Source organism: Pinus tabuliformis, chromosome 8 (assembly GCF_031772625.1).
Source record: "Pinus tabuliformis cultivar Carrire ecotype Pingquan chromosome 8, CPIR1, whole genome shotgun sequence".
NCBI classification, from domain to species: Eukaryota; Viridiplantae; Streptophyta; class Pinopsida; order Pinales; family Pinaceae; genus Pinus; species Pinus tabuliformis.
The window spans coordinates 877,223,960-877,296,048 of NC_142294.1; positions in this window are offsets into that span (position 1 = coordinate 877,223,960).

Genomic DNA, 72,089 nt, shown 5'->3' on the forward strand with positions numbered 1-72,089 from the left:
ATGGTTCCATTGCCAAGACTGGGATTTGCATAAAGATGTCTGATGTCGTATCACTAGAATCCGACAAAGAAAGGAATTGAAGATTGGTTGGATAGGAATATTCACAAGTTCATGGTGCAAGAGAACAATAAACCATGACTATCAAAAGAAGAGTGGTTAGACTGCTACTTATACATAGAGATCCACAAAATTTTCTTCGCATCTTTCCCTACTAAGCTATATGAGTGGATCACGAAGCTAGTAGATAGCCAAGGAAGGTGTAAGCTCGACAGACCTATTGTGTGGACTCCATAATTGGTGCACATATTAGAATCATCTAAGGATAAGATCATGTGCACTGTTGATCACTACCTCAATTGAATCATAGGAGGATTCATCACTGAGTTCACGGTAGATACTTCAATCAGCTACAGTGAGGCAGAACGATTCTCCCTCAAAGGGTCGCGAGGTAAGTACATTAAATCTTTGAACACTTGGATTAAAATGCTACTATGTGAAAAACAGGGTTATGTGAATAACTTGATGTTTAGGACTACGTGAAGTGGGAGAATCGATAGAAACGAAGGTAGTGCAGAACTAGAAACTAGCCCCTTGATTTCACCTCCGCGAGGGGACAAAGAAGAGCTCATGAAGGTCTCACCAAGAAGTGTGATCAATTTGATAAGACAGAGAATTCCACACATACCACCCCCACCCACACCACCACCAGTTTCACCATCTTCACCCCCATCTTCTCCCACACCACCTCCGCCACCACCGCGAAAATATGGTGAGCGCGATAAAGTTGTCAGTGTTCAAGGGAGTAGGGAATGAAGATCCAGACCAGTTTTGGTTCATGATAAAAGTTGTATTGGAAGCACAAGGAGTCATGGATAACAATATAAAGAAGGCAATGTTGGTCAGCGCTCTGCAGGATTGCGCATCAACTTGGTACATTAAGCATTCCAATGACAATCTGAATGCAGGGATCCTACATATCCAAACTGCATTAAATAAAGAGTTTAGTAGGCCAAAGTCAGAGGCGCAATGGATCATTGGGTTCAAGGAAATCATAATGCTACTAGGTAAGGCCCCTTGGGAGTTGGATCAAAGACTAAAGTGAACAATTCACGAAGCTAACATGACGTTGACAGACAGACAACATCGCGAATGGTTTGTAGCATCGTTAATGCCGCATCTAAGGAATGCGCTGTCACAAAAGAGGCTAACAACTCAGGCCGAGGCCTTGGAGGTCGCAATGAGATTGCACGTGACCCTGATATAGGATCCCCACCTCAGAGTTCAGCAGATTCACGTGCAATTGAAAAACTTGTGACTTGAGATGCAGAGTTTGAAACAAGACAAGACAACTCGCCCATAAGTGCAGGATGAGGTATGGTGCGTAAAGTGCAAGGGCCAGGGACATGATAAGGACCATTTCCTGGTGTTCACAAATTACCTCGCAGGAGGAGGGCTAATTCCATTGAGACTAGAGGCACAAGAAGAACTAAGCGTGGCACCTGCATTATGGTCCGTGATTTGTCAGATAGGAGGAAAGCATGCTACAGACAACTGCCACTTATTACAAAAGTACACATAGAATTCAAAATAGTTGTTTTGTAATTTCTGTAGATCAGTAGGCCATGATGAGTGTACCTGTAGAAGTTACGAAATGATGATGGATCGAACTCCTACCTACAGAGTTCAGGCCGAAATGTGACCCCTTGACTAGAACGCAGGAATAGCGCAAATCGATTTTAGGGGCATGGATGAGGCCGAGGTGGAGCAGGACTGGGAAGAGGTTGCCTATAACTGATATGTTACAATTGCGAAGGGCCAGGACATTATGCCCATGATTGCATGATAAAGGAGCACTCCAACCTCCCCTGACTCAGAACCTGTAAATGATGAGGTCTGAGACACGCGAGGAAGACGCTAACGTAAATATTTTGCTTCGAAGTGGAATTATGACAAGGGATGACAAAGGAAAGCAGCCTAAAGAAAGCACTTGGGTTTGCAAGGCTCCAACAAAGGAACCAGAGTTTTATTTGGAGCATGCTAAGGAAACCTTCATGGAAGCCAAGAAGAGCTTCATTGATGCCTCCACTTCAGGAAGGAAAGATAGATTGGAGCCTGAAATGGACCCATCGATACTCACCACATTCCTGGAAACATGCATGAAGTTGTTGTGTGACAACAAGGCTGTAAAATGGCTGCAAGAACTTGTAAATAGATGCACTGGGACTGTGCAAGGAAAACTGCGTGTAGTCTAGAAGCTCAGAAAGCACACAACACAAACGGGAAGGGAGATGAGATTGATCGCGAAAATTGGGAAATATGAGATGGACCAAGTGATTCTTGATCTAGTATTGAACGTGAACATCCTACCGAAGTAGACATGGGAGCGCATGGGAAGGCCTACACTGCAATGGTCTCCTATCCAACTGTGAATGGTGAACCAACAAAAGATCCTACCTATGGGTAGATTGTAGGGAATCATAGTAGATATCGAAGGAGTAAGCGCGCTAGCAGATATCGAAGTGATAGATATTGTTGATGAAAACAATCCCTACCCCGTGCTATTAGGAATATATTGGGCCACTAACATGAATGGGGTGATAAATCTGAAGAAGCACAAGATGATTTTTGAGAAAAATTCTCTGCGTGTGGTTGTACCTTTGGACCCTGCAAAAGGATCGCGCTACACAGAGCTGGTGCGCGACTATGACAGTGATGATGATTTGGACTGCATCTATAAGATAACTGCACGAGAGCAAGACTGGGTTAATCTGATCGCAGATGGACAAATCTTATGGGAGCACAAAACCTCCTGCACATCAGATTTGGACAAGGAAATAGAACGATGGCAGAACCAGTTACATGAGGTAACCGCACTAAACTGTAACATGATGACGAGATCGCTGCGCAGCGTATCAATGGAGGTGAGGGATTTGCCTACGTATGATGGGTTAAGTGAGGTGGATGACTTCTTGAGCAAATTTGAAAAAGAAGTGCCGGAACAACAATGTTTCGAAACTTTGAAATGGGTACTGCATGCTATGCCCGTGAAGTGGTGGGTTACGCACCAAAGAAGCTTCGAGGATTGGCGTGAATGTAGGAGAATAATGCGCATGCAGTTTGGGAAACCTCAGATGCGATTAACAGATAAGATTGCCATATGAAACGGTTTGCATGCCCACCTATCCAGATGGATACATGCATATGGTATGAATCCTGCGCGCATGAACACAGTATTCATCTTAGGAGACATGGTTAGTTAGCATGTACGGGTGATGCAGTGGTGCAAAGGACCCCTCCAGTTGGAACCATGGAGCATGGAAAGACCAAGTGCGTAGAAGCTTATCCACACAGAAGCATTTAACAAAGTATGTGAAGCACTAAATAAGGTCGACAATGCGAAGTGGACTGACTAGGACCTGCGCGTACTAGCAGTTCTATGGGCTTATAGGACCACGTGCAAGGACCTAATGACGCAGGCACCTCTGAGGCTGGAATATGAAGCGAATGTTGTAATCCCCATAGAGCATGAAATTCCTAGTCCATGCACAGTAGCACCGGTAGATATGATAGTTCACAGAGCCTTGGAAGAAGAAATCCAATAGGGAAATTCTAGGCTCCAAGAACTTGGGAAAGAAAAGGTGTGATTAAGGGTGAAAAGCGCTCTGGTAGAAGCGAAAGTCAAGAAGCTGGAGGATGAGATAAAGGAAGCTTTTCTTGATAAGAAGACCAAGGTGATAAAACAAGGTGTGCATGATCACGATGAAAAGTTTGAGGACTATCATCATGAATTGATCAGTCTGATGCCTTGGCTTGGACCACATATGACTAAGCGAATCAACCAGGGTGGCGTGCTGCAGATAATAATTAGCGCGATGCCGCTAGTAACAATAAAAGGTGGGTATTTTCCAGGAAAAGTGATGGATGATCGGATGTCACCCTATACAGGTGGTGTGACCACCTAACTAGCTACGGAAAGTACAATCTTAGCACTCCTGATAGTTGAAAGGAGGCGTGGGACTATAAACTACTCTTCTCGGGAGCCGTGCGATGTTGGAGCTACACACAAAAGCATAGAGTCACAGGGTCCGCGACCGTGCAAGGGAGCTATGCTGCCGCGTCGGTTGGCCAAAAAGTGACAGTTGAAGTCACTATTCATGATGTGATGCTCAACTTGAGACCAAATGGAGTGGGCGATAGACATTTAAGATGCGATTTATGGGCAAGATTTGGGAAAATCTGCTGCCAAGAGAGCATTAATGAACTGGATTTGGGGGGAATGATCGAATTCAAATTCAAAAGGCGCTATAAATTACAAAAGTCTGCCTAGCAAATAACACTTGGTCATTTGCGAATTGAGAAGTTGTATACCCCGCGTAGCCTGAGCAGAGCCCTGTTTGACTTGTGCAGAACGTAAATTGAGCCCTTGAGTACGCGAGTGATAGATTTCTAGTCAGACATGATGGTAGCATCTGAGGAAGCTATGGAAATTATAGAAATGACTATTGAAGAGGCCACACATGCTCTCACTGTGGGATATGCCCATGAAGGCACCGAGATTGTGGCAAAAATCCATAAATCACCATGCATGCCAAGACCAAAGAAAGAAAAACAGGCGATGGTTCCCGTATGTGTGTCCCCACAAAACCCATTGCTCACCAGGCTGATGATGGAGGAGAAGGGGAAAGTTGTTAACATAGAAACCGACAAGGTGGAGGAAGACCTGGAGGACCTTATCATCAAAGAAGACAAGGATGAAGCCTTGGAGGAGGAATCTGAGCCTATGTACCCTCCAATAAAGCTGACCGCCTATATCGCCCCACAGAAGGGGAAGGCTAAAGTGCCCAAGGATCTTAATGAGAGCAAGAGCTCTCTCTAGACCCCGCTCCTCTTAGACAACATCATTTTTTAGGGCACACACCGGGGACTAGTGCCTAACTTGAAATTTGAAGATTGGGATCTCGCTAACCACGAGAAGTTCCCTCACCTAAAGACCATGCAACTTATAAAGCCTAAGTGGAACACTACAATAGGGGTTACTGAATTAGAACCACTAAAATGGTTGCATGGAGTGGAAAAGACAGGGTTACTAAACCTGCTTTGGGTGCCGCATTTCCACCAAGCCCCAATAAAAATTTTCATCATCAAGTAGTTGATCTGCCTGGTGCATGGTGGGTGTTTGCAGCTAGAGGAGACCATCCCCATCACAGAACACTTGATTCATCGTATCATCTGGCTGCCATGCAAAGGAGAGGACCCCGCAAATATATCGGAGGGGAAAAGCTGTGACTTGGCCATCGCGGAGGCCATGAAGAAGAAATATAAACTGGAAAAGAAGAATAGGGGCTATGCCATATATAGCATCAATGACAATGTAGTAAGAGTGGTGACCCAAATACTAGCATGTAAGGTTATGCACAACTGCCGCGTGGAAGAGGTATCCACACCGGTGGTAGCACTTGCTGAGCAATGTACGAAGGGGGTCCAATTTAATTGGTCTGAGTTCCTGTGCAAGGAATTATTGGAGAATTGTCGTGATGCTTAGGAACAAGGTAAAACATTCCACTATGGATGACTTTTGCTGTCCATAGTGCTCGTGGCAGTGGAATTGTCGAAGGATAGTCAGTTCCCCACAATTGATAGGGATCTGCTGGAGGCTGCGAAGTATTCTTTGCTCTGGGCCACGAAGGATGCAAACCAGATCCACGACAACAAGATATTCTAGGTGTTCATGGAAATGAACCTCAGGATGGGGATTAACCACAAGCCATGGTTATCACCCACTATCTACAATAGCCTGCAAAGTTTTACAGAGTTTAAAACAGACCTCCTCAGCATAAACATCAAAGCATGCAAGGACCCAACCAAGCAATGGAGAGAGCTACCCTTTATAGCCACGGACGATGTAATCTTTAATGTACTAGAGACATGGCCGCCAGAGTGGCATGCTCCAGACATCACAGAAATAGAGAAGTTTGTGGCATAGAGGAAGAAAGAGGAGGCCAAACTATGCATGGCGCGGTTGGCATAGAAGAGATAGAAGGAGGCAGTGGCAACAAAAGTGCAGGAGGTGCAGGATGCTACATAAACAGTAGTTGAATAGAAAAAGTCCACAGCAACAACACCAGTGCAAGAGGCAACTGCAAAGGTGCATGAGGGCCAAAAGTCGCCTTCACATGGACAGGAAGCAGAGGAAGAGGAGGGAGGCATGGACCCACAAATTGTGTCAACACAGCTGAAGCGCTAGCACCCGACCAAATGGACAGGGCTGCGCAAGAAGGTCAAGGCATCGAAGTTGTCTATTGACTCGATCACCCTTACTGAGGTTGATCTACACGACATTGGCGAGATAGTGCGTGATGTCACCTTCGAGGCCCTCCAGAATTTTGTGTAGGAGAACCAGATTGTGTTGGGGGCCCTCAGAGCGTAGTTGTAGGAGTTGCTGGTGCACACTCCTCAATCCGGTGCCCTTTCGACCAGCCTCATAGTAGGGACAACTACAACAGTGTAGACATTGCGTGCTCAAGTGAAAAATACCATAGTGTTGCCATAAGGGGCACTGGTGACAACAAATGAGGCTCATAGGCCTACGATTAGCACACTGAAGGGTATCAAAATCAACATGGCTACACTCTCGCGAGAGACATTATACATTGTACAAGATGGGATTAATGCAAACCTGCGGGCTAGGGAGTGTTGCGCGTTGCAAGTACTAAGTAAGCAAAAGATCAACATGGAACAGTTGAGCTTGTAGTGCGATGAAGTGGTGTCATAGAATTGATAGTTGGTATAGGTACTGGAGGAAGTTTGTTAAAGCGTCCCTGAGCTGGCCATTCCAATAGACACACCAGCAGAGATGCGCATCCAAAGGCTAGTAGTAGGGGTGTGTGAGGCACCGGAGGAAATGACAAAGGTTTAGCTGGAGTTGAACCTTCAGATAATAGAGTTACGGTTGAAGGCACAACCATCCACCCCTCTGGAAGTAAGAGAACGACTCATCAACTCTATTACAGTGGGATTGGATGAGATCGACAGTGTAGTGAGAGACTGCACTAGAATGTTGGAGGAGTCATTTGAGGTCCTTACGAATTTGCAGAGGACCCCAACATCTAGTGCTTAGAGACAAAGGTGTGTGAACTCTAGCAATAGTATGAAAGTTTCAAAGGAACTGCACAGATGGTAGCCCTCACTCAGAGGCTTGTACGGATGCAACAGGCCAAAGCATTGAAAGAATAGGTTAATGCAGCACGGCACAAAGAATTAGTCCTGAAGGTGTGCGTTTAGCCTTGGATCGATGAGGCCTTCACCATCACAGCAGCAATTGAAGGCAAGCTCGCACAAATGCAGGGGACATAGGCACAGATGCAAGGAAGCAGTTCTGACACCGCGGTCTTGGAACAATGCATACAGGAAATCTAGCAGGTAGCCGCTCAGTGCACTGCCAACCTTACAATGGTCTGGACAGAGTTGGAGGGACTTCACGTGAAGATCTCCGAGCTAATAGAGTGACTCAAGGGCGAGTCACAATGTTTGTGTTGGGGGCCTATTGGGCATGGAATCCCCCCAAGGCATGTTTTGGGGCTTAAAGCCCAAGTTTTGACCAAGTCCTTTGTAAAAGCTCCACGAATTGTGGGCGCGGTGCGTGAAGTCATAATAGAGTCACAGGGTTATCTGCCCCTCATTTTTGTAATGTAATTTCAGCTTAATAGACCTACCCATGGTTCGCAGACCATGGGATTTTATAAATAGAGAGAGGCTCTAAGTGTAGAAGATAGCATGACTAAGATTAGAAGCATGATGAGTCTAAGTGATTGACTCGAAGTGTAAAGTGTGTCTTTGGGTCGTTGAGTAGGATAAGGCTCTGCAGCTGAGTATGCAGAGGCCTAGTAGTCCACAGCTGAATGCGCGGACCCCTGTAGCTGAGTGCGCAAGGCAGGTTGAGTCTGTAACCAGTGGAAGAATTGATAAAGAGAAGTTTACCATATTTTTGTGTATCTTTTCCTGTTTTAATGTATGATTGGGTATAAATTGTGGGTGTGTTGTTTATTTGTTGTGCGAACTCACATGAATGTGTTGTATAATAAATATAATGTATGACATCCATTTATGCGAAGATAATTAAATGGTATAGGAAGATAAGTAAGATATCGGGTGTGGACTGTTGCCGAAAGGGCCAATAGTACAGGGATTTGTTTGGCTAATAAACTTCAAACCTGGGTCAGGCCCCAAAAAGCCAACATAGCTTCTTCCTTCACTGCCCTTGTAGACCCTTTACTTAATTTGTCTTCATTATTTTATTGCCTCCTTTTCATTGTAGATTTCAAAGCTCATTCAGTGCGTTGTATTGGAGTGGAAAACCTCTATAAATAGAGGATTGTCCCTCCTTTTAGGCCAACTTATAGGCCGACTTGACTTTTCCTTCATTATTTTCTTTGTTTTGCTTCTTGAGGAGCACATTACTGCATGGAGAGGACTTGCACTTGTCTTGGAGGTATTTCTTTGACCTTTATACTATTTTATACATAGTGTAACATGCCCTCAAAGAGTCCTACATAAATACATTTGACTATTGACTTCCTAGAAGCACTTAAACATGTGCTTGACCTAATTCAACGAGAAAGAAACTTGTTGACAAGTATCATAAAAATAATTTCTGTTTTCTTGAATAAATACAAAATTCAAACTTACATTGATGAAAACCGAACCTAGTTACACTTCCTTCAACAAATATGATAGCTACTTCATGTGTTGGTCTGTTGGTAACAACACACTCTGGAAATTGGGAATGTTTAGATTGTTACCCTAATAGTTATTGACACTTACATGTTGATGATAAAACAATGTCTTCGAATGAATAAAATGTAATGATTGCAAACATGAATGCTAGTCTAACCATGTAATGATTGCAAACATGAATGCTAGTCTAACCATGCATACTTATGACTGGAAGAAGGTAATAAACAACTTGGAGTATGATATAGTAGTGTCATTACAGTGGTTGATTTGATGGTTTCATCAACTTAATGATAGTAGTAATCAGATGATGATGATTACCTTATTCGTTCAAAATTTCAAAATTTTAGAAATTGATGATTCAAAAGTGATGTTAGTTGGTATGCATTAATGATTTTCATTAAATGCATATGCATAAATGAAATGAAATTTTGCATGAGTCAGAAATTATGGGAATGTTTATTATTAAAGTACTATTCCCTTAACAGTTGTTTTGGAAAAACAACTATATGAAAATTTTATTTTAACATCTGGAGGATGTATCCTTACTAGTTATATTAATTTTAATACATAAAGGTGGTTTATGAAGGGAAACAGGACTAATACCTTCTATTATGTTGAAATACTGATAGAATGTGAAAGTGAAATGCATCTTGAGTGTATTTGATGAATGTTTTTTGCATAACAATAATTTGTAGAAGGTATGATTTTATTAGAAGGAAAGAAAAAACAATTGTAGCTAATGTTGTCAATGTGAATAAACAGGGGTAGCTTAGTGGAAACATATGGATCTATGAATGATAAAACATTGCAATGTGATTTGCAACTACAAATTAGAAAGTATAATGTTATGATATACAAAATATGGTAATGTTTTTATAAATTGCATGATGGTTATTTTGAAATGAATATTACTTGTATGACATGTGATGTCAGTTATGTTTTCCTGTCAATTTACTTTTACATATTGTGGGACCCATGTTGAGGGTCATGTATGACTGCATAATGTACATAAATGTTCCATTTTCTTTGATGGTAATGTGCATATGGTCAGTTATGTAAATTGGTGTGGAAAATGGTGGTAAAAGAGAATTTCACATGCCATATAGTTGTGGATAGTTGTGAAAGGGTGGGAGGCCTTAGGTTGATGGTTGTTGCCTACCCTGAGGGGTTGATGGTGGTTTCTTGCTCGGATTTCCTAATATATATGATATTAGTAAGGGAAAAGAGTCATCAAAGATGGTGAAGAGGGGAAAAATATCGAGGCGACTCGATTTTAGAGTTTGTCAATTTTAGAGGCAAATTAGGAATTATTGATTTGATTGGCCAATGGAATTTCTAATTGGACCTAGTATGGTCTTTGTCATAGAACTACCTCAATATAAAAATGACTCAATTTGATTGTGGAAACTAGTTCCCATTGGTTGGGAGGAGCGTTATTTTTCCACTATGGTTCTCATAGAATAAAAAGTTAACTAATCAGTTATGCGTTGTATTAAAAATGAATTTAGAATATGAATATGCAAGAATTTTATGTACTTCTTAACACGAAAGGAGCCTAGTGCTCAGTAAGAAATTATTGGAAGTTTAGTTAGTATTACCAATCTTATGAATGTCTTTAGCAAGGGCTAAGACAATATGCACTTGATGTAGATCTTAATAATTTCAATTATTAGAGAGCTAGGTGCTCTTTGAGTACTTTTAGAAGAACTATGTGGATGTATCTAGCAAGGGCCAAGACAATGTGCACATGGTGTAGTGATTTGTAATTTTAATGATTAGAGGGTTGGCACACTCTAAGTACTTGTGGAAGTATTGTGGTTAAAATATCAGTTGACATTGCATGGATGATTGATAGTCAAGAGTATTTCATTTGATTGAAAATGTTGTGACTAATGTGACTATGTTGACTTTGTTGATTGTATATTACAAGGTGCCTGCCATGGAGGCTATGAAACCACTTTCTATTGAAATTATTGCGAGGTAACCTTGATCCTCAAGAGTGATGGTTAGTTGGTATAGAAATTTTGTCTTGTTTATGTGAATTCGAATAATGGCTAAGTGTAGAATGTAGATATTGCTTATTTCCGTAGTTGTAATTGCTTATGACTATTAATAAAATGTTTTTGTTTTTGTTTGTTGGTATTTCCTAGAAATGAAATCCTTCATTTTCAAGGGGAATGATCCCCTTTTGATTTGTTTAGATTGTTATATAATGATAAAAACTTCAAGATAAACACCAAGGATAGTGTTTACTTCAAGGAGGGGGGGAGTATGTAATATCCCTACACCGTTGGCATTCACAATTATATTTGTGAGGTGATTATTTAAAAACCATGTTTTACGAATTGATTGACCATAAATAATGGTTGTGGAATCGGTTACCAAAACAAGAAAATGTTTCACATATGGCACGAGAGGGAATGAATGAAAGGGGATTTTCATAGGGAGAAGAGAGTATACAAAAAGAAATATCTCTGGAATTGGGACCATTAGTTTCAGAGAACTCTCATTCCTTACCTCCCTCAATTCCCACATACGATTTGTAGGAAACTTAATGTGAGGATGAAATATGATCTTCTTAACATGAAGTTGGTTTCTTCTGGAGTTATCTTAGCTCGCGTTTGAGCTTGAATATGAAGAGACTGAACAATGAGAGCCAAATAATTGGAAGAGGTAGTTAATTGCCACTTCGTAAAAAAGGGAAGCAAGTGTGTTGAGCTTTATATTTCTCTGTGATCCTCGTGGAAAATACAATAGGTAATATCTCTGCTACTAAGTTGTACCAATTTCAAAGGTTTACCAAAATGACTGCTAAAATTAGCAAGCATTTTATACACAAGCTTCAATTTTTTAGGGAAACAATGTTTCGATTTCTTGATGGATAAATAATTTAGTGTTTATGAATATAGATTTTGTGTTTGGTGTTTATGTACATAGCAGTATAAATGACTAAATATTTTCAAGGTTTTTTGTTTAGTTTCAACTATTGTTAACCAGTGAAGAGGTAATTACCAAACAAGAATACATTAAATTCAACACAAGTGACTGAAAAACAAAACCTGAGTGTTGTTAAGAGCCAAGGATTAATCATAGAACAAGATCAAACTTCAACAAAGAGATACGTAAATATGCAAATTAGAGAAATTTTGAGGTAAAAATGGGCCTCAAAACAAAAATATACAACCAAAATCAACTTTATAAGAACCAATAAGATTCAAGATGATGAAGTTAACCATGGGGGATGAGTCACCATTTTTGGAGTAAAAAGGTAAAATGATAAAATAAAATAAAAATAAAAACTACTTTTTGAACTTGTATTTTCAACTTATTTCCCCACATATTTACTCAAATTTCAAGAAGAAGCACTCTTTGGATGAAAAATGTATCCATCATCCAAGGAGTACCCATGTTACATAATTTTGATGGATCCTGCTACAAGAAAAATGAAAAATGAATGAAAACATGATTGCAATCATGTTTTTCATGTATTTTTCATTTTTCTTGTAGTAGGGTCTATTGAGAGCACGCAACATGGGTACTCCTTAGATGAAGAATTAAATTTTCATCCAATGAGTGGGAGAGTAAAACTATGGAGAGCTAAGCTGCAAATATGAGTTGAAAAAGTAGTTTTTCTATTTTCCCTCCAAAACTTGATGAGGTAATCCAATCTTATTTTACTATTTCTACTATTATTTTATAATATTCCTTAGAAGGCCCATTTCAGACCTCAAAATTTCTCTAATGACCTTTTGTTTTAACATAATGGATAAATTTTGTGGCATTCTTTGCAAAGGAATGTGTTGTTTTGGCTTAGTTCTGGTTATTATTGCATGTAAGCATGGTAAAGCTAAAAATTGACTATACTAATCTTTGGGAAAATAATGCACATGAATATGATTTGCATAAAATATTATCCATGTTATTTTGGAAACACTACATGGTAAAAGATAAATTAGTTGTGGTACTCCTTGGAAGAGAAAATCATATGGAATTCTTGTGCATTAAATGATAAGAACCACGAGATAGGAATCCATGTTTGTTGGAAATCCAATCTTATTTTACTATTTCCAATATTATTTTATAATATTCCTTAGAAGGCCCATTTTAGACCTCAAAATTTCTCTAATGACCTTTTGTTTTAACATAATGGATAAATTTTGTGGCATTCTTTGAAAAGGAATGTGTTGTTTTTGCTTAGTTCTGGTTATTATTGCATGTAAGCATGGTAAAGCTAAAAATTGACTATACTAATCTTTGGGAAAATAATGCACATGAATATGATTTGCATAAAATATTATCCATGTTATTTTGGAAACACTACATGGTAAAAGATAAATTAGTTGTGGTACTCCTTGGAAGAGAAAATCATATGGAATTCTTGTGCATTAAATGATAAGAACCAGGAGATAGGAATCCATGTTTGTTGGAAAAGATTTTGTGTTTGTATGCATGGAAATAATGGCCATTGTGTTATGGAATTATATATTTGCATGTGGGGAAAATATTAATTGTTGGGTTAGAATTCTTGAAATAGAAACATGTGACTGCATGCATGATATGAATAGCTATTGAGCTAGATTTTTTTGAAATAATATATGATTATTTTTATTAGTTTCTTGAAAATAACATTTACTTCTATGCATATAGACAATCATTACTTTACTAATTGTCTTGAAGAGAATGTGTGTTTTATATACACATAAATAATAACCATTAAGATAGCTTCTTTTTAGAACAAGAGCACATAGTTGTTGTAACAACCCTGGTCAAAATTCCATCTAATAAAGTTAATAAAGGAAAAATAATAACCAAGGTCATGGGACATGTATAACATGCTAAATATTGGGAAAAAAATCCTAGTGTGGGCGTTCATTTGGTTTATTATGGCTAAGGAAATTGGCAAAGGATTTAGAAAGGCATGAGGCATTAATTGACATTTTATTTATGAAAATAATGGAAATTAGGAGAAAAGGAAGAAAATAAAGGCCTCATTAATAAAAGGCTTCCTAGGATTAGTTGGTACCTTTTATCAGTTTAGTTTTGGAGCTCTCTCTCTATTCTCTCTCTCACACAGTCTTGGACACTTCAAGTTTCCTTGGAGCACTCTAGCATTGGATCAAGAAAACAAAGGAAAGACCAAGAAAGAAAATATCAAGCAAGGAAGAGTAGGATCAAGCAACTACAACGAGATCATTAGCATGTATCGATTTGAAAGTGTAATTTTATTTATAGTTTTGGCATGCATGGTACATTCATGTGTGTATTTGGTTTCTTATTGTCATTGGCATGGGTTTTTCCAGGCGTGACAGTGTTCTTCAGCCTTGACTTTCCATTTCCAGATATCCATGATGTGATGGGTTCTCTTGTATTTGGTTGAGTTGGATTACTAGATGGTTTCTAAACTGAGTGAGGTCATCTCCGAAAGAAAGAACACAAGACCTAGGAATCCCTAAACCAGATTGGGATTCAGTAAATCCAGACTTTGTGTGCCTAGGTGGGCCTAGGAATCCTCGATTAGTGAATGGTGGGATACACGATAAATCTTAGATGTGTGTGCCCTCAATCAGGCCTAATAATCCTTGATCGACGAATGGTAGGATATATTGTACACCCTAGAGGGTGGAGCCTTGATTAGGCCTAGGAATCCTCGATCGTTATATGGCAGGATATAAGATAAATCCTAGAGACTAGGAGATAAGAAAATCCCTCACGGTGTAGGTGGAGAAATCCGGTGGCATCCATGCTTGTTTAGGGCCTAGTGATCTAGTGGGAATTGTGGTAAAGCCTGAGGAAACCTATTTTGGTTTGGTTTTGACTCCTACATTCATGCTTGGACTGAAAGGAGGATTTGGTTTAGCCAATCTATGGTCAGGTGGTTTTTGGAAGTCCCATACGTGGTTGGATTTTTCATTCATTAATAAGAGTTCCTTTTCCTTGGTATTTTATGTGTAAATTTATTGGCTTATATGTGGATTTTATGGTTGTTACATCCTTGTTATTTCTATTGGTTATATGTTGGTTATGTGTATGTTTTATGATAGACTTAATGCATGGATCTCCTCATGTTTTGATTAGTAATTGAAAGTAGAATGAATACATGACCTAATAGATGATAATGCAGTTATTGTGATATGGAAACAATTCCTCTTTACGAATATCATATAAGTATGAGACCTCCATGCTCACATATGATGTTATGGCCTGTAGATTGCATATTTGTGACATTTTTGAAAAAGTGCCTGTCATGGATGATAGGGGTCCATTCAAGTAATTTATTAAGTATTTGCATTAGTACCTTTGTCTTAATTTTATTTATCATTTCTAAAAGCTTCATGAAGTTCTGGGCAGTGGTCTGCGTCCCGTCCTTAAAAAAGTGGCACAAAATCCGGGGTCGTTGGCTTAGAACTAACTGAAAATTTCCATAGTCATTATCATTCCCTTGCTGTGAGAGTGACTGGAAGGCCTCAATCGCATGCATGGATTGTAATGGGAGAATATGGGGGTCCATATCATTCAAATGTCAAGTTGTATTAAGGGTTGGTCACCTGGAAAGGTTGGTTTTCTCTTGAAGATTTTGTAGCATGTGTGGAAGGTCATAATGGTTTTGTTTTGTCGACTCCACTTCCTTAATTGCACATGGGGAGTTGAATCGCATAATAGTAGCATCTCATCACATGTTTACCCCAATGAACTAGTCAAATTGGGTAAATGTGGGAGGAGGGTATTACAGAGTGGTATCAGAGCATGGTTCATCCCTTGGACTAGATGGGTGGTGTGTTGGTCATGTATTCATGTAGGTTGCATATATGTGTTCTCAATGCTTGTGCTATATGTACTTGTTGTGTATGCATGGTGGTAGCCATGGTTGTAGCGATGTCACCGTGTGAAAGTGGATAATGTGTTGTTGGATGTGGTTGTCATAAGTGTATGTTGGTTATGCATTGGTTATGCATGTCAATGCTTATATATTGTTATGCATAGATCGATATGGCTGTAGTTGTCATGCATGAGGTCATAGTATGTGGTCAGTGATGGATTGATAACTAGATAGTGGTTAAATTGGTGTTATATGTTGATGTCATTATTATTATACATGTATCATGCTAATACGATGGATCTTGCATACAAGATATCCTCCCCTGAACTATACTGAGGTATGTTTATTATGTTATGTTTTGGTTTTATTTGACATAGTGTACTTGCAGGAAAGAGATCAACGATGACTAAGAAGATGGTAGAATATAGTTCACGATATTCTCCCAATGGGTCAAATGTGGAGCATGGTGTTGGGCATTCCTTTGACTTAGTAGATACATTGAGAAGCTTGAAGGCATAAAAAAATAAGTTGCAAGGCAGATAATTACAAAATCATTCAAGAATAGGAGAAAAGTATAGAAGTCAATGTAGTAATCCTTTAGAGTTTGTCAGAATTGCAGAGACAGGGACCACTTTAGATTAACCATGGTCAAGAAGATAGGACAAATGGGGCATACGGCAGTGGATCTCATGGTCGACACATGTCGTGTAGTATACCTGGGGGGATAGTATGGGGTATAGAGGGAGGTACCCAAGGGAATAATGTAATAATGGGATGGGCCATAGTTAATTGGTAAGCCCATGGTATTAGATATATGGTATTGAGAACCATCGTAATGATCCATGTTATTTTATGTATGAGGCTTATATAGAGGCTAGAGATTCCCCATTGAGATATGTCGAGGATTATTGTATGAACAAGCGTATGGCTTGTGGAGTGTTCTCCTTCCTTAAGGAGTGATTGTATGGTGTTACCCTACCTCAAGGGTTTGATCAATAAAGAGAAACATTTATATTTTTGTGTTTATAATTCTCTTGAGATTATTTACAATTATTGGGTATATTGGCATGATTTCATATATTTTGGGCTAGACCTATTACAAGTGGTATCAGAGCACTTTCTTGGGAAAAGTGGAGAATTTTGTTTTTTTTTTCAAGAAATTTTTGGGGTGGCGAGTTTGCAGATCATATATGTAACTCCAGGTGAAAAAATTGAAGAAAAAAATTGTAGATATGGATTCTTTGCAACAAGATACCCAATTTCAAAGAAAAAATCGGCTGAATCGGAGTCTGGATGAGGGAGATATCGCTTATTTAAAAAGTAGCTGTGTTGTAGAAAGTTTTTAACAAAAATTCATGGATGGTAGATCTCTAATTAATTTTTGTTGTTTTTGTAGGGAATTTTGAGAAACTAATTGCAGATAAGATCTATAACTTCTAGTGAAAATTTTTAAGAAACAAATTGCATATCTGGAATCTTTGAAAAAAAATACCCATTTAAAAAAAGATATCGACCAAATTGGAGTCTGAATGAGGGAGGTATCGCTGATTTAAAAATCAGCTGTGCTGCAAAAAAAATTTGACGAAAATTCGTGGACGGCAGATCTCTAGTTAATTTTTTTATTTTTGTAGAGAGTTTTGAGAAACTAATTGAAGATCTAAAATCCTCTTGAAAAATTATGCAATTTAAAGAAAAATCAGTCAAATCAGAGTCCGGATGAAGGAGATATCATTGATTTAAAATCAGCTCTCTTTTTCGGAATTTTTTGGTGATGGCGGAAGAGTTGCAGTGCAAATCTGAACTTTAGAGTGCCTAGATTGGGATTTTTATCATATGGGAAGATGCAGAATGGTCGTTCCATTTCTGAAAACAGGTCATAATAAAGATTTTGAGCAATATTGACCGAAATGTGGCCATTGTAAATTCTTCACCAAGTGTTTTTTTTCAAAACCCTCTTCATGGCTTCTAGCTAAATTTTTTTTTACAGGAAACGATGATGATCCTACTATTGAAGAATTCATAGATAGAAAAAAGTGGTTATGGCCAAAACATTGGAAAGGTTTCACATGGAGGGGTTTTCAAGATGAGGCTGCCATATGGTGGAGCTCACTTGACAACAAGAAGTACAACCTTTCGGATGAAGAATTTGAAAAACTCCTTTCAGACAAATGGTCTCATGCTGGAAAACAAGCTAATGAGAAATATGTGGGGTTATTATCTACTGGTGTCCCCTTATTACAGGTTCATGGGTGTATTTAGAAGGAGAAGCCCATTGTTTCTATAAATCCTAGTTGCAAGAAAAATCTTATAAATATTAATTTGGCAAAAAAATTGCAAGTTCCAGCAAAACACATGGAAAAGGTTTATAAAAATTTGAAGATTTCTATGGATAAGTATGTATTGCACTCTGATTTTTATGTTTCACATATGGATAATGTGGATGTTGTTTTGGGATACCGTCGGATGAAATCTATGAGTACTATCAATATTAAGGTGCAGAAGAAATTCTTGAAGCTCTGGTATAAAAATAAGAAAATTACATTACAGGATATTTCCATCAATAAACCAGTAGAGTCCAAGGAGGCTGAAATAGAAGAAGTTGCAGGTATGGACACATCAGATGAGGAATAAGTGGTTGAAGTAATACTGACAGATAAGAAACAATTGCAGGCACCACAACATGTACCACATACCCATCAGATTCCATTAGGTGGTGAATTAAAGAAAGATACATCGTTGGTTAAAACTTCAGCATATCACAACACACATCACCCAGAAAGAAAACAACCAACATGATGAAAACAAATTAGCCACCATGACAACAACCCCCATGCTACAGATAGAGAGGGGTGATGATCCACCCAAAACACATCAACACAGAAGAGCTGCCAGGGTCAACTTCCTTCTCAAGCAAGCGAGGCACTAGCGAGATCGAGGGTTCACCTTTCTCTTGGATGACTAGATGCATGTGCATGATAACAGTGGACTACTCTTCTGAGTAGATCTTATTAATTATGTTCTTCTTATGTTTCGGGGATGAAACATGTTTAAGGGGGGTGGAATGTAGTATACCTAGGGGTGATAGTATGGGGTACAGAGGGAGGTATCCAAGGGAATAATGTAATAATGGGATGGACCATAGTTAATTTGTAAGCCCATGGTATTAGATGTATGGTATTGAGAGAACCATGGTAATGATCCATGGTATTGTATGTATGAGGCCTATATAGAGGCTAGAGACTCTCCATTGAGATATGTAAATGATTATTGTATGAACAAGTGTATGGCTTGTAGAGTGTTTTCCTTCCTTAAGGAGTGATTGTATAGTGTTACCCTACCTCAAGGGTTTGATCAATAAAGAGAAACATTTATATATTTTGTGTTTGTAATTCTCTTGAGATAATTTAAAATTATTGGGTATATTGGCATCATTTCATATATTCTGGGTTAGATCTATTACATGTCGTATAAAGATGACATGATCAGAGATGGCAGGCTCTTGGATACTTTGGATAGGAGAGGTGATGGACATAGTTTCTATTCTAGTTCTGGTTTTAACAGGAACTATGATTGTCATCATTATCATCCTTACAAGAGGAGTGATAGGGGATATTTTCTAGAAGAGTTAAAGAAAGCAAATCCACCTACCTTTGATGGATATTTTAAGAAGTCGGAGGATGTAGAAGCATGGCTACTTGGGATGAATTAATTCTTTGAGTTGCATGATTACACAAAGAATATGAAGGCTAGAATAGCTATCTTCAGCCTCTATGGGAAATAAGACATCTGGTGGGAAAATGTGAAGTGGGTTAGAGACATCAGGATAAAGGAGTTGAGTTGGCATGAATTCAAAATACTTTTCAGGAAGAAGTACTTGTGAGAGTGGTGCTAATGCTTTTGATGTGCTAAATATGGGAATGATGATAGATGAGGAGTATACAACTAAGTTCTTGGAGTTACTGAGGTATGTACCATATCTTAAGGATGAGAATGCCAAAGTTTAGATATTTTTTAATGGATTTCAATTAGCATTTAGAGATCAGATTGAGTATGATGAGCCTCAATCGCTTGAGGAAGTTATTGGGAAATTGAAGCATTTTTTTGAGCAGTCAAAGTGTAAGATAAAATCTCAACAATTTTGGAAAGGGAAATATGAAGCTAAAGGTAAATGGAAGTAAAAAAGAACAAGGCTTGACATGTGGTAAGCAGAATCTTAAGAGGGATTTTACACAGAATCAGGATGGTAGGCCTCATATATATAATGCACAGGAAGCGCAAATAGTTGGGGATGTTGGGAAGATCATTCTATGGATTTATATAGTGCTGGAAAACAAATGGGCAAAGAACAAGGAAAATGTTATCGAGATGGATGGTAATATTTGTGATCAAGTTGTTTCCATTTTGATTGATCCTGGATCTAATTTTAGTTATATTAGTCCTGACCTGGTGGATAAGTGTGGTTTGAATAAAGAAGTGCATGCAGATTCCTGGTTAGTTCAGTTGGCTACAAATACAAGGAAGATAGTGTATCATTGGATAAGAGATTGTGCATTCAAGTTGAATGGTATGACTAGCTCAACACATATGAATGTACTACCATTGGGATCATATAGTATGATTTTGGGTGTGGAATGGTTGTATCTTCATGGGACCAAAGTGGATTTTTATGATAATTCCACTGAGTGCTTGGATGACAATGGAGAATAAAGAATCTTGTAGGGTAAGAAGAAGGCAACATCAGTTAGAATGATGACAACTATGTAGGAAAAATCACAATATCATAAAAGGGTGTGTGTTATTTGTAGTGCATATTTCTAGTGATAAACGTAAGGATGTTGAGGATGTGGAGGTATTGAGTAGGTACCCAATCTTGTAGCAGTTTCAGGATGTGTTTCCAACAAATATTTTAGAGTTGCCACCTCACAAAGAAGTGGAATTTTCCTTTGGGTTGGTGCTAAGGGAAACACCAGCATCAAATGAACCATATAGGATGAGCACACCAGAGTTAGTAGAGATGAAGTTACAATTGAAGGAGATGTTTGAAAAGGGATACATTAGGCCAAGTGTATCACCTTAGGGTGCACCAATATTGTTTGTGAAGAAAAAGGATGGTACTATCAGGCTATGCATTGGTTACAGATAGTTGAACAAGGTTACCATCAAGAACATGTATTTGTTGTTGAGGTATTGGCTTGAGGGGGCCTGACCCAGGTTCAACGTTATTTAGCCAAACAAATCCCTACGCTACTGGCCCTTTCAACTTCAGCCCGTGGAGTGCAGACCAAAGTCTCACCCGAAGCAGTATGGGCGGATGTTGGAACCAAGTTTTCACACCCTGAGATGGTTGTGATGTCGTTTGATCTCCTCTATCCCTGCCTTTGCATAGGTGATCTCGTTCTAGGGCTTGTAAGACAAAACATTTATTCTGGCCTTCAATACCTTCGCAAAAGTATACGGTCGACCTTCGCTCAACCCTAACCTATGGCTTAGGTACTTTCGCGTTGCTATGCGAACGTGTTGTGAAGATTCCTCAATTATCGTAAGTAATTTGCTTATCTTGTCAAATACTTAAAGTTATCACTGTGTAAGTAGATATTTGTGATTGCGTTCAATTATTCAATGTAGTTGCATTCATTCGCACATCATATAAGAATAATAAAGGAAATTCGTACACAAGATATCCAAACCCATCAATAGAACAAATGCACGGAAATTGCAAAATAACTCCTTTTATTAATATCTTCCAAGTGTTACAGACTCTGTTCACCTTGCGCACATAGCTGCAGAGGTCCACGCACTCACCTGCAGACTTCTACCTTATGCCTCTGCGCACTCAGCTATAGAGCCTCTACCTACACTACAACTCAAGACTTAAACTTCTAGCTCTAAAGCTATGACTCTCTTACTTCTTCGATGCCTCTAACTACTTAGAGCTTAACTCTTTTTATACAATCCCATGGTCCGCGGACCATGGGTAGATCTCTTATAGCCGACTTTACTTTACAAAACTAAGGGCGGACTACCATTTGTGACACATAATACCTTCGCACTCCATGACCACAAAATGCGGAGTCTTTACAATACTATTACAAAAACTTAACTTAAACATGGGCTTTTAGCCTCAAAACTGCCCTTGGGGGATCCCTCTCCCAATAGGCCCCTAACACAAACATCGTGAATCGCCCTTGAATCACTCGGTAGGCGAAAAGATCTTTATGCAAAGCCTGTCCAGATTGACCCTGATGACCATAACTTTGGCTGTGCACTGAGTTGCTGCCTGCTTCGCATCTTCGACTGTCTTCTCAGTTACTGCCCCTGCGTTATCAGCTTGAAGCTATTGTTGCATCGCTAGCAAAGTCGTAAGCTTACCTTCAATGTTGCCGATGATTGCATCAGCTTCCTCCAGCCAGGCCCTTAGTCCTGCCTTTAGCACTGCTTCCTTGTGCAGCGTTGCATCCACATGTTCCTTTAGCTACTTGGCTTCCTACAACTTGGCTAACCTGTGTTTCAGTGTGATGGTTCGCGCTGCACCCTTAACTTCATCATAGCATTGTTGGAGTTCGCACGCTTCCATCTCGAGCCTCTGGATGTTTGGGTCCTCCTACAAGCTGGTTAGGACCTCAAATGATTGTTCAAACAACTAGGTGTAGTTTGCTACTGCACTCTCCACTGCCGCAACTACTTCTGTGACAATGGCCACCCATTATTCCATTACCTCTAGTGGTGTTGAGGGCTGAGCCCTCAATTGGAGCTCTGTAATCTACAAGTTCAACTCCAATTGAACCAGCGCCATCTTCATTCGAGTGTCACGCACACCTGTGGCCAATTTACGGATGTCGACCTCGACTGGCTCCTCCTTTGGAATGACCAATTCTAGGTCCATTCTGTGTTGGCATTTTCGCACAGGTGTGGCCCTATGGTACCAGTGTTGTCCTTGATGGCAACTCACTTTGGTGACAGATCTCAGTTCAGGCGCTCAGAATGAAGGAAATCTTGTATACGTAGGTTCACCTTGCTAAAGACGCGTATACACGCGGGTTATACATTCAGAAGTCGCGTATGCGTATACACGCACTTTTATGCACAGAAAAGCGCTTACATGGTGGGAAACTTATTTTTGGTCCATGGTTGTTAGTCCTTGAATTTTGAACCTATGGTTTTGGACCATGGTATCTCGTTAGAAGTGTTGACCCTAGGTTTTGGGCCCTTGGTATTGGTTTATTATGGTTTTGGACCGTGGTATTGTGGAAGGCCTAAAACTATAAAAGAGGAAGGAGATCATGTGACAAGGGATGATCTGAATTATTATTGAATATCTGAAAAAGTGTGAGATCTGGAATATTGGTGATTAGTGTTGTGGAGCAAATCTGGATCAGAAGGAGGAACCTTAGCGCAAAATATGTACGCAGGTTCAGTTCAGCTAAGGCACGTATATACGCAGGTTCAGTGAAGGAAAGCAGCGTATATGCAGGTTGTTCCATATTCAGAAGCGTATACACGCAGGTTTAAGGCTGCTTAAGTAGCGTATATATTTTGAGTTGTGATCTACTGCTTCTGTTTATTGCTGTATTGTTCTAGGTTCAGATTTGGTATTTGGTTACTGTCACTGTGTTCTGGGTACAGCAGTCAGAGAAGGGTTTAATTGATTCAGCTTTGATTGGTGAAAAGAAGTTTGGTTGACTCTTGATGTTTGATTGATGTTACTTGTGGATCCAGTTTGAAAATTAATGAAACGTGGTCCCTGAAAGAAAGAGAAGCTAGCACCTACATACTAGTATCTTGGCTAGTGCAAGAGCAAAGGGGGTTGTAGCTCCCTTCCGGGAGAAGCTGGAAAACGAGAGAGGGTTGTAGCTCTCTGCAGGTTGCAGCCTGCGTACTGGTAAAGGACTGCACCAGTACATTGTAAAAAGAAGTTTCTAATTAAAGAGAAGATAGAGACGAATTGCAGCAGGTGGTTTTCACCCACATTGGGTTTTCACCCACATTGGGTTTCCACCTTATATCTTGTGTTCTTGTGTGCGACTGTATTTCGGCTTTGTTTTACTGTTTCTAGTTACTGTTTATTTGCTTCTAAATCACAGATTAACAATCAACTTCAGAAAGATAAAGTAAATTAAAAGTTTGCATTATATACACGGGTTTCCTTCTGCATAATTGTGTATATACGCGAGTTTAATTAACAAAAGTAGTGTATATCATTTGATATTGAAAAGGAATATTTGACTTGATAATACTGATTCACCCCCCCTCTCAGTATTATTTCCAACAATTGGTACCAGAGCAGGTCCTTCAGAAGAATCTTGATCGCTTGAAGGAAGATCATTCATCATGAGCAACTACGAGAGGGAAGCATCAATCAGGCCACCTATTTTTGATGGGACAAACTTCGTTTATTGGAAGGTAAGAGTTACTGCCTATCTTCAATCTCTTGGTACAAAAGTTTGGGATATCATAGATATAGGGTATACTTTTCCATCAGCAACTCCTACAGATCCGGCTGAGAAGAAGAAATATGAAACAAAGGCAAAGGCGGTCAATACTTTATTAGGATGTCTATCTCAATCAGAATTTGTCAAGGTAATGCACTTTAAATCCGCAAAAGAGATGTGGGACAAGATTGTTCTGAGCTATGAAGGAGATGGTCAGGTAAAACGAGAAAAACTTCAAACCCTCAGGATTCAGTATGAAAACCTCAGGATGTATAATGATGAAAGTGTGGCTAACTATTTTCTTCGTGTAGATGAGATTGTTAATTGTATGAAAAATTTGGGTGAAGAAATAAAAGAGGCTGTTGTGGTTGAAAAAGTTCTAAGATCTTTGTCCCCTAGGTTTGAGTCTAAAGTTTCTGCAATAGAAGAAAAGGTGACTCTTCAAAACCTTAAAATGTCACAGTTGCATGGAATTCTAACTGCTTATGAAATGAGGAAAGGAGGACCTTCAGACAGGAGAGAAGCTGCCTTCAAGGCTTCTGGAAAAGGAGACTACTATGAGTTAGGACACATATCAGAAGAAGAAGAAGAATCAAATTTTGTCAAAAATCTCCAAAGGGGTGCTGGACGATTCCGAGGTAAGTTACCTTTCAAGTGCTTTGCTTGTGGAAGAGTAGTTCACTAGGCTGCCAAATGTCCTCATAAGGATAAGATCGACAAGGGAAAGGAACCTGTTAGATGGAACAAGAAACATAATGCAAATAAGAAAATCTATTACACTCATGAAGATAATGATGGTCTTTCAAATAGTGACGAAGATGAACGAGGTAATGAATATAAACTTTTAATGGCTTTTGAAGATGATGACTACATGGATGCTATAGATGTAGAAGGTTTTTGTGAAGAGATGACTAATCTCAAAATTTGCTTAGAAGAGAAAAATGCAATTATTGATTCTCTGCAATGTCAACTGGCTGAAAGGGAAAAACATCTTGAAAAATTGGAATGTGAAATTGTTGGACTTAGAAAGGAGATTGAGAAAACAAAAGCTATTAATCTTAAATTTGTTAAAGGATCTGAAACTCTGGATGAGATTATCAATGTGCAGCGTTCTCCACTAATCAAGACAGGTCTGGGATATAATGGAGAAACATCTCAAGCTTCCACCTCCAAAAGTTATCTTGATGCAGCAAGGAGGAGCGAGCAAAGGCCTAATAGAAATCATCAGGTAAATTAGGGATAGTTTACCTCAAGAACGAATAAAGACTATCAAGAAGATCGGGGACAAGCTACCTTAAGGATAAACAGAAGCTACAATCAGCCACAGGTAAAATCTTCCCAATTTTCCTCAAGAATGGATGTCAGTAGAAACTACAATTGATTGGATGATAGATTTGATAATCGCAGGAGTTTCTTCAATGGCCAATGTTTCTCTTGCCATAACTTTGGTCACAAAGCAGCTCGATGTGTTGCCTATAAGACCATCAGGACTAGAGAAGCTCAAAAACAAAGGAATATGGCTGGAATCACGAAAAGGACTTATAACAACTTTTCAACCCTCGAAAATGAAGTTGAATGTTCTATTTGTAATAACTTTGGTCATGAAGATTCTGAATGTAGGAGCAAGTTTTGGAAGACAACTCAGAAGGAACAAACCTCAAGTGCCAAAACATGGAGAATGAAGGAACCACAACCAGAAAGATGTGGGATAGCCTTTTATGCAGAAGGACGGGAAAATCTATGGTATATCGACAGCGGATGTTCGAATCATATGACAGGTGATAAAGAAAAACTTGAATCATATACTGCATTAGAAAAGGGAAAGAAGGTGTCTTTTGGAAACGATACCCCTGCAACCATAAAAGGAAAAGGCACTGCTCAGTTGAAAGAAAAGGTCAAAGCTGGAAATGTTTTATATGTTGATGGCTTGAAGCATAATCTACTGAGTGTTAGTCAGATGTGTGATCAAGGAACCGAGGTAATATTTCGATCAAATGGATGTAGTGTTCGTGATCTTGATACAGGAAAAACAGTGATCAAAGGTAGAAAAACTCCAAATAATCTATACATATTTGAAGAAGGACAACAACAATGCTATTTGAGAAAGGATCATGAACACTGGTTATGGCACTGGAGATTGGGGCACCTAAGATTTTCACAAATAAGGAAAGCATGCAAATATCAGGCAGTTCGTGGTCTTCCAGATATCAAAATTCCAGATAACACCATATGCAAATCATGTCAGTTTGGTAAGAAAACCATAACTAACTTTCCTGAGAAGGAAGGATCAGCTAGCAGGCCTCTTGAGCTAGTCCGTACAGATGTATGTGGTCCATTTAGGACAAGGTCACCTCGAGGAGAAGAATACTTGATATTATTCATTGACGACTTCTCCAGGTTTGTTTGGTTAGGACTTATGAAGCAAAAAGACGAAGCTTTCGAAAAATTCAAATCCTTCAAAGCCTTGGCTGAAAATGAATCAGATTACAAAATCAAGTGCCTCAGGTCTGACAGAGGTGGGGACTTTACCTCAAATGAATTTTTTGATTTCTGTGAAGAACATGGATTAAGAAGGGAATTCTCTACAGCTAGGACTCCTTAGCAAAATGGAGTGGTGGAAATGATGAACAGAACAATCCAGCAAATGGCTCGTGCTATGCTTGATGAGTCTGGAACTCCCGCAACTTTCTGGGCTGAAGCCGCATATGCTGCGGTTGTTATTCTCAACAAAACAAATGTCCAAGTGAACAACACTCAAACTCCTCATGAGCTCTGGTATGGTGAGACTCCTTCGGTAAAGCATTTCAAAATTTTTAGGAGAAAATGCTATATTAAGAATGCTGATGAGCAGCTTGGCAAACTTGAACCTAGAGCAGATGAAGGCATTCTCCTTGGTTATTCTCCCTACAGCAAAGCATATAAGTGTTACAATAAAAGACTTGGAAGAATTGTTGACAGCATTGATGTAGTGGTTGATGAAAAAGGATACATCCCTAGGCAAGTGAATCATGAAAATATCGATGAGGATGAAGACTACTCTCCAAATCAGACAGATGATGAAGAATAACCCCAAGAGGCACCAGAGGAATAGATAAGGATAGAAGAGAAGACTCCATCCAGGTACGTTCAGAAGAATCATCCAGAATCTCAAATTTTGGGGCAGAAAGACGCAGGTATACAAACAAGAAGAACAATAGCAGAAGCTTCACGCTATTTGGCATTGCTCTCTTCCACTGAACTGCAAAATGTAAAAGGAGCATGCAAAGATGAGTGTTGGGTTAAGGCAATGGATGAAGAGCTTGAGCAGATCGAAAAGAATAACACTTGGGAGTTGGTTCCTAGACCAAAAGACAAAAATGTCATAGGAACAAAATGGATCTTCAAAAATAAGTTGAATGAAAAGGGGGAAGTGATTAGAAACAAGGCCAGACTTGTTTGTAAAGGGTATGCTTAACAGGAAGGAATAGACTTTGAAGAAACTTTTTCTCGCATTGCTAGACTTGAGGCCATCATAATGTTCCTTGCTCTCTCTAGCTTCCAGAAGTTCAAAGTATTTCAAATGGACGTAAAATCAGCCTTTCTGAGTGGAGACTTAGAAGAAGAAGTGTACATAGAGCAACCAGATGGCTTTATCCTTGGGAATGATCCAAATCTTGTATGCAGACTTAAAAAGGCTCTCTTTGGGCTTAAACAAGCTCCAAGGGCTTGGTACTACCACTTGGACAAATACCTTCATCAACAAGGTTTTTCAAAAGGATCAGCAGATAGCAATCTTTATATAAAAATTGAAAATGACAAATTGCTAATACTTGTTGTGTATGTAGATGATATTATCTTTGGCAGCAACGAAGAAGCTATGAGTCAAAGCTTTGCCTTGGTGATGCAGAAAGAATTCGAAATGCCATTGCTTGGAGAACTGGCATACTTTCTTGGATTGCAAATCCAAAAAAATGAGGGCAGTATCTTCTTGTCTCAAACCAAGTACCTCAAGCAAATTCTGAAGAAATATGGCATGGAAGATTCGAAACCAGTATGTACCCCTATGGTTACAGGATGCAGTCTTATTACAAATGATGAATCAGAAGCAGTACATCAACCAACCTATAGATCTATGATTGGAAGTCTACTTTATTTGACAGGTACCCGACCAGACATCATGCATGCAGTGGGAATAGTTGGAAGATTTTAGGCAAATCCAAAGGAAACTCATCTTCAGGCAGTCAAGAGAATCTTCAAGTACCTTCAAGGAACTCAAAACTATGGCTTATGGTATCCTAGAGATACAGATCTCACACTTCATGCTTTCACAGATGCAGATTGGGCCGGAAGCTTGGATGAAAGGAAGAGCACAAGTGGTGGTGCATTCTTTATGGGTTCCAGATTAGTATCTTGGTTCAGAAAGAAACAGAGTTCGATTGCTTTATCTACAGCCGAAGCAGAATATGTGGCTGCTACATCTTGTTGCACTCAACTTCTTTGGATGATGCAAACCTTGCAGGATTTTCAAATCACTTGTACTCCACCTGTCTCTATCTTATGTGATAATACGAGTGCAATAAGCATTTCAAAAAATCCTGTCATGCATTCAAAGGACAAGCACATACCTATCAAATATCACTTTCTTTGGGAACAAGTGCTTGAGCAAAAAGTCAAGTTGGAGTATGTTCCTTCTAAGGAACAAGCTACTGATATACTCACCAAACCACTGCCCAGGGAAACTTTTGAATATCTCAGACAGAAGCTGGGAGTAGTTGATGCTTCATCCTGCCATTGAAGCTTGTCTGTTTCAGAGAAAAGATGGTGTACGCGAGTTGAATGAGGGGCATCCGCATACATACGCCGATTTATACAGGTGCAGTCGCGTATATGGAGTTCTGAATAAAATCATCAAGGACAGACTCTAGTTGAAGAGAGCCCGATATGGGTCTGACAGAGACCATCTGGCACAGGTTCAGGGGGAGCAGATAATCTTCTAATAATGCATTGTTGGCATTACCTTAGAAGATCTTGGTTCAAGTACTCAAGCTGTTGTTGGTTTTAGGTGGAACAGAGGCAGCGGGTGAACAGAAGGAAATCTTGGTTGCTGATCTGAATAATGATGGACAGATGCCACTGCCTGTGACTTTCATAAGTCTTGTTCTAGATAATTCATCTCTATGTCATGTATCTCTTTTTGTGGTATCTCCTTTATGGTGTCAAGGTCATGTAATGACCTATTTTGGTTTCCCCACTATGCCTGGGATGAACATGTAATGAACTTGGTTGTCATATGTAAATTTCTGATGTATCCCCACTTGGTTGGGTGGATGATCCCCACTTGGTTGGGTGATGGATGTATGTATTGAGTCTTTTGGTGATAGGAAGGTCTTTCATAATGTATATGTCTTAGTTCTTCTTGAAGAACATCTTTTGCAGATCTTGCCTACAGTCAGGGGGAGCATGTTCAGCACAACAGAGTAGAGATATCAGCATGTACTCAGGGGGAGCACAACCCTTTGCCCTTGATGACAAAGGGGGAGAATGACATTGAGGATCTTGGGGTTGCCATCAAGTCCAAAGGGGGAGATTGTTGGCATTTTGGCATAGGTGTGGCCCTATGGTATCGGTGTTGTCCTTGATGGCAACTCACTTTGGTGACAGATCTCAGTTCAGGCACTCAGAATGAAGGAAATCTTGTATACGCAGGTTCACCTTGCCGAAGACGCGTATACACGCGGGTTATACGTTCATAAGTTGCGTATGCGTATACACGCACTTTTATGCATAGAAAAGTGCGTACATGGTGGGAAACTTATTTTTGGTCCATGGTTGTTAGTCCTTGAATTTTGAACCTATGGTTTTGGACCATGGTATCTCGTTAGAAGTGTTGACCCCAGGTTTTGGGCCCTTGGTATTGGTTTATTATGGTTTTGGACCGTGGTATTGTGGAAGGCCTAAAACTATAAAAGAGGAAGGAGATCATGTGAGAAGGGATGATCTAAATTATTATTGAATATCTGAAAAAGTACGAGATCTAGAATATTGGTGATTAGTGTTGTGGAGCAGATCTGGATCAGAAGGAGGAACCTTAGCGCAAACTCTGTACGCAAGTTCAGTTCAGCTAAGGCGCATATATACGTAGGTTCAGTGAAGGAAAGCAGCGTATACATAGGTTGTTCCATATTCAGAAGCGTATACATGCAGGTTTAAGGCTGCTAAAGTAGCATATATATTTTGAGTTGTGATCTGCTGCTTCTGTTTATTGTTATAGTGTTCTGGGTTCAGATTTGGTATTTGGTTACTATTACTGTGTTCTGGGTACAACAGTCAGAGAAGGGTTTATTTGATTCAGCTTTGATTGGTGAAAAGAAGTTTGGTTGACTCTTGATGTTTGATTGATGTTACTTGTGGATCCAGTCTGAAAATTAATGAAACGTGGTCCCTGAAAGAAAGAGAAGCCAGCACCTACGTACTAGTACCTTGGCTAGTGCAAGAGCAAAGGGGGTTGTAGCTCCCTTCTAGGAGAAGTTGGAAAACGAGAGAGGGTTGTAGCTCTCTGTAGGTTGCAGCCTGCATACTGGTAAAGGACTGCACCAGTACATTGTAAAAAGAAGTTTCTAATGAAAGAGAAGATAGAGACGAATTGCAGCAGGTGGTTTTCACCCACATTGGGTTTCCACCTTATATCTTGTGTTCTTGTGTGCGACTGTCTTTCTGCTTTGTTTTACTGTTTCTGGTTACTGGTTATTTTCTTCTGAATCACAGATTAACAATCAACTTTAGAAAGATAAAGTAAATTAAAAGTTGGCATTATATACACAGGTTTCCTTCTGCATAACTGCGTATATACGCAAGTTTAATTAACAGAAGTAGCGTATATCATTTGATATTGAAAAGGAATATTTGACTTGATAATACTAATTCACCCCCCCCTCTCAGTATTATTTCCAACATTCTGTAGGCCTCCTCCATGACCTGTATTATCTTCTTACTCTAGCTGGTTGCCTCGGCCTCGGAGGCGATGGTAGCATCCCTTTGTAAGGCCATCTGCTCATTATTGATTTTTTGTTCACTGATCACTTGGAGGGTGCGGTGCTCATAGGCCTTCAACTCTATAATGACTCCATCCTACAAGGAGTGGAGTGCTTCGCACAAGAGCACTACTAGGTTCAATCCCACTCCCTTCAAGGCACCGATAGTGGGCTTGTCAGCCTCATTTTCTATTGTCAGTGCTCCATCCGACAGCATTAGCGCATTAGAAGCCTTCGTGTGCAACATATCGGTAGCCTCTGATGTGCTGATAGCCAAACTGGTAGACACTATACTAGCTTGCGATGCGCGGGTCTGCAACTCCTGCAGTCCTGTTTGGATGGCCCCTAGGATGATCTGCTGCTGCTTTTCAAATTACTGCAAGGCCTCCACGGCGACATCTGTGACTGTCTCAGTGATGTCATATAAATCTCCCTCTGTCAACGTGATAGGGTCTAACGAGGTCTTGGTCACTTTTGATTTCTTTTTGGACCCTCCCTTTTTTGTCTCTCTCGAGCACTTAATGCGACTAGACGTCTCCTGAATGTCTGCACTGTGCTACTCAGTGTCCTCTTTTTCAGTTTCAGGTGAAGGCGAGTACATGCCTCTTTCAGAGCCCCACTCTGTGCCACCTATCTATTTCTCTACCCCCTTCCTTGTCTATTCTACCTTGGCCTTCTTAGTGGCCTCCTTCTTCCTCTTTTCAACCAACTGTGCCATCTTTAGCTTGGCCTTATCCTTCTTCTTTTGTGTAGTGGACTTGGTTCCACCCACCGCCAAGTCCATGGTGGTGCACCACTCCACCAGCCATTTATCCAAGACTGCATCAATGGCATCACTTGTGGCGAGGTATGGCAAGTCGTACCATTTCTGCGCAAGGTCCTTCCGCGCCCTGATTGATATGTGATGGAAATCAGCTTTGAATTTGGCATAGCTTTGCAGGTTAGCATATATTGTGGGTGACAATCACTGCTTGCGACCGATTGCCATCCTGATGTTTATTTCCATCAAGATCCAGAAGATCTTGCTGTCTCGAACGCACTCCATGTCCTTGGTGTTAGGATATTCCGACACATAGGATATAGTTAAGTTCAACTTGGTCTAGCATAGAGTTAGGTTAGAGTTAGGTAAACTGTGTTTCTTTACCGTTGTACATTTTGTAACTTACAATCCGACGGTCACGATATGTAGTGATCCGACGGTTCACTCTCACCTCGGTATTACCGACACTTGATCCGTGGCTTGACACCCGATTGGTCCATGAGTTCTATTTAAAGCGCATGGAGGGTCATTGTTCGGGTAATCCGTGCATGAGAGAAGCTTATGTAAATTTTCATTCTTTGATTAATAAATTGTCTGTACCCACGTTGGGACAGGTCGTGGACTGTTTCCCTCCTTGCACTCTGAGGGTTTTAACCACGTCAAAAATACTGGTGTATTGATTTGAGATCTGGTTGTGAGCGGTGTCCTTTTGGTATTCTTTCTGAGGAACTTACCCTGTAAATTCCTACATGGTATCGGAGCTATTTGAGGGCCGCGTCCATTGGTGATCCAAATCTGAAGCCGGTAGAACTGCATGCGGCTGTCGTTTCCTAGATCTGCTGTTTCTGACTGCTTTCGGGCCGAGAGGACTGCTCTGTTGCGTTCGGAGCATCTGTTTCAGTGAGGAACCCCTTTCGTTTCACGCGAAAAGGTTTCCGGTAGCCCTAGCTGCGTCATTTTTCAGATCGGGAGGTATACAGTGTTTTTTTTGCAGTTTACTGTCATTTTCTCTCTGCTTATTTCGGTTTCGGTTTATTTAGCCTTTTTTTTCCCGGATCTATACCTTTCATTTCTGCGTATGCTCTTTGCCCTGCGACTCTGTGCGATCTGGGCAAATCAGAAACAGAAAGAAAGGATTTTTCTCATGCGTATGCTCTTTTCCCTGCACCTTAGTGTGATCTTGGAAAATCAGAAACATTGAGAAAAATATTTAGTTTTTCGGTTAAAAGCTAACTTTGAGATTTTTTTTTTAAAATTCTAGTTTTTTGGCTAAAGCTAACTTTGAGCCGTAAGGTTCGTTTTTCTTTGCATATTCGTGTTGGGTTTTGTGTTTTGTGTTTTGTAGGGGAAAAGAGCCTTCCCAAGGCAAGCACGCAAATCGAGGCCCCCCCCCCCCCCTCTCTCTCTCTCTCTCTCTCTCTCTCTCTCTCTCTCTCTCTCTCTCTCTCTCTCTCTCTCTCTCTCTCTCTCTCTCTCTCTCTCTCTCTCTCTCTCTCTCTCTCTCTCTCTCTCACAAATATTTTGTATAGATCAATTGGTTCAAAGACTTTTTAAGAGAGTAGAGGTCTTGGGTTCAAGTCTCCATTTTGTGGGGGCGGATTTTTTCATTCCCGCACATTCGCGCACTTTGCCGGCAACGTCAACAATTTTTTTTCAAAAAGCCATATCTTCTTCATCCGGAAGCCTTTTTCAGAGCCGTTTTTTTTAAAACCGCCTATTTTTTCGAGATCTATCCATTGGACCACTTACTTTCAGCATCTTCAGCTTCAGGTTTTTTTTCAAAAAATGGAAAGTCCATGCCAAGTCATTCTTGACAGCACTAACTACTTCCAATGGGTAGCCTACATGGGAGATTTACTTAGAAGTAAAGGTCTCTTCAGAATAGCCACAGACCAAGAGAAGAAACCCAAAGATGAAGACAAGGCCGAAAAATGGGAAAATAGACAAGATCAAGCACGTGGTTTGATAGGAATGTCTGTTTCTCCTGATCTTAGATTCCACATTGCAGAAATTGAAACTCCTCATGAAGCATTAGAAAAACTTGCTAAAGTTTTTGGGATTAAAAATGAAATTAGAGCCCATCAACTTGAGAATGAGTTGCTTACTTTGGATCCTAATAATTTTTCTTGCATTGAAGATTTCTTGTCCAAATTCAAGACCCTTAGATATCTCTTGGAAGGTGTTAAAGTTAAGAAAGAAGATGGTAACCTTATTTATTCCATCCTTACTAAGTTGGGACCAGCCTACTCTGTATTTGTTTCCACTTTCCATTCTACAAGGGAAGCTTTCATTTGTCAAGGCAAAGACTACAAACCCCCTTCCTTTGACTCCTTTTGTGATTCCTTAATAAGAGAACAAGAAAAACTCTTACACCTTGGTCTTCTTAATCTTGGAAACTCTTCCTCGAAAGCGTTAGCTGCCCAGCAGCAACCAAATTCAAAGAATCCTAAGAAGTCTTATCCTCAAAGGAATGGTCCTAAACCAACTCAGCCTCAAGATGAAAGATCATTTCAGCAAAATGACAAGACCAATAAAAACAAATGGAAGAGGACTGACAGACATTGTAACTTTTGTAATCGAGATGGCCACTTAGAATCTAAATGCTTTAAGAAGATGGAAGCCTTGGAAGCCGCAATGAAGAAACATAACATCCATCTGGAGCCTACTTCAACTTCAACTTCCGGAACGGCACTTTCTGCATGTCATCGTCAATCATCTCAGTCTGGTTATGCATTAAATGTATCTTCTTCTTCTTCTCATTCTCATGAGTGGCTCATTGATTCTGGAGCCTCTTGTCACATGGCCAAAAACCAAGCCATGTTTTCTTCTTTAAATGATTGTAACACCAAAAATATATATGTTGGTGATGATAGATCTCTTAATGTTGTAGGGACTGGAACTGTTCATCTAGACAATGGTCAGTTCAATGATGTATTATGTGTTCCAAACTTATCCTGCAACCTTCTATCTGTCTATCAGATAACTCATTCAGGTGAAGGTAAAATTGTTGAATTTTCACCTCATGATGTTGTAATCAAGGATCTAAAAGATCCTAAACAGATTCTAGCTACTGGTCTTGCTGATGATTCCAAAAGGTTGTATAAGTTTCACAACTTTGGGTCATCCCATCTTCCCTCAGTGTTTGTTGCTCATAATGATGAAGTGAGCAAACTTTGGCATGAGCGGTTTGGTCACTTAAACTATCGCTCCCTTCAGCATCTATGTAAAGAAAATATGGTGACAGGTCTTCCTATGGTATCTTGCAAAGATGGTGTTTGTTCCGGATGTGTACTCGGAAAACATCATCGGGACAGTTTTGACAAACGTGCCTCTTGGCACGCCTCAGCCCCTTTACAGCTTGTGCACAGTGATTTATGTGGTCCTCTTCCTGTTGCTTCATTCTCTGGCTGCAAGTACTTCTTAACTTTCATTGATGATTTCTCTAGACGCACTTGGGTATACTTCTTAAAACTCAAGAGCGAAGTATTTAGCACTTTTTTGGCCTTCAAAGCATTTGTTGAAAAACAATCTGGACATCAAATTCTTAAGCTAAGAACTGATAATGGTGGAGAATATGTTAAAAACGCATTCATCAACTTTTGCACCGAAAATGGAATTCAAATGCAACATACTGTTCCATACACTCCACAACAAAATGGTGTAGCTGAAAGGAAAAATCGCACCTTAAAGGAAATGGCTAATTGTATGCTGCAATCTAAAGGACTCAGTCTTAGTTTTTGGGCCGAAGCAATTAATTGTGCAAATTATATAATCAATCGCACTCCTACTAAGGTTCTAGAGAATATCACTCCAGAAGAAGCTTGGAGTTCCATTAAACCAGATGTAAGTCACTTTCGTGTGTTTGGAAGTGAAGCATGGGCCCATATTCCAGATGAAAAGCATAAAGCTTTAGAACCTAAGAGTGAGAAATGTACTTTTGTTGGATATTCTGAAGATGTAAAAGGTTATAGACTTATTCCATTTAAGTCCAAAAATGTTATCATTAGAAGAGATGTAAAATTTGATGAAAATAAATCGGCCTGCGAGCCTAGTCCGGCGGATGTGCCACCTCTTCCTATCTCTTCTATCTTTGAAAACATTTCTTCTTCTGATGATGAAAGCGAGGATGATAATCCTCCCCCACCTTCTCAGGATCCTCAACTTCCAAGATGGGTCCGTGCTACTCGGGATGCAGCAGGTGATCTTGCCGGTGATCCTACAGATCAGCGACGTACACGTTCTCAGTTTGAAAGAGCCTCTTCTTTACTGGCTCAAGCTCCAGTAAATCATGATCCTGACACTTTTGCAGAAGCTTCAGGCCATCCACATTGGGAAGCAGCTATGAATGAAGAATATCATTCATTGATGACAAATGATACATGGGATCTTGTTCCTCTACCAAAGGGACGCAAACTTGTTAGATGCAAATGGGTTTACAGAACCAAGTATGGACCAGATGGGAAAGTTGATAAACATAAGGCTCGTCTAGTTGCTAAGGGCTTTTCACAGGTTGAAGGCATTGACTACACTGAAACCTTCTCTCCAGTTGCCAAAATGAACTCTATCCGCCTTGTTCTTTCCCTTGCTGCCTCTTTAAAATGGGAAGTCCATCAAATGGATGTTAAATCTGCCTTCTTGCATGGGGACTTGCAGGAAGAAATCTATATGGAACAACCCATTGGCTTCATACAAACAGACTCCAGCCTCGTTTGTCGACTTAAGAAATCCCTTTATGGCCTCAAACAAGCTCCTCGGGCTTGGTATGCCAAAATGGATAGCTTTCTTTTAGAATCTGGCTTTTCTAGGTGTCATTCTGACAATACTGTCTACACCAAGAAAGTGGGCAACTCTCTTATCATCCTTGTTCTTTATGTTGATGATCTTATTCTTACTGGTAGTGATCCCAACCTTATAAACCATGTGAAGTCCAGCCTTAAAAAGAAATTTGAAATGACAGACTTAGGACACTTACACTATTTTCTCGGTCTTCAAGTCTTGCAATCCCAAGAAGGTATTTTCCTTTCCCAGTCCAAGTATGCTTGTGATATTCTTCGTCATTTTCACATGGAAGACTGTAAGCCAGCCCCTTCTCCCTTTCAGTCTGGAGTCAAACTTTCAGTCTCTTGTACTTCTCCTGAAGTTGATGCTACCTTATACCGTCAACTTGTCGGAAAACTCTTGTATTTAACCCATACTCGTCCTGATCTTTCCTTTGCTGTTGGCCTTGTTGCTCGTTTTATGCAAAACCCCCGTGAAAGTCATTGGAAAGCAGCTAAAAGAATACTTCGTTATGTTCGAGGTACAGTACAGTTTGGGATTCATTACAGTGCCAAAGCAGCTCCTCTGTTAGTTGGTTTCACTGATTCTGATTGGGCTGGTGACCTTGATGATCGGAAGTCTACTGCCGGTTATGTCTTCACTCTTGGTTCAGGACCTATTACATGGGCTTGTAAGAAACAGGCTGCCATTTCTCTTTCGTCAGCAGAAGCAGAGTATCGTGGTGCCGTGGAAGCTAGTAAGGAAGCCTTGTGGCTTCGTCAGATCCTATCCGAATTTGGCTTTGAGCAGCAGCATCCAACCACACTTTGGTGTGATAATCAAAGTGCCATTCAGCTATGCAAAGATCCAGTCCAGCATCAGCGCAGCAAACACATTGAACTACACATGCACTTCATCAGAAAGCTCATTCATGACCATGCTCTTGAAGTGCAATATTGTCCAACGGATGATCAGGTTGCAGACATCTTCACAAAGGCTCTCACAGAGGCGAAGTTCACTAAACTTCGATATATGCTTGGAGTTCAGGAAGTTGTCACTAAGGGGGGATAGGCTCTAGTGCCTCCTTCCTTCTCCTATTGTGTCATATTTGTAAATCCTTCAATCCTATCCCAAGTTGTTCTTAAGGGGGGATGTTAGGATATTCCGACACATAGGATATAGTTAAGTTCAACTTGGTCTAGCATAGAGTTAGGTTAGAGTTAGGTAAACTGTGTTTCTTTACCGTTGTACATTTTGTAACTTACAATCCGACGGTCACGATATGTAGTGATCCGACGGTTCACTCTCACCTCGGTATTACCGACACTTGATCCGTGGCTTGACACCCGATTGGTCCATGAGTTCTATTTAAAGCGCATGGAGGGTCATTGTTCGGGTAATCCGTGCATGAGAGAAGCTTATGTAAATTTTCATTCTTTGATTAATAAATTGTCTGTACCCACGTTGGGACAGGCCGTGGACTGTTTCCCTCCTTGCACTCTGAGGGTTTTAACCACGTCAAAAATACTGGTGTATTGATTTGAGATCTGGTTGTGAGCGGTGTCCTTTTGGTATTCTTTCTGAGGAACTTACCCTGTAAATTCCTACACTTGGTCGCCCACAGCGAAGCGTACTTCACTGCTTCAGGAAGGTCTGACGTGACTGAGGGGAATTGGCTCTCTTCTGTTAGCTCCCATGCTATGAGAAAAATCGATAGCAAGAGCCATGCGTAGTGGAACGCCATGCTTTTCTCTTGCGCTTTGCGGTAGTTTTCCAGGAACTCGCCTCGAAGGTAGTCTGACTAGTTAAAATGGACTACTTACAGGCACTGCTGTGTGAGCACGATGACAAGTGCAGGCACCTCATCAGTGTGGCACTTCCACATCACCTTCCCTGCAAGGATCTGTGTTGCCACCTATATAGTAGGGTTGTAGATGCTGAAGAATGCATACCCACGTGACTTCTTCACCAGTTTGAACTTTTCCTTCATTGATTCTGTAAGCGTCAGCTCGCCACGCTTACCACCAAAGATCATAGTTGGATTTTCGCCTGTATACGGTAGGCATGTGGTGCAGTGAATCAACATATTGGTGATGGGTATCGGCTCCTCCAGCCACATACACCCATCATACACCAAGCACAATAGCTTCTTGATGACTAAAAACGTCACGGGGGTGCGGTTATAGTGCGACACCCAGAGCAGGTTGAGTAATCCTGCCTTCTCTACTCCTCTGAGACACTTTCGTGGCTCCAATGCAGTCATCCCCATAGTTGTGTCTATGATGCGATGCATCAACTACTCAGTTTCTAGGTGTGGGAACTTCTCATGGTCCGCCAAGTCCCAGTCTTCGAGCTTCAAAATCAGCACCCGTGCCGAACACGGACCGTCAAAAGTGATCTCATCTAGTAGCAATGGGTTTTGTAGAGGAGTCTTACTTTCATCAATGTCATTTGGGACCTTGGACTTAGGCTTACATGGAGGGACATACTTTGACAATGGTGTAATAGGGTCTGCACCTTGGGCTTCAACCTTCTCTATTTCCACTCACACATCCTCATCGTCCATGGGGATGTATTCGATATCCTCCTCTTCTGCCTCTAGGTTTATAGCCTTGCCTTTCTCCTGGGCAGTGGGCTTGGCTGGGTTTCGTCTCGGCGATGCATGCATCGGGATGGCAGGCTGCTTGCCGTTCTTATCTTTCATGGTTTCCTTGGTTGGGGTTGGCTTCAGTCTCGACGTTCTCGGGATTTAGGGACCTACGCCAGTACTTCGGCTACTTCTGGGGTAGCTTCTTCTTCATATTTCTCCATCTCTTGTGCCGGCTCTTCTACCACTTAATGTGTATTGATAACTTCTAGGCGTGATGACGCAACACTCTCTATTAGTAATCGCAACGTCTTAGTGAAGTTCGCAAATGCAGGAGTCTGTTTGAGAGCTTCAAAAGACTCTGGGTCCATAGGTATCTAAGAGCTCAACAGTTGAATACTTAAAATGCCAAGTGTTTCTTGCTAGAAAACCACTTGTAATTTATAGGGAAATCTGAATTCAAATCTGACTGTTCCCCATGAAATCGGTTCATTAATGCGAGATTGGCGACAAATTTTCAAGGCTCTAAGCCATTTGGCCTCACTTCTATTGTCTTTTCATGAACAGTGACTTTAATGGTCACTTTCCATCCGACCTGTGTGATTTCTCCCTGAGTAGCGCAGCTCCCTCCACACTGTTGCAGACCCAATGAAACGTCCTTGCTTCGCACTATCTTCCAATTGGGAAACTCCCCAACTTGGGAAGTGTAGTTTATATTCCTGCACCTCCTTTCAGCTGCTTGGAGCACTAAGACTATTCTAATTTCATTTAGTCACATGGCTGGAACGCCAATGTATGGCTTCATGTGACTGCCATTCACCTTTCCTCGAAAGGGTTCTCCATTTAACTTAACCAGTTGTACCGCTCATCCATCGTTAATGTCCTTAATAACATAAGGCCCTAACTAGTGCATCCTAAATTTTCTAGGGAATTTATCAAACTTACTATCATACAACAAAACCATATTATATACCCTAAATGTGCACGACTTTATTTGTCGATCATGCCATTCCTTTTCACACTGCTTTTGGACTTGTTAGTGAAATCCAGCCAAACGTGTTTCTCCTTCGAGCTCATCTAGCTGCACGAGCCTCTCTTCCAGGGCTTCGCAATCTGTCATACATGTGAGCATTGCTATGCACAGACTAGGAAAAATGTACTTCATAGGCATTACAACTTCCACACCATAGACAAGGCTAAAAGGTGTTTGTCCCGTTAACTTCTTGCATGTCGTTCGATAATCCCAAAATACTGCAGGTATGCGTAGGTCCCAATCACTTCACTAAGCATTGCAAACCTTGGTCAGCACGTTTTCAAGCACTTTGTTGAATGCCTCCATTATTCCGTTAGCCTATGGGTGATATACCTGAAATTCCTCCGTTAGTGTGTTGATCGTCTCATTTAGGAAGTGTGTACCATGATCAATCATCAAGATCCTTGGACATGCAAGGCACGTCAGTACATGCTCAAATAGGAACTTCATGACCATCGTGCCCATGCAATCCTTCATTGGCTACACTTCTGCCCAATGAGTCAAATACTCCATTACAGTGATAATGTACCTTTCTCCTGTCTTCCCTTGTGGCTGGATGGGTCCTACAAAATCTATTGCCCACTTTTCAAAGGCTTGCAATGAAATTTTTAGATTCAAAGGCATTTCATCCCTCCATGATGGCTTGCTTGAACTTCGACATACATCAAATGCCTTGCAATATGCTTTTAAATCCTAATAAAGGGTTGATCACCACAACCCTGCGCATAGAATCTTCTATGTGGTTGCTCTCTTGGCATAATGTCCTCCCGCGGCACCCCCACGAGCATCTGTGAGGATGGTACTTCATTTGAACTCAGGTACATGCCGTCGCAATATCTCATCAGTCCCCATCTTGTATAGATGCCCATCATTGAAAAAGAAATCTGCCGTGCACACCACTAGTTCCTTCTTTTGCTAGATAGAGTATCCTTCCGGTGTAGTTCCTCTTGTTAGGAAGTGTATTATATCCTTAAAATGACCATCCGCGACATGCACTGTAAATAGCCGCATGTCAGGCAATCCTTCTTCCAAGTTAGTAGGTTCCTCCCATATTTCGATGCGCGACAGATGGTCTGGTCCCATGTTCAATCGTCCAGGCTTCACAACAACTTCAAAATCATACTCTTGGAACAATAAGAGCCATCTGCAGATTTTCCCCCCCAACACAGGCTTATTGACCAGGTACTTTAGCACGGAGTGATCTATATACATCTTAAAATGGCCTCCTAGCAAGTAGTGTCGGTACTTCTGGAGCGCATACACCATATCTAGCCCCTCGCGTTCAGTGGTAGAATAGTTCTTCTCTGCTTTGGATAATCTGTGGCTTGCGAATGCAATAGGATGGTCCAAGCCTTCTTCGCCATCCTGTGTTAGTAGTGGCCCTAGCGTTATACATGATGCGTCGACATGTAAATGAAACTCTTTCTTCTAGTCCAAGAAGACTAGAATCAGCGTGGTGACCATCTTTTCTTTTAATATATCCAAGCTTTTCTTACAGTGATCGTTCCAGTAGAACGTGACATCCTTATTCAACAATTTTTCCATGATTCGGCGGGGTGATCAGGGCATAGCTTTTGATAAACTTTATGTAATATCCCGTATGTCCCATAGTAGCATGCAGTTCTTTCACACTCCTCGGCGCTTCCAATTTTAGTATCACCACGATCTTCACCGGGTTTACCATCAGTCCTTGTCTATAAACCACATGCCCCAATAGGTTCCCAAAAGGAACGCAAAACAAACACTTCGTGAGATTGAGCATGATCTGGTATCTTTTAAAGGTATCTAGCATCAAGTGCAAGCTTGCTACATGGTGCTTAACCAACCCAAATACAGTCTAGTCATCAAAATATACCTCCAGGAACTTATGAATAAATTCCTTGAATGCTGCAACAACCATGCACGAAAAGCTTGCAGGCACATTCTTCAATCCAAACGACATTGCAGTGTATTGAAAACAACCCCACTCAGTCACGAAGGTTGTCTTGCTCCTATCCTCCGGTGCAATTTTGATTTGGTGGTACCCAGAGAACCCATCACTGAAGGAATATGCTTCCTGGCCACCTACATTGTCCAAAACTTCATCCGTGAAAGGAGTCGGGAAAGGATCATGCACACAAGAGTCATTCAATTTTCTGAGATCCACGCATATCCTTATTTCATCCTTCTTCTTCTTCTATTTCACCACCATTGGACTTACCCAATCAGATTCTTCCAGAGGCTCAATGATGCCTTCCGCTGGCATCTTCTCTAGCTCTAAGCGGACCTTCTCCTTGTATTTCAGATTGAGGCGGTAAGGCCTCTGCTTAACTGGCTTTGCGTTGGGATTTAATGTGATCTTCATCACTCCTAGGTTACCAATTATTCCTTTCATATCCGTAAACTTGGTAGGGAATAAGTCTTGGTATTCACGGAGAAATTCAATGATCTTATCCACCATCGCGTCGTCCCAATAGTCTCCAATCTTCACGAATTTGGGTTCTGCCTCCGTACCAATGTTCACTTGTTTTGTTTTCACTGGCGTAGTTATATCAAGGTTCTCAATCTGCGGTCCTTGAACCTCACGGTGGCCTTCTGTTTCTGGAATGTTAATCTTCCGCGGATCCTCGTCCTCTGCTTCAGTAGTTATATTATAACATTTGAGTGTGTGACTCAGATGAGTAGCCCATTCAGGCTGAATCAGGTCTAAAGGATCCTGCGGTATCCTAAATATGGCTGCTTTTACCTCTTGTAACGCTTCATCAATACTATCAAACCCGTCCTCAAAACTAAATGTCATCATAAATCCTTTGTGCAGGATATCCCATTCGCCTGTCCCATGGTGGAGCTCTATTTCTATATACCAATTCATTAGGATAACATCCAGGGTATGACAAAATAGATGCACCCATTCAAGTTGGGGCTTTTCTCCATAAGCTTACGTCCATTTGGCCAGATGTGTGAGGATCATTTTTCCCATCATACTTGTCTATCTTTGACATCTTAGGCTTCCCAAATCATGCTCTTATCATCCTCCTATATTCACGCCAATCTTCAAAGCTTCCCTTGTGCATACCCCACCATCTTGTGGGCGTAGCCCACAGTGCCCAGTCCAAGGCTTGGAAGCACTGCTTTTCTGGTACCTCCCTTTCAAATGCATCCAAAAAGATATCTACCTCATTTAGACCATCATAAATAGGTATATTTATTACCTTTGATGACACACAATGCAGTGACTGGTTCATCATGTTGCAATTCAACTTAGTTACTTCATGTAACCGATTTTTCCAACGTTCTATTTCTTCATCGGAGTCCGAAGTGTAGGAACTCTCGTGATCCCACATAATCCCTCCATCCGCAGTGGGATTCACCCATTCTTGGTCTCGCTTTGTTACCTTATAGATATGGTCTATGTCATCATCACTCTCATAGTCACAGACAAGCTCACTATAGTGCGATCCTTCAGCAGGATCGAGGGGTATTATTACGTGCAGCGGTTTCTTCTCTAAGATCATCTTCCGCTTCTTCAGATTGATTACCCCATTCATATTAGTAGCCCAATCAATTCCTAGAAGCGCAGGGTATGGATTTCTGTCATCCACTATCTCTCTTACTTCAAAATCCGCCAGCACGCTCGCTCCCTCAATATCCACGGCCACCCCCTATAGCCGCTCCATGGGGATGATTTTCTGCTGATTCACCATCCTTAGCTGAATTAGAGACCATTGTAGTGTAGGTCTCCCAATTCTCTCCCAAGTCTGCTTTGGTAGGAAATTCGCATCTGACCCCAGGTCCAAAATGACCTAATCCATTTCATACTCTCCTATTTGTGCAGTCAGTCTCATCTCCCATCCTGTCCTTGTTTTATGCTTGCCAATCTTTCATACTACGCACGGCTCACCTGGCGCGGTTCCAATGCATTTATTGATGAGTTCTTGTAACCCTTTCACAGCCTTACTGTCGCGCAATAACTTCATACAGGTTTCCAAGAAAGTTGTGAGCATAGAGGGGTCCATCTCTAGCTCAGGCTTATCCTTGTTTCCTGAGGTGGAGGCCTCAGCAAAGCTCTTCTTAGCTTCCATGAATTTTTCATGAGCATGATCCAAATCGAACTCAGCCTCTTTTGTCAGGGCTTTGTGAACACATGTACTATCTTGTGGTTGTTTCCCCTTGTTATCTCTTGTCACGATTCCACTTCTAAGTACTATATTTACATTTAGATCCTCCTCCCGTAGCTTAGATCTCATCATATGCAAGTTCAGAGTCGGTGGAGGTGGTAGCGCCCATTTGTCACGTATCCTAGTTATTAGCGTAGGACAATCTTTCATTTCATGATCAAACAATGTGCAAAGCTTACAAGATAGACATGTTGGATTAGTGCAATCATAGGCATAGTGTCTTGGTCCTCCGCAATTGTAGCAAATCAACTGTCCTCGACCTCTACCAGGTCCTCCTCCACCTCGGCCTCGTCTGTGCCCCTGAAATATTGTCCGCGTCATTCCTGCATTCTCCTCAAGGGGCGATGTTTTGGCCTGAACCCTGTAGGCAAGAGTTCTATCCATCATCAATTCATAGCTCGTGCAAGTATGCTCATCATGTCTTACTGACCTACAAAAGTTGCAGAACAGCTGTTGCGGTGCTTCTACATACTACTGTAGCAAGTGACAGTTATTTATGGCATGTTTTTCGGCTACCTGACAAATAGTGCACCATAATGCAGGCCCCACACTAGGTCCTTATTGAGATTCTAGCCTTAAAGGCATTGTTCCTCCTCCTGCAATGTAATTTTCAAAGACCGGGCAATGGTCTTTTTCATGACCCTGACTCTTCCATTCCAAGCACCATACCTCGTCGCATACATTTGGCCGTACCATCCTATCCTTCAAACTTTGCATCTCAAGGCATAGATTCTTCAGCTGCACATGGATCTGCTAAACTCCTAGATTAGGATCTTGCATTAGAGTCTCATGTAGTCTCATGGAAATCTCCAAGGCCTCTACCTGAGTTGTTATCTTCTGCTGCGACAACGCACTCCTTAAGTGTGGTAGTAGTGAAGCCATAAACCACTTGTGATGCTATCCATCTGTCAAATTCATGTTGGCTTCACAGATTGTACATTTCAACCTCTGATCTAGTTCCCAAGGCATCTCTCTTGGTCGCATCGCAATCTCTTTAAATCCCACAATCGATTGTGCCTCAGATTTAGGCCTGCTAAATTCCCTATTTGGTGCTGCCTCGATGTCTGCTACTCCAGCATTCGGGTTATCGTTAGAGTACTTAATATACCAGGTTAGAGGTGATCTTGCAGAGCACTAACCAGTGTCACCTTATTTATGTGATCATATGTAACACCTTGAGCTTCCCATACAGCCCTCACAACGAACCAGAATTGGTCCGAGTCCTCATTTCCCAAGCCTTTGAACAAAGGAAACTTCATTGTATTTTCCATACTAAACCTTGGTGGAGGTGGAGGTGGTATAGGTGAGGTTGGAGGCAATGGTGGTGAAGTCATAGGTGGTGTGGGTGGAGGTGGTATTCACAGGAATCCATGTCTTATTAACTGAATAGCACTTTGCAGAGAAATCTTCACTATCCCTTCTTCGTCTCTTCGCGGAGGTGAAATCAAGGGGCTATACTCCAGACCCTTTTTTCCTTAGTTCCTTTAATTTTTTCCACTTCGTGTAGTCCCAGACATCAAGGTAGTTACATAACCCATTTTTTTAACAACAACATTTTAATCCAAGTATTCAAAGATTTTACATACTTATCTCATGGTCCTTTGAAAAAGCGTTGCTCTACCTCGCTATAGCTCATTGAGGTGTCGACCGCGAATTCAGTCACAAATCCTCCTATGACGCAATCAAGCCAATGATCAACAACGTGGGCGATCTTATCCTCCAATGCTTCCAACCTTCGCACTAGCTCTGGGGTCCACACAATAGTACCGTCAAGTTTCCACCTTCCTTGGCTATCTGCTAGATTCACGATCAGCTCGTATAGCTCAATAGGAATGAGTGGAGAAAGATCTCGTGGATCTTTGTATACATGTACTGGTCCAACCACTGTTCCTTTCTCAGTCACGGGTTTCTTTTCTCCTATGTCGCAAATTCATGGATCTTTCTATCCAACCAGTCTCCAATCTACTTCTTAGTTGGATTCTAGTGATACGACATCACACATCTCTTATACAAATTCTAGTCCCAGCAACGGAGCCATTTGTTGGCTTGAGGGGGCCTGACCCAGGTTCAACGTTATTTAGCCAAACAAATCCCTACACTACTAGCCCTTTCAACATCATCCTGCGGAGTGTCGACCAAAGTCTCACCCGAAGCAGTATGGGGGGATGCTGGAACCAAGTTTTTTCACCCTGAGATGGTTATGATGTCATTTGATCTCTTCTATCCCTGCCTTTGCGTAGGTGATCTCATTTTAGGGCTTGTAAGACAAGCCCTTTATTACGACCTTCAATACCTTCGCGAAAGTATATGGTTGACCTTCGCGCAGCCCTAACCTATGGCTCATGTACTTTAGCACTGCTATGGTAGCATGTCATGCAGATTCCTCAATTATCCTAAGTGATTTTCTTATCTTGTCAAATACTTAAATTTATCACAGCGTAAGCAAATATTCGTGATTGCGTTCAATTATTCAATGTAGTTGCATTCATTTGCGCATCATATAAGCGTAATAAAGGAAATTAATATACAATATATCCAAACCCATGAACAGAACAAATACACAGAAATTGCAGAATAACTCATTTTATTAATATCTTCCAAGTGTTACAGACTATGTTCACCCTGTGCACACAGCTGCAGGGGTCCGCGCACTCAGTTGCGGACTTCTATCCTAGGCCTCCACACACTCAGCTACAGAGCCTCTACCTATGCTACAACCCAAGACTTAGACTTCTAGCTCTAAAGCTATGACTCTCTTACTTCTTGATGCCTCTAACTACTTAGAGCTTAGCTCTTTTTATACAATCCCATGGTTCGCAGACCATGGGTAGATATCTTACAACCGACTTTACTTTACAAAACTAAGGGCAGAATACCCTTTGTGACACATAATACCTTCACACTCTGTGACCACAAAATGTGAAGTATTTATAATAATATTACAAAAAATTAGCTTAAACATGGGCTTTTAGCCCCAAAACTGCCCTTGGGGGATCTCGCTCCCAACACGAGGATCGATGATTTGTTTGATTAGTTGAAGGGAGTAGCAGTGTTCTCGAAGATTGATTTGAGATCAGGATATCATCTAGTATGCATCAAGGAAGAAGAAAAATACAAGATAACTTTAAGGACCAGGTATGGGTATTATGAGTTTGTTGTAGTTCCATTTGGTTTGAGTAATGATCTAGCTATCTTTATGTGCTTGATGAATATTTTGTTTCCTCCTTATCTAAATTTTTTTTTTATTGTATTCATTGATGATATATTGATATATTCTAAAAATGAGGAAGAGCATGCCAAGCACTTAGCAACAATATTGAGATTGCTGAGAGAGAATCAGTTGTATGCTAAGCTCAGTGAATTCACTTTATTTCAAACAAAGGTACATTATTTGGGACATGTTGTTTCTAAGGAAGGCATAGTAGTGGATCCAAAAAACATAAGGGCTATCATGGAATGGAAATCTCCTAAAATGAGGATGAGGTACGATCATTTATGGGGCTTGAAGGTTTTTATAGGAGGTTCATCAAGAAATCCTCTCGCATTGCATATCTTATTATGTCACTGCAGAGGCAAGGTAAGAAATTTGAATGGACAAAGGAATGTGCAACAACTTTTGAACAATTGAAGCAATTTTTGACGAATTCTCCACTATTAATGATTGCAAATCTGGACAAGGAGTTTTTGGTGTGCACATATGCTTGAAAGAGACGACTTGGTGGAGTCCTTATGTAGGAAGGACAAGTAGTATGATGTGAGTCACAGAAACTGAATGAGCATGAGAATAATTATTTGACACATGATATTGAGTTGGAAGTGATCATCCATGCTTTGAAGATATGGAAACACTATATTCTTGGTAGATGATTCACTTTGATCAGTGATCATAGTGGATTGAGGTGTCCATTTGACTAGCCGAATCTGAATGCCAGAAAAGCTAGATGGTTGGCCATGGTCAGTGAGTTCAACTTTGAGATCAGGTACATCAAGATTAAGGAGAACAGGGTTGCAAACACTCTTGGTAGGAAAGTATAGGTGAAACACAAGAAAATAGGATGAGAGGTACATGGAGTTTATGCATAGATTACAACAGGGTACAGGTGGTTAGGATGTGGACTATCATCCTACAATAGATGGTTTGATTAGATTTAGGGACAAGATATATGTGCCAGACAAAAGTGAGCTCAGGAAGACTATATTGCGAGATTTTCATGAAAAAATGTATGCAGGGCACCTAGGATATTAGAAGACATTGACAACAGTGAATAATTTTTATCATTGGTTGAATCTGAAGAAGGAAGTGGCAAAGTTTGTGGCTAGATGTTCGGATTGTTAGCAAGTGAAGATAGAGTGTAACCATCTAGGTGAACTACTATAGTGGATTTCGATTCCAAAGTGGAAGTGGGAGGCCATTTCCATGGATTCCATCACAATTTTACTGAGGACATCTAGACAACATGATTCCATCATGGTTGTGGTGGACATGTGGAGAAAGGTAGTGCACTTCACTCTAGTGAAGTCCATGTGTTTAGCTAGTGATTTGGCACAGGTGTTCATCAGAGATGTAGTGAGGTTGCATGGTGTTCCAAGGAATATTGTGTCAAACAAGGACGTTAAGTTCACTTCCAAGTTTTGGTAGGAGTTGTTTGTAGGTTTGGGGACAAATTTGGCCTTTAGCACAAATTATCATCTGCAGACATATGGACAGATAGATAGGGTCAAATGGATATTGGAGGAGATATTGAGGATGTATGTGATGTATCAACATAGGAGATGGTAGGAGTACCTTCCATTGGTTGAGTTTTCTTATAATAATGGGTACCAAGAAAATTTGAGGATGAGTTTGTTTGAATCACTCTATGGGCAAAGTTGTAATAATCCCATTAGTTGGAGTGATCCATTGAACAGTGTGTTGATTGGACCAGACATGTTGGAATATATGGAATATGCAATGCATGTGATAAAGAATAATATAAAGGCATCACATGATAGGAAGAAAAGTTATGCAGATTGGAACATGATGTTTAAGGAGTTTCAGGCTGGGGAACAAGTGTACTTATGCATCAAGCCAAAGAAGAGCTCCTTGAGGATTGGATCATGTGCCAAGATGGAACCTCGGTTTTGTGGACCTTTCAAGGTTCTTGAAAGGATTGGACCAATATCTTATTGACTTGCACTGCCTCCAATAGTGAAAGCTCGTGATGTTTTCCATTTGTCATTGCTTAAAAAGTATGTTAAACATGTTGATCATGTGATTGACTAATATGTATTGCAAGTGGAGCCAGATGGAGAATTCCAGTTAGAAACTTAGTGTATAATGCAGAGAAAGATGCTCATGCTTCGAAATTGAGAAATCGAATAGGTTAAAATGTAGTTGAAGCATTTTGGTCCCAGTGAAGCTACATGGGAGATGGCGGATCATATGTTAGCTATGTATCCTTATCTATTCGCCAGTTGAGCCAATGTTTTGGGTATATGTTTTGGCATCATGTTTTGGTATATGAACATATGTATATGGATGTAAAGACTGCCATGAGTTGTGTTATAAATCTCCAATAAGTGGTATGGGTTCCATGTTTCTATGGTTGTTATGTTGTTATGTGTCATGTTGGTTTTCTTCTTAGCAGGTTGATCAATGTAAATATTGCATCGAGCTAAGTTATAAATCTCACAGTTAGTATGTTTTTCTTTCAACGATTTTGTTGGTTGCAGGTGTCGTTGAACATAGAGGATGATGTTTCCCCCAGGGGGGGGGGGGGTTATGTAAGAACCCTAATCAAAATTCCATGTAATAAAGTTAATAAAGGAAAAATAATAACCAAGGTCATGGGACACATATTCCAAGTTGAATGTTGGGAAAAACATCCTAGTGTGGATTCTCATTTAGTTTATTATTGCTAAGGAAATTGGAAAAGGAAAAGGAAAAGGCTTTAGAAAGGCATGAGGAATTAATTAGAATTTTATTTATGAAAATAATGGAAATTAGGAGAAAATGAAGGTGAAAGGTCTTAGGTTTCATGAGAGGAGGAAAATGAAGAAAAAAATGGAAATTGAAGAAAATAGAGGCCTCATTAATAAAAATTCTTCTGGGGATCATTTGGTACCTTTTGTCAGTTCAATTTTGGAGCTCTCTCTCTATTCTCTCTCTCTCTCTCTCTCTCTCTCTCTCTCTCTCTCTCTCACTCTTGGACACTTGAATTTTTTTGGAGCACTCTAGCATTAGATCAAGAAATCAAAGGAAGGACCAAGAAGGAAAATATCAAGCAAGGAAGATCATGATCAAGGAGATACCACGAGATTATTGGCAGGTATTGATTTGCATGTGTGATTTTATTGCTAGTTTTGGCATGCATGGGAGATGCATGTGTGTATTTGGTTCTCTTGTTGTTATTGCATGGATTTTTCTAGGTGTGACAATGTTCTTCAACCTTACCTTTCCATTTCAAGATAACCATGGTGTGATGGGTTCTATTTTATTTGGTTGAGCTAGATTGTTGGGTGGTTTCGAAACTGTGTGAGGTGGTCTTTGAAAGAAAGAACACAAGGCCTAGGAATCCCTAAACCAGACTGGGATTGTGGTAAAGCTGAATTTTATGTGCCTTGATGGGCCTAGGAATCCTTGACTGGTGAATGGTGGGATATATGGTAAATCCTAGATTTGTTTGCCCTTGATCAGTCCTAGGAATCCTTGACCAGTGACTGGCGGGATAGATGGTAAAGCCTGGAGGGTGCAGTCTTGATTAGGGCTAGGAATCCTCAACCTTTGTTTGGCAGGATATATGATAAAGCCTAGAGACTAGGGGATAGGAAAATCTATGATGGTGTAGGTGGAGAAATATAGTGGCATCCACGCTTGTTTAGGGCCTAGTGATTTGGTGGGGATTGTGGTAAATCCTCAAGAAACCTGGTTTGTTTGGTTATATCCCACATTCATGCTTGCAATATGGCATGGGGGTGAAAGGCTGAAATAAATATTTGTTTTAGCTAATATATGGTTGGGTGGTTCATGGAAGTCCCATACATGGTTGTCTTTTGCAATCATTAATAAGAGTTCCTTTTCCTTAGTATTTCAAGTGTAAATGTACTGGCCTATATGTGGATTTTATGGATGTTATATCCTTGTCATTTTTTATGGTTATATGTTGGTTATGAGTATGTTTTATGAATTTCCTTTTCGTTTGAAGCCTTGGCATAGATCCAAACCCCAATCTGCAAAAAGATTGCGTTGGAGTTATTTAACGACCTTTGGATTAGAAACTGACATACCTTTCAGTGATCCAAACTCAAAGCTAGGAATTTTTTCCAAATTTTTAAAACCCATCTTCAAAAAAGTGAAGAGACGATTGATGGGATCTACAGGAATAAGACGCATTCCACAAGTTGGATATATAGACAAGAGTGAACTTAATGACCAGATACAAAATAAATTACTAAGTGAGACTACCCCTATGGGTAGTGCAAATGATTCATCCGAAGTTAATGATCAATTTGGATATGAAACCCAAACAATTAATGTGAAAGATCAAGATGATTGGATGACCACAATGAAAGAGCGGATCGAATCTGTCGCGATCATAAATAGCTCTCCTATAACTGGAATGTCTCTGGTGGATTCAGAGATTCATACCGGATCGAAGGGAAGTTTTAACATATTGGGATCAACATTAAAAAAACGATTGGTTTATATTCGGAAAATACCTGGTTTATTTCGAAATAAAGTGTACAATTAATCCGAAAAAGGTTCTATTCAATGAATTTTTTTATCAAAAGAATGGACAGAAGAATGGACCGAGATCTCTTACCAAGTGTTATTAATTTCATTGTGTCAAATATCAAATTTTGGATTCAATCCGCTTGGATTCGATCCACAAGGAATATAACAACAATTTACGGACGAATATTCATTATCAATAAAGATATTTCAAGAATCAATAGAGGTAAAATTACCAACTACTATTCAATCAACGAAAAAATACAAGATTTTGAAATTTGTCCTGATCGAAACATGTTCTCAATGTCCCAAGCATATATATTTCACAAGATATGGCAGAAAAGGGCATTAGATATACAAAGAATATTTGCACTGCTATTCTTCTGAATAGCAATGCAAAAGCCCATTAGACTCAGGTCAATATTTCCCTCTTGGATCCAAATACATAAAATTTTCACAATTGCATGTAGATACATAATCGTTTCTCTAAAGGAAGCTAGCATAATTTGCATGCAAGTTCATAAACTTTCCAAAATGAATATATGACCTAATAAATGATAATGCAGTTATTGTGATATGGCAACAATGCTTCTTTATGAATCTCACATAAGTATGAGACCGCTACACTCAGATCTAATGTTATGACCTATAGATTTCATATGTGTGACATGTTTGATGAAATGCCTATCATGGCTAGTAGGGGTCCAGTTAAGTGATTGATAAAGTGTTTGCATTAGTACCTATGTTTCAATTTTATTTATCATTTATAAAAGTTTTATGAAGTTCTTGGTAGTGTCTTGAGTCCTATCCCTCAAAAAGTGGCACAAAATTGGGGGTCACTGGCTCAGAACTAGCTAAAAAACATCCAAAGTAACTGGCATTCCCTTGCTATGGGAGTGTCTGGAAGGCCTTAGCTGCATGAATTTCTTTTCATGGGAGTGGATGGGGGTCCAAATCAGTCAAATGTCAAGTTATATCAGGGGTTGGTCACCTGGAAGGGTTGGTTGTCTCCTGAAGGTTCTGTAACATGTGTGGAAGGTTAGAATGGTTTTGTTTTCTAGTTCCTGAGCTATACACGGGGAGTTGAATCACTTAATAGTAGCCTCTTGTCACATATTTACCCCAGCATACCAGTTACCTTGGGTAAATATGGTAGGAGAGTGTTACAATTGCATGGATGAGGAAAATGGCTATTAAGTTTTATTGTGGGAAAGAAAAATGTTTTGCATACATGGAAATAATAGTTGATTGACATAGATTTCTTGGAAATGAATTCATTTTACATGCATGGAAAGAAAAATTTGGGATATATTTCCTCGAAATAAATGTAGTTGCATATAGATTAAGAATGACTATAATGTTAATTTATTTTGGAAAAAGATTATGTTGTGCCAGTTCTTTTGGGAGAATATCATGCAATTTGCATGTATAAGAATAACACCTATTATATTAACTCTTTATAAAAAGATTATATAATTGCATATAAAAAGAAATAACTGGGAGAGGGGGCTAGTTTCTTCGAATAAAGTTCATATAATTGTATGCACTAACTATGGTAATAGTTTCATTTTTAAAAGAAGTATTTGTTTACATGCCCTAATATGATGGTTGTTGGGCTATATTCTTGAATGATTGTTATGTGATTGCACACACAAGAATAATATCTTTTATGTTAGCTTTATTTTGGAAAGTTTATGAACTTGCATGCAAATTATGCTAGCTTCCTTTAGAGAAAAGATTATGTATCTACATGCAATTGTGAAAATTTTATGTATTCCCATGAAAAACCATAGCTAGTGTGTTAGTTTCTTTTAAAAGAATAAGGATAGTTGTAATGGATTTTCTTTAGAAAATAGTGTGGACTTATGTGTGAGGGGAATAAAAATTAAAGTGGCATTTATTTATAGACATGCCTTGATAGCTATATGCTTATAATTAATGCATGAGTAGTGTTGTGAAAGGAAGCATGTCATGTTATTTTGGTTATGTTAGGGTCCTATAAATATAGTAGTCCAGGTATGGTTATTCAGCCATTTATCCCATAGGGATATTGTAAATTATTTTTCATTTTTAAATTTTTAGTCATTAAAAAAGAAAAATAGAAAATAAAAGAAAAATAGAAAAGAAAGAAAAAGAGAAAAAATAAAAAATTAAATGGGAAAAGAAAAATAAATAAATAAAAATAATAAAACCCCAAAGGACACGCTAGTTCAAATGCCACCAAATGAAATTATTTTGTTAAATTTTGTTTTAAAAGTTTGAAATATAGTTGACACAAGATCTTTTCATTTTCTATAAATAAATCGCACTTTTCAATGGTTGTGATCATCCTTGCCCAGATGAATGATGGGGGACAACATTCGGAACCCCCAACCCCTCCCCCTGAGCTTTCAAGAGTTAATGGAAAATGCGGGGAATATGGTTTTCAAATATACTGCCAGAGTTACGTGTCATCTCCCTAGTGTTTTTTGGGGGTCCCCTTCCAATACCATTTACCGCTCATGCCCCCCCCCCCCCCCCCCCCCCCAAGAAAAAAAAACCACCATCTCACACTTCCTTCCGCACATTCATTCCTACGCTATCTGCCCACGCCGTTTGTCATTCATCCCTCTGCCTACGTCATTTTTCATTTATCCCTCCGTCCATGTCACCTACTCTCCACTTCATGTGATCGTTACAATCCAAATCACCCACCAACAGTCATGTTAACGTTGCATAATAAATTTCTCTCACCAATGTATGAATTTCCCATAAATTCCATCATCCAAAAATGATAACAATCTTGTTATACACCCTAAAAATCTGTTATAAAAATCCTGCGTCAACCTGCAAAATTCCCTTTAGACAATTGTTGATTTACACAGGTTCATCTTGAAGCATTTATGAAGCCTACCAATGCCCTCTACAACACGTTCTCCTCTACAAGATGATCTCCTTTGTAAAGTGATCTCCTTCTGCAAATATCAATCAACCACAACCTAGTAACTCTATTTCCTGATTTTCCCATTGAAATTAAGATGTCTTCACACAAAGGAAAGGGAAATATGCCTGATGAAAATCCTATGGTGCCCCCTGTCCTTGATTTAGATAGGACTCCTTTAATTGATACTCAGTACAAAATAACAGAAACAAAATGTGAGTTTGATCTGTATGGGCTCCATAACTGGGAAAAATAGAAGTATTTAGACTAGAGTGATGATTTAAACATCTAGGAATCACTTCTCCCTCAATGTACCTTTCCCAAGACTCATGTTTTCCCATAATTATCTACCTGGTATCATCTCAGGTACCTCCCAGCCAGAAAGAAGTTATCACCCAAAACAATGAAGTCTTGTTTTCCATTTCCCCATAAAGCATTTCTCAAGCTCTCCAGATAAATCCTTGGGCCTCTCTTCACCTATTTTCCACTGATGCACTAATGTAAATATATAAAAATATTACTTTCGCTCAGTGAGCCCATATTTTTGAATGTTTTATACTTGAGAATTAGGAATTGCCTAGAACAAATCCCCCATACTTTGCTTCTATTTTCATGGAGATGTCAAGACAATTCATTTCCATGGTTACTTGTTTATTGGGTTATCATACAGACCAGTGGGTAGATGAGGTAGTGTTAGGTTTTTTATCAGTATTTTCATTTGGTCAGAAGCCTTCAATTATTTTCAATTACAATTAGTTCTTATCAAATGTTATACATGAGAAGTCTCTCAAGTTTAAAGTTGAAGTTGTGTTCAAACACCAATCAACATTAGTATATATGATGTTATTTTACCAAGAAGACAGGTTCAAGTTCTAATTATAGAATATGGATGATCACACTACCCCATTATCAGTCATTCATTGGGCTTCTTTGTTAAGGAGAAACTCAGAGGATCATTCATTCACTGATTTTGTGGATAAGTTTCTACATACATCCTTGTATCTACTCAGTAGTGATTCTATACCAAGGATTTCACTAGAGATCAAGAAGATTTTTCATCTTTTAGAGCAGTCAAAAGTTGGAGACTGGTATTTATACCATAATTATATAGAAATTAGAATTTATGGGTGTGAGCTTCCTCCCTATAGATTGCTAGTGTTTGTGCCAATGTGGGCCTTTTCCCTTGAATATGCTAAACAAATGTTAAATATGGATGAATATCACTTTGTATCAAATAAAAAGAAGGCACAATTTAAATTGAAGTCAAATGTTGGGCCTTATATTGTAATTACCAAAGCAACAACAAAGGAAGTGGATAAAATATTAAAGCAAATGAAATTTAAACCAAGCTTTACATGATATTATGATCCTTTAGGGATAATTTCAAAGTTGAGAGTTAAGCACAAGAGCACTCCATATGCACATACCCCTAGGCTAGAGATAGAGTAGTATTCTAATCAAGAGCAGTGGACAAAAAACACATTATAGGAGGTGGAAGAGAAAATAGCAAATCAATCATCTCTGCAAACTCCTATCCCAAAGGACAAATAAATAAAGAGGCCAAGGGAAAGTATATCCCCTACAGATTCAAAATCTTAGGCCGTAGATTTCTATGTCTTCAAGAGGAGGAGGAAGGATTTAAAGGCCACTACTAAGACTTATCCTCGAGTAATAAATATTCAAGAGGAATCCTCAGAAGAAAAGGATTCACAAGAGAAAAGTACAATTGTTTGAAAGGTACTCCTACCACTTCTTTCCCATATGTAGAGGAGACAACTGAGTCTCCTATCTCTTCTACATCTCAGATTCCAACACAACAAAGTATTTTTGCAAGGTACATGGAGATCAAATTGATGAGCCTCGTTATTGCAACAAGAATGCTACAACTCCCAAGGCTACCGACTTTAATTATCAACTCAAGGTTCGTACAAAGTTAAGAGGTGTCGGCACTATACGTGTGGCATACAATGTGTCCTTCCTTTGCTATCATGATGTAATGGATTGCATGTACTGAACCCAAATCCTAAATTAATTGCATAAAATGAAATGTTCAAAATGGAACCTTAACCTATTGCAAGAAAGAAAGTACAAGGAAAGAGAACAAAATCAAATGTTAAAACACAACATTTTCTAACTAACTGCTAAGAGGCTTTGCTTCAAAATAATTCTAAGTTAACATGTATGAAATCCTACTATCCTAAGCATGCAAATTCAAATCATCAAACCTTCTACTACTGTGCATGTAAATGAATAAAATAAATTTGTTTTTCTTCTTGTCTTTTTTTCATGTGAGAGTGTGAAAGCTAATCTCTTTTGGTGATGTGGCAGGTGGCTCGGAGATTATGGTGAATGGTCAGAATGTTTAGGAGACAAGTAGGGACCCTTTTCTAGCTTCCTAGAGGCTTTTTCCTCATTTAGGCCTCAAAACAGGCTTTCCTATAGGATGCTACAGTGATTTCCTACAGGATCCCCTGATTTCCTACAAGATGTACAGATTTAGTATAATTCGTCGAATGACCAAGAAAATAAAATCCAAATTGGATGGGAAAAATTTTGGTATTAACTAGGATGTATTAGGTCCCCATTCCAAGTGAAATCACTCAAAAAGACCTCTGTTAATCCATGCAAAAAAAATAAAAAACATTACTAGTCGAAAATCTAGAAATTTGAGAACTAGTGAGCTAGTAAATCTAAAAAATTCCTAATCAAATCAAGTGAAAATTCAATGGGGTGATTTTTTTTATGAACTAGATTTTTTTTTTGATATGATGCAAGTGGAATTAATTCGATTGAAGCTTGTTAGAATGATCTAAAAAATAGCAGAAATTTACTATTCTTCGCTAAAAAAGAGGTCCAACAATCTAGATTTGGGAATAAGAAGACTAATCCAAGAAAATCAATGATTATTATGAACTTCAAAATATTTTCCAAGGATTAAATAATTCTTGTAATCCTGCAAAATAACTTACATCAACCATTTAACTCAATCCTACAACAAGAAATCATTAATACTAAATGCAGAAATAGAAAGAAATAAAAACTAGAGATTCATGTGAATAAGCAATGAAAAGAAGGAAAGAAAATGATACAAAAAGGCTCTGAGGTTCCTGGGATGGCCAAGACGAAGGAAACTCGAAGACCTATGGAGGAGAACAATATTTAGAAGCTGAACATGACACCAATCTTCATTATTCCATTAATACGATTACATCCCTGCAAGAAAATACAATGGAGTTGTAGAAATACAAGCTCTCTCCACAATAACACTAATGAAAAATCTTTCCCTAGAGGAAAATTTCAACTTGGTATGAATGGAGCAAGCTCTCCCCACCAAAATCCCTTGATTAGTGGATCTAGCCCCCAATACTAGGAATTTGCATTAAATGGCAGGGAACACATTCCTAGATTTTCTCAATCATTCCCTAGAGGAAAATTCGACTTGGTATTTATAAAAAGTGGTTAAGAATCATTCCCCATGGATGGAGGAAGCTTTCCCCACCAAAATATCTTGATTAGTGGATCTTCTCCCTTGATTGGTGGATATGCTCCCTTGATTAGTGGAACACATTCCTAGATTTTCTCAATCATTGGGGTTCCACAATTTGTGCCATAATTCCATAATATCTTGTTGAATTATTATTTATTATTGATCCTCCAGTAGTAGGGAACAAGTCCCTAAATTATATCCTCCTCCAACTCTTCATAATCTGTCTAATATTCTCATAATATTCCACAAAAAATAAATAATATTAGGCACAAATATTCAATTATTCATAAACCTTCCTAATGAATATATTAAAGTTAAAAATAAATTATCTAATTCAAAAAGAGAGGTTTAATGTGTTGAAGGATGGTCATATGCCTTAATTTATGATTTAAATTAGAGGCATGGGCCTTAATTTATGTCTAATTTAGAGGCCCATCACAAATTGAAGAACGAAACTTTGAAGGCTTCAACATATTCAAAGTTTTGGAAGAAAAATGCCACTACCCAACATAGATTGCTATCTGCGTTTGATACAAAAAAGGGGCAGTTCCAAATGGCCTTATTGGAAACTACAGTGTAAGCCCCCAAAAGTGCAGAAGATTACAAGGCTTAATATTTTCTATTGATACCAAAAAGGTTCATGCAATCGATCAAATTGATTTGCATAAGCAAGCAGGTGAAATGATTTACTCAACACTGACTAGTTTAGCCATGGATTCCTTCAAGTTACAAACATATCTAAATAATATGTACTCATAGTTGAAGATATAAAAAATGTCTTCTCTGGCCAAAGACGCTATAATTAAAACTTTAGAAGATTTAATTATCAAACTAAGATATGATCCTAGTGATGTCAAGGCTGGCGAGGAGATTATTAAAAGCAAGAATGCAGAAATTCAAGCCCTCAAGAAGCAACTTAAGCTTCCAAAAATAGAGCACCCTCAGGCCAAAGAAGTAACTAGTCTGGAATGGAAAAAGAAAAACTGTTCAAAATAGTAGTTGAACAGAATGTTCAAATCCATATTATGGAGTAGGACATGGAAGCACTGTTAAAGGAAAAGGAACAATTGGAAGAAGCAGGTGCATCAACATCAGGCATATTAGCAATAGGTACATCACGAGTAGGTACATCAACACAAAAGAAAACACAAGAATCAACTTCAAATTCTTCTGAGAGGCTAGCGTAAGCTTTAGGATAATTATCATAAAAAATAAGTAAAAGGAGAAGTTAACAGTAGCACTCACAAATATGGAGGAAAGAAAGATCAGAGCAGAAAATGCATACCTAGCAGAGGTACAAAATAATTTTAAATTAATTCAGCAAATTAAAAAATATGAAGATCAGTCCCTCACAACTCAAATGTTAACAGAAATCAAGCGTAGAATTTGACACAATATTAATGAAAATATTATAGAATTGTGGCCATCTATTTAGATCATTTTGGAACAAGAAGAGATTATGCAGAATGTTAATGCAGTAATTGAGTAAACAAACGTTGAAATTGAGCAAAGACTAGCAGAAGCACACAGGATTATAAAAATATTGAATTCCAAAACTAAAGATGAGCTTGAAGAGCTCAACATTTATGATAGAACATATGTAGTAATGGAAGTCAAAAGAGTGTTGACAAAGAAAAATCATATGGTGAAATTAGAAAATAAGTGAAAAGAAATGGAGTTATAGGTAAAAAGATTCAACAAAAAATTTAATGTATTGCAGGAAAAAGAGCACCTAGTCTCAAGAGCTTCTAATGGAAAATTGATTCCATTAGAAAAATATCAAGATAAATTACGTAATATTGTTGCAGATGCATCTAAATTTGCTAAAGTTAGAGAAACTATAAGTGGAGAAGCTTTCATGGAAGGCCTACAACATGATCTTTTTATTCAACATGAAATCCATCATTTATTTCTAAATAAGACAACTTTTGAGACATACACAAAAGTAGATGAGAGATTCAGGAACAAGGTAATTTTTTCCATTCCAAGTGAAGAGCGATGGGATAAGTTACTAGATGTAGTTGAATAAAGATAAAAAGAAATCCTACAATTTTTGCAACAGGCAAACAAAAGAAGCAAAAAAGTAGCTACAATCAGCAACGATTCACTTTAAGTTTGAACAGAAAATCAGAAATAGTTTATATTTTCTATTACTTAGTTCTATTTTAGAAATATCTATATGTTTTTAGTAGATATTATTTTGTAATCAATTTTATTTGAGACAAAGTCTATAAATATTTTGTAAAAGGACTTAGTAAGGGTTGGATTCTGCAAGAAAAAAATATTTCTCTGTGATTGTAAGCAACCAAATATATTTTTGAAGTAATCAATTTAGTAATATAAAAGCAGTTTCGTTTCAGGATTCTTGTGTCAAGCAAATGGTGATGTTTACCTCTTTGTAAATATGTTTCCTTTCAAGTTTCACATGAATGTTTTCCTTCTTAAATTGTTTACAAGAAGACTAAGGGCCGAATTTACTTTCAGTACTCTACTTTGGCTTGTTAAACAATATCAATGTTTTCTTTCTGATATTAAGTATAGAATTCATCTGTGTATTCTCTATATTTAATTGAAATTAATTCTCATTCATCTTATTCACACCACAACAAGTCTACAAGATCTAGGAGTTTTCCTACCTCGCCCTATTTTCTGCTCCTCTGTTTCTTTAATTTGGTTATTGAAGACCCTATGACTTCATGCCCAATGGAATTATCTTCCATTTTACAACCAAAAATTATATATATATATATATATATATCTTGTCCTTTCATACCTACCCGAAAATCCAAACACTAAGATTAAAAATCATATGGAGAGATCCCTCTCTGAAGCTAGAAGGGCTAGATCCCAAATTTGAAAGTGGTTTGTGGTTACCTCTGTAGTTTCTTTTTCAACCTATAAAAACTATGGAGTGCTAACAAGTTACATATCATGTATGTACATGAAAGGACGTTGCAATATTGCTAGTATGGAGCTATTATTGGTTTGATTAATACTTGATTTAATCATGATATTAAAGGTTCGCTGACAGTAGTAGTTTCAAAAAAGACTACGACATATAAAAGATGGATTATGTTTACCATTATGGAAGGAAATAAGTTAGTTTTCTATGCGGGTTGAAGGAATGCCAACTATTGTATAATCCACTAACGGGAAGAGCCAAGCCCAAACACAACGCTTAAGTGTTTGTGGGTAGATGATGTCATGATGATTGTAATAACTTATAACTAGTTATGTTGTTTTTGAGATGATATTCTTTGTAATATTTTATGACAATGGTCAAGGTATGGACTCCCTTATAACCATTAAGTGAGGGGAGAACACCCTCATGAGAGTTTAATAATAAAATTAAACAATTGTTGGTTTTCACCCTATAGGGTTTCGAGGGTATATTGGTATCTAATGATGTGGTTTCCTGTTGTGACATTTTTATGATGTTGGTTCCTTACATGATGTGATTTTTATGTTATCAAGAATGTGATTAACTAACTAAGTTAAACGAATCATAGAATTGATGCAAGGTTACATTAGGAAGTTTAAGATTGATATGTTATAATAGTGGCAGTTAATGGTTGCATAACTTACTATTCCTTTATTAAAGATTAATCTATGTAATAATTATGGTTTACCTAATGGTAATTAGAGGAACATGGAAGTAATTCATAAAATTATACATTTGCAAATGTTGTAGATTTTTTTTTTTAACTCCATGGATTTTCATGCGAGGTTATCGAGGGATGTTACAAGTAGTATTAGAGCTGAATGTTGCAATACTTGTGCCTTTGGGAATTGGTAAGTGGAAAGGAAGTTGAGGTATGATACTAGTGGGCAATATCTTAGGTATGATTCTAAGAAAATACATATCAATATATGCAGTAAACTATTGTTGACATGAGATGCATGATGCATGTTTATAACTGCATTGAGGAGTAGTAAGTAATAAAGTCTTTTGCAAAACTTTTCTCACGACCTTTGAGTCTTAATGAGGATAAAATACAATAAAATGTTTGTTGCACCTATGAACAATCCCGAGCACTAACTAGTGAAAGTGAGAATTGACTACCAACCTTTGCATTTATGGAAACAATAATGATATATTTAATGAACATAACTAATGTTACCATGCACTACTTATAAATAATTAATGCATATAGTGATTTATGTGAAACAAATGCATGGATGTAAAAGGTGGGAGGGGTTGTCCTTAGAAAGGATGATAGGATGTCTTAAAAGATATTGTAAGAACCCTTTAGATGTTAAAGATAGATAATAAGTGAAGCCATAAGTCTTAACTATAGGCTAAAAGATGTATGAGTCGTGTCATGGTCAAAATCAAGATGATTTGTAGCAATGATTAGTTATTTTTGCAAGGCTAACCACTAAAACTTATATGCACGAATCACTTTGATTAAAGTTTATTGCAAGTAGTAAACAAGCGAATATGATAGTTACTTCATGTGTTGGTCTATTGGTAACATCACTTTATGGAAATTGGGAATTTTTGACTTGTTACCTTAATAGTTATTGACACTTACATATTGATGATAAATCAGTGTCTCTGAATTAATAGAGTTATGTTTAAGCTTTTATGCACATGGAAGAAAACTGCAATGATTGCAAAAGTGAATGCTAGTCTAACCATGCATACCTATGACTGTGAGTTCTTGAGGGTAATAAAGAACCTGGATTATGATATAATAATGCAATTAAAGTGGTTTATTTGATGGTTTCATTAGTGTAATGATAGTAGTAATTAGATGATGTTGATTACCTTGTTTGTTCAAAATTTCACAATTTTACAAATTGATGATTCAATAGTGATGTTAGTTGGTATGCATTAATGATTGTTCATTGATTGAATATGCATAAGTGAAATGACATCTTTCATGAGTTAGAAATTATGGGAATATTGATGATTAAAGTACTATTCCCCTAATTGTTGTTTTGGAAAAAAAAAATTGCAGAAATTTCATTGTAACATCTGGAGGATGTATCCTTACTCGTTATATTACTTTTAATACATAATGGTGGTTTATGAAGAGAAATGAGACCAAAACCTTCTATTATATTGAAATATTGATAACATAGATGCATGTGAAAGTGAAATGCATCTTGAATGTATTTGATGAATGTTTTTTGCATAACAGTATTTTGTAGAAGGTTTGATTTTATTAGAAAGAAAAAAATAAAAACAATTGTAGCTAATGTTGTTGATGTGATTAAGAAGGGGTAGTTAAGTGGAAACATAAGGACTTGTGAATGGTAAAACATTGCAATGTGATTTTCAACTGCAAATTGGAAAGTATAATGTTATGATATAAAAAATATGGTCATGTTTTTCTAAATTGCATGATGGTTATTTTGAAATGAATATTACATGTATGAAATATGATGTCAGTTATTTTTCTTGTCAATTTACTTTTACATATTGTGGGATCCATGCTGAGGGTCATGTATGAATGCATATTGTACATAAATGTTCCTTTGTCTTCGATGGTATTGTGCATATTGTCAATTACGTAAAATATAGTGGGAAATGGTGCTAAAAGAGAATTTCACATGTTAGATAGTTATGGATAGTTGTGAAATTCTAGGAGGCCTTAGGTTAATGGTGATTTCCTAAACGAAAGGGGTTATGGAAATTTATTTCTCGGATTTCCTCTCCCTAGATATAAATGATCCCAGTAAGGGAAAAGAGTTGACCAAGATGGTGAAGTGGAGAAAATTCTTGAGGCAACTCTATAGATTTTGGAGCCTATTAGAGGAGCCCCAAAATTGCCCATAGATGGGACATTGCTGGAGGAATAGGCAAGACGATGCTAAGAGGAATATTTTATTGGAACTTATATGGTGATTGGAATTCATGAGTTAGTTGGCCAATGGAATTCCACATTGGACCTGGTATGGTCTGTTGTCTAGGTAAATCTTATCTACAGACAAAGATGATCCCTCTAGCCCAATGAGTGGGACTAGAAACCTACATGAGAATCTACTACACACTTTCCTAAGTTACAATTGAAAAGAGAGACAAAGAAGATGACTTACCTCGTTCTAATGCTATTAAGTCATCCTTTGTCGAATATCTTGAATCACTTGTGTCATGGGCTCGTTCTTACTGCTCACAGCATTTACACACCTACACAAGAGATCAAGGCACAACAAGCCATGCAAATACCAATAGCATATTCAAAAGAAACCTACTTAACTAATCAAGTAATGTTAAGATAAATGATACATAAGTATACATATCAATGGAAAATGAACCAGCAGTTGTATATTCATAAAAAAGAAGGGGAAGCATACAACCAAGCGTTGATGTTGATAGGGTCTCCAGAATGAATGTCCAAGTCCAATCTAAGCTCTCTAAGCACTACTTGTCCAAGCCAAATGAGTATCATATAGGCACAATCTTAGGATAAGAGTGAAAATATACATATACCAACCCTTTGGAAATGGGAGAGGATGAATATATAAGCTGGTAAAGGGAGTTAGGATCTCACCAAAGATAGGAGTAGGCTCTCATCTTAAGGAGGTAGCTCATAGGGATAAGACAAAGAGGCCAAGTTGGGATAACTCTACCTCATCTATGCCAAACAACCTCAGGCTTGCTTCTCTAGAAGCTTCTAGATCATGAAGCTTCTCATCCTCTTTGGAAAACTTTCCTTTTTTGGATCACTACGGGTATACAAGTAAATAGAGCGATGCCATCAGGGTTGAGTATAATACAATAGGTGACCATCGTAGTTTTTAGTCTCATAAGAGCGGTGATTATGAAATTAGGGTTTAAGAACTATTTCCTTCAGGGGAAGCACAAGGCATTTCCCAATCAATGTCTTAGGGAGGATCTGAGCTGCATATATGAATGAGTACACTGCATAATGGTCATGTTTTGGGCACTTCGGGGTATGTCACAAGGAAGTGCAGGAGGTGTGATAAAATAATATGTAACAAATTCCCCCTAAAGCATGAAGGAAGAATGGGGAGTGATGGCTGAGATGCTTTACGAGCTTTTGCAAGGATGAGAACAAACACTATCAAGAGACCTACAAATCAAGGATGCATATACATATACATATCTGATATCAAAACATGAATCTATGGTATGGACACATCCATCTAGATGATAAGCACTATATGAAAGGATCCATGGTATGGGCGCAACCATCCAAATGAGGAGGATCTTCTGTAAATATAAGATCCAAGGTATGGATGCAGCCACTCGATATAGAAGGATCATCATAAATGTAAAGTCCCACAGTATGCTCACAACCATCCGTATAGCAGAAACATGTGTACAATCATGAATAACACATAACTCCATGCAGCCTGAGTCATATCAGACAAGACTCATGTTCTTGCACTCCATCCCAACCTGATCAAAGTACGAATTCTAACATGCGAATGAGTTTGTTTAAGTCGAACATGTTATAAAAACCCCCAATTACTAGCCAATGATGTGGACTGTTAACAAGCACGAGAGAAACCACCAATAATGACAATGGCTTTGAAGGTACGACAATAGAATCCATGAATGTGAAAATGAAGCTGAAGTCGAACACTCGTGGAATCACCTTATCAAAGGCCAATGATGAAAACCTGTCCTTAGATGCGAAGAACTTGCCATTAAGGAATGCAAGCTCTAAGGTACTGAAAGGGAATTTCTAAGTCATCTTCCTGGATAATGAGCTGGAGTCGACAGGAAGTGACCCATCGAAGGAGGGTCATAATGAGTCCCCCATCATTGACACAAAACAAGGAATAAAGTGAAATGAGGTGAGTAGGATCTTAGATTGTAGAAAAGAGTCAGACAATGTATAGGTAATATACTATAGATAGGACTTCTCTGAACATATCAACAACACAACTCCGGAGTGTGGTAGCATTTGACTCAACATAGGACCATGGGTCATAATGACGAAGTGGAATAATCAAATGAGAGGAAAAATGGATTACCCACACCCAAAAGGACAAGTGACTACGTGAGGATATCCCAAACCCGACATGAGAAACAGATGAGTGTCATGTTTAAGAGCGATATGCTATCTATACAAGAGATGTTTCACTTTCATTTTTTTCCCATTATTTCTAGTGAGTACCTCTTTATTTTTACACAATCTTGAAGAGGATAACATATTCTTGTCATATAAGTTCATCCTTTGGATGAATCCATTCTAGTAAGTTTTACAAGTCCCGGGAAGGAGAAACTCAATATCCTTATGGAGACGAGTCTTTCGTTGTAAAAAAATTTAACAAGTCTGATGAAAGAATAACTTGGTATCTTTTTCATATTTAGAGATTTTAAAAAAGAGACGAAAAAGAAAACTCCATTAGGTCCCTTTTTGTATTTTTTCTCTCGAACCCAAAAAGGTAGAAAACAATATCTGAGAGAACCTCTTGACCTTGTCAACCAAGGTGTACCTTTTTCGTAAATAGTCAATCTCAGCCCAGAAAAGGGGTAAACATATACTGAGATGACGTCAATTCATTTAATTTAATGAGTTTGAAATGACAAGTGCTAGGTGATCTTTTCATGTTTCGATAGTCAAAAAAGAGATTAAATATGACTCCAAGGGGGTTCCTTTTTGGTTTATATTTTTAACGAGTCCAAAAAAGAGATAAAACAAAAAGTCATTTGAATCAGTCATATGTTCACCAAAAAGTACCTGTAACTACACAAGGAAATTCACCCATCACTAATATCAAGAAATAATAATAAAATATTGGCAAAAATGAACTCAAAAGTTATAAATAGCCCATAAGTAAAAACATTTTTTTCCATTTCACCAAAGTAAGTTTTGAGAGTGCATTTGTGCCCTATTTTGCTCCATTTTCAAATGACCAGTGTAGGAGATCTAGTGCATCATTCCTTGAACCATCTTCAACAGGTAAGAGCTATGACTTTACTCTCACAATTCATTGTATTTTTATGATTTTTCATTCAGTTTTTTCTTGTGAGTAGGAGGATTTTTCTTTTTAAATCGTGTGGACAATCATCACGGGTTTTCTCATCAAACCCACAATGATCACTCCTGAGCCAAAAGGACCTAGAAATGGCATTTCTTTGTTAATAAAAATGGGCACGATGATTCTGAGGGGAAATGCCTTTTAGGGAAAACCCTCTTTAAAGAAAAAATTCTCAGTTTTAATCCATGAAAAAGTTGCTAACTTGTGTTTAATGATGTTTTGTAGGAGATTTGTACCACCATGGTGCTAGAATGGAAAGAATGGGGCCATGAGGCAAAAGATCATCAGGCAGCCCAAGATCCTGAATGCATCAATGCTCTGAGGAACTATGGATTGCCTAAGTTCTTCATATCTACAAGATTGAGAGATCAAATGGAGCTACTGCTTTATTTGATCAACTTATGGGATTTTGATTGGGAACTCTTCATAATCAAATACCAAGATCTAGTTTTGGAAGAAATATACATTTATTTCATCACCAAATAGTCTACGAGGCCTGGAGAGAGAGTCCAACTCTTTGGATCTCGTCTAGGAGGTGAGAGTACGAGTAGTCTGGTCAAGATACATTGCCAGGTTCAGAGATGACCACAGGCAGGAAAGTGAAGATAGCAATAGTCACTAATCTTCCCTTGAGAACTATCTTGTTCACCATAGCTCGTGTATTTGGCATGCAAGCTCTTCACGGAGCCTCAAAGTCATAATTCTGATATGCAGTAGAATGTCTAACTCCTATAGTATTCAATTGGTGTGGAGGAATACTAGAAAATATGAAGAGACAAATAACCAAGGGTAAATGAAGGAACCTGAAATAGTTTGGTTTCAGTTCAATACTGGTTACTTTCTCCCTAGATCAGGTGCCTTTGTTTTAGAATCAATGTGCAGAAGTACTAGATCTTTCCCCCATGATCCAAGGCTAGTGCGGTGGAGTAAGCTCATGCCCCGAGGAGGATGGGGCCAACAGATGCATTTCCCTCCACAACTTTTTGTTTGGCTACGTCACTAATTACTTGTTGTGTACAATTATGCTTATGCCGACATGGATTTCATATGGGATCTGGATCTACCTCTTCCACTTAGAGAAAAGTGGACTGGCACAGGTAAAACTTGTTTTTGGATTTTTTCAAGTTTTATGATTATTTTGTAAAAGTGTAACTACGATTTAACTTATAATAAATGTGCAGATGTTAGATCGGAAAGACAGCCTGGCATGTCTACAATAGCACGAAAAGCAACCCATCAAATAGTAGGCTCTGATTATGAGGAAGGGGCATATGCCTTGGTAGAGATGGAGCACAACCTAGACGTGATTACCTGGGGGATACCAGAGTATGCCACCATAGATGAGGTGCCACTACGATGACAAAGGCACACTATAGGAGTGTCATCGAGATTGTGTTGGCTATTAGGCCAAGTGATCAAAGTAGTCTCGTGCTACCATAAGCATCGTGCAGGCTGATAGCCTTTCTAGTTTCTTTTATACATTTTGTAGGCTTCGAAAGCCAAGTGTCTTGGAACACTTTATTTTTTGAGATTTTGATGTAAACACTCTAACGGATGTGATATAGATATATATATATATATATATATATATATATATATATATATATATATATATATATATACATATTTATGTTTTATTTTATACTTACGTGTTCATGCATCATGATTATGTGATTGGTTTTATAAATTATGCAAATGTCTATCAAGAACATAGTTTGCTAATGCATCTGTTAATGTATTCAAATTGTGTGGAATATGTTGATATGTGATAAAAACTAAAATTTCTTTCCTGTAATCGAACATGTAGTACATACGCAATATCTATGGATTTCTTACCGAATAATGATTGTTTAACTGTAACACAATGAGTTGTGAATCTAACTTGATAGCTAAATTTCTAATGCCAAGAGAAACTACTTCTGACAATAGTTCAATGACTACACTATATTCAACAATATTGTTAGTTGTTCGACCGAGGCATATAACTTGTAATTCAATCAACTCGCCATCAGGGGAAAAGAATGCCCAAGGTGCAAAAGATAAATTCTGTGTGCTATGACAATCACCATCTACAAAACCAACATAATGACTTGATGACATCTGCAAACCAAGTGGAACAAAAGGTAAGCAAAAAAACACATGTCTGCAAAACACATCAAAAATAAAAAAGCACACATCAATGAATTCACACACTAATGTACAAAAAGTAATTACATGAATTTCACGCATAATACTTTTTCAAATACAACCCATTTTGGGGTTGTGGCAATGCATGTTCTTCATAATCAACTATCTCATATGCACCTTTTTGCAAGACATGTTTGACGATATATGGCCCATGCCACATAGGTTCAAAATTTCTAACACCTAACTTATCATTAGCCTGATCGTAAAGGAGGACCAGGTCACCTTCATAAAAAGTATGAGGAGAAATGGTTTGATCAAAATGAGTTTTGACACATTTCTTTTGGGCTTCGATTACCATTGTAACAATGCGATGGGTCTCGTCAAGCTTCACAAGGTAGAGTAACTGCTCCTCTTCAAGCGAGGTATTAGGAAGAAGTTCAACAACTAATTTGAGCAAAGGGATTTCACATTCAATCAGGAGAATTGTCTCTAAACCATAAACTAGCTAGAATGGAGTGAATCCAATGGTCGTCTTAGCAGAAGTTCTATAAGCCCAGAGAGTTGAGAATAACATTGGATTCCAGTCCTTTTTGTGCTTCCTAATGGTGTGTTGAAGCATAATAGTAAAAATTTTACTAATTGCTTCGACTTGGCCATTGGCCTGTGGATAGTAAGGAGTTGAGCTATCATGACGAAGGCCCCAATAAGCAGTCAGCTCTGCCATCATGTACCAATGAAAATACAATCCATGGTCAGTTATAATGGCTTGAGGAATGACAAGACATGCTATGATGTGGTTGAAGAGGAACTGAGAAATAGTGATACCATCAACATTATATGTGGGCATCACCTCGGTCCATTTAGTGAAGTAGTCGATGGCGAATATAATATAGCCATTCCCCTCGGGTGAGTGAGGGTTACATTTCATGAAGTATATGCCCCATTTAGCGAATGGGCCAATGATAACTACTGGGTGTAAGGGTGCTTGCGGGGCCCACTACTTGCGATTAAAAATCTGACATTCATAGTATTTTTGAATAACCAGAATACAATATTTAAAGATGGAAGGCCAGAAATAACTGGCATGGAGGATTTTCTGAGCAATGGCTTAGCCTGACATGTGACCACCACATGCCCCAAAGTGGTAATCATTCAAGACCCGTTTAACCTCTTCAAGTGTTAGACATCTGCGAAGAACAGAGTCAACAACGACTTAGTACAATGTATCACCAAGAGTCCAATAGGGTTGGGACTGATGCCAGATGCTGCATCAATTAGATCGAGACATCTCATATTGGAAGGTTTGGGTTTGAAGATATATGGTAATATCTCCATACCATGGGTCAAGAGTTCTGATGAGAAATAGAGTTTCATAAGGAATTTTCTCAATAAAACAAGTATAAGTACTTGTTGATGGAAGAGCACATATCAACTCGGAAAAACAATTGATTCCTTTGATTGGTAGCACTAAACTCCAAATAAAACTCTTGTAGGATAACAATCCATTTGGAGTATTTTCCCCCAAACAATTGATGAGTCAAAATATAGGTCATCGGGTTGCAATCGGAAATCAACATCATTTTTCATAAAAGGATATAATGATGAAATCTTTGGACACCATGGACTGCTGCCAAGGCAAGTTTCTTGACATGGGCATATCGAGACTTAGTTTCAAGGAGATTTCAACTTAAATAATAAACAACATGTTCATTGCCATCGTCGTCATCTTGAACCAACACCATAGCTATGGTACCATCAGTTGCAGCCAAGTATAGGAAATAATTGTGTCGATAATCAGGGGGATGCAATAAAGGAACATTGATAAGCATATTTTTCAAAGCATCGAAGGATTTCTGGGCAACTTCATCCCAAATGAAAGGGATCCCCTTTTTAAGAAAGTGAGTAAAACCCTTGGTGAGTTCAATGTATTTAGGAACGAATCGACGAAGAAAGTTAGTCTTTCCTTGTAGGCTTTGCAATTGAAGCAATGAGGTAGGAGGGGGTAAGTTTACAATAGCCTCAACCTTTAAAGTATCTATTCAAATACCTTCATGGGACACAACAAAACCCAAGAGTCTAACAGATTCAACACAAAAAACACACTTATGTAGATTCATACGGATGTTATAGTGTTGACATCGTAGAAATATGGATCTTGAGTGGTTCGAATGGTCATGACTCTTAGAAGAATGGGCTGGTAAGTTGCCAAGGTAAGGTTGAAAAATGTGTCGAATATCATGAAACACATAAGACATTTCTCTCTGGAAGGTAGCACCAACATATTTTAAACTGAAAGGAAGCTTCTTATAGGAAAAAATTCCCCATGGACAGATAAAAGTCATCTTATGTTGATCAACAAGTGAGATGTTGATCTAGTTACATAACCCGAAAAGCCATCCATAAACAAGAAAATCTCACTCCCAGCACACTCGTCAATGATTTGGTCGATAAACAGAGTGGGATAGTTGTCTTTTGGACATGCGCGATTGATGTCGTAGTAATCAACACAGATGCAGATCATGCCCTCATTTTTGGCAACATGGACAATATTAGACACCCAATCTGTCAACAAGATTGGATAAATAAATCCATCTTT